A 70534-nucleotide genomic window follows, 5' to 3' on the forward strand; every position below is an offset into this window, starting at 1 on the left:
GCTAGAATAGAGTGTTTGGCTGTACTCTAAGCAGCTCTCTGTCTGTTAAAGATAGATCAGCAGGCAAGACAAGGGGAGAAATAACAGAGGAAACAGGGGGAGAAAGAGAAAAGCCATTTTGTCCCTGTCGCCCTATTAATTTGAGGAGAACTAGGAAATGCCAGCAGGATTAAATGTGTTACTCCCACAGGTTTTTCCCCCCTTCTTATTCTTTCTCTCTCCAAGTTAAAATTAAAGGATGGGGTGGAGGGTGGAGGGTGGGGGTTTGGGTGGGGCAAGGAGGTGGGTGGAAAAAGAGAAGAAAGGTGTTAATTGCTTGCCAATCGATAATTCTATAATTACTTTGTGACAAATGGCTGGCTTGCGGTGCTAGGGTAGGTTCAGAGGAGGGTGGGGAGGAGAGGGTGGTCAGTGGGTGGGGATGTTGAAAAGGATTGGCCATGATCAGGAACGGAAATATTTGCTTTTGTGCCTACAAGCCTGGCTGCCCCTGGGATTTGTGACAGGGAATTTATGTCAGGTTTAAACGTGAAGCCAAGCCTCCCTGGGGGGCACGGGGAGGGGGGCATGCACACACATGCATATAATGACACCCGTACTACACAAAGTAGTTTTTGCATCAGCATACTATACATGATATTTCTTCTCAGGCTGAATGAGTTACAAAATCCCTTTATTCTGCAGGACACGAGACAATAGCCGCGCGGAGTATGAAAGCATATTAAAGGTAGGCTGGCAGATTATCATTTTTGCACCATTAAATTGTCAGACCGCTTCAAGAGAAGAGCGGGCTGTAAAAGGAAACCTGGAGCGAGAGGTTTGAATTTGGCTAGAAGACTTTGAGTCTACTACTGCCTGTCACAGTTCACTATCTTCCAATCACAGTTTCATTATGCCAGCCGAGCGTGAAGTGATGGGAGTCTCTTCTAGCCGTAGGGGGAGCTTTAGGCAGACAGCAGGTGGGCTATCTGGAGACCTGTACAGGTCGGGGCACCGTGACACCTCGCGCCCCCTAGCTGCTACGGCTGGGCGGAGGAGGGTCAGAGGGGCCAACAGGAGATTGATGGCCCACCTTCACTCATGTCAAATCACCTGTCAGCACGCCCCTGGCACTGAATCCATTTTGTTCCAAGCCACCATTAACCTTGGACCACTTGGATTCATTCCCCCTCTCCATGGACTAGGCCCCCGCAACCTTTGTCTACTACAGCTGCCAAACTAGTTACTGGGCTCAACTTTTATCATGTTCACTGAGCTTCCATCAACATGGCCGACTTTTAAACAGTAAACAAGGAAATAGCTGACATGGACTTTCTCGTCAAAGTCTTTAAGCACACAAAAATAACTGACCCTGCATGTGATTTTTGGGAAACAATAAGATGACAAACAGCATCAGAAATGTCTCATCCATTTTGGCTTTATTGATCCACTGTGTTTGTTGAGCGTTAAAGTGCCCACTGTTGATTCTGTTATTGATGAAATCTGCCTCGAGGGTACTTATACCCCCTCTACCCCCACCTGCCACTGCACACACCCTTTCATAAATGTGCTGTATTGTCATTGTTACATCCTGTTGTGCTGGACGATATCATGCAGGATTTGATATTGTATGTATGATCCATCTATAGATGAAGCATGGTTATGAGCAGATGTTTGATCATTTCACAGGCCTATAAAAGGGCGATTGGGCTGCCAGTGGCCGCTGTAATATTGATTGATGGTGGGCAGGTGGGGGCCACAGTGCTGCCCTCAGACAGACTCTGTTTATTTATACAGTCTGCCGTCTGCCCACCTTACCCACCACAGGGCTACATTCACTGAATTTACAGTCGTCAGGAGAGAAAAAAATATGCTAATGATGCCACGTAGCCCTGAGGAGAAACAAAAACATTTTCAATCCAAACTTTCCACAGTCGAATCAGTTATATCAGGCTGGATCTCGTGCACGTTCGACACCAATATGGCGAGTACAGTATCTCAGCTCTCCATAGTACAATCCATTATTTGCTACTCTGTCCCCTGGGGCATACATAAATTGGATCCAATAATGAGAGGCAGTAATGACTGTCTTTGCATATTTGGTCTTGATTTTCAATTATATATAATATAATGATATTATTGTTCTGGACGCTGTGCGTGGTGGTATTAAATTGAACTTCTCCGTAGAAATGGACTCAGTGTCTAATTGAACATGCAAGGGAAGCATTGTTTTCAGGCAAGGTTTTATTATGGCCAGCCATTCAACAGGCTTACTCAAATCAGGAATCTGTGTGACCACTGCGAGCACATTCGCACTGTTTACAAGGTGCTATTAAAACTCAGATACTGAATGCACGGTAAAAGCTTGATTAAAAAATCAAAAGTCACACAACGTAAAAAACGATGATACGGGCATATATTCTATTGCAGTGGCACAGACAGAGACAGGAAAATGAGAGACAGGGAGATAGTCCTTTCCACACCATTAAGGATGCTGAATAGTGAAGTCCTTGTTCCATGCCAATTTTCTAAGCTTTGAAGAAGTCAGTGGTTGGATGTGGGCTGCCTCACAGACCGTGTCTTCTGTTCCACTGAGCACACAGTAGCTTAGGGATCAGCCTGTGTCCCTGACAGGAATGTGTGCCACTGAGTGTTGGCCTGTCCACTGAACAGAGCTGCAAGCCTCAGATCAGTGGCATTGGCTGGCCTACGGGTTGCTCTTTATGGCTGTGTCGCTGAGTGGCTGGCTCTCCGCTGTGCACACGGCAGCCCTCCAGATGGATGCTGGGACAGCGGAGGCCACAGGGCTGAAAATCCCATCAAGCAGTAGTTCCAGGCCCTTGCACTGAGAAGATGAAGCGCACCGGCACGCCAGGGGACACAGGCCAAACCCTTCTGCACCTCTATCACCCCCCACCACCCAACACCAATCCCTTCATGCCCCTCTTTCCTTCCTCCCTTCATCCCTGTCTTCCCCTTTTTTCTTCCTTTTTACAGGAGAAGACTGCAAGCCCAACCAGCCAGAATATGGAGTGTGGCCCTTGGGGTCTGTGGCCCTCGCTTGTTAAATAAAGGAGCTGACTGGCTGATTGATAGACCCTCAGCAGTCCCTGCACCTCACATGTTTCCCGGTTCGCTGCCTTATATACGAATCCTTTGTTGGCCAGGCCTGTGTTAGCGTTTGTTAAATGCAGTGTTTGATGGATGGCACCAATTTTCCTCCAAAACCCAGATGAGCCACCTAAGCACCTTTCCCCCTCCCCTGGTTTCTCCCCAGGTAAACCCCATGAGCATGAGGGGACAGGAGTGTTCTAAAATGGTATCAATCAAACAACCTTGTGTGCGGCTGCAGCAGCAACGCAATGTTTCAATTATGCATCTGTTCCTCAGTGCCTGACATTTCGTTCAACCCCGTAGCCTCACCAAGGCACAGAGGGAGTGCCCTGCCTGTTGTCCTCACCCAAGTCCTTAATTTTACTATTTTTCTGCATATCTGTCACCATTTCCTTAAACTCTATAAAAACATATACTATCCATGAAGACTCTTTGATCCAAACTCATTGATCAAATCATTGGCAGATTTGTTTCCTGATTGTTTGATTATTCATTTGGCCAATAAAATGTCAGAAAACCGCAAAAATTCCCTTTACAATTTCCTAAAGCTCAAGGTGATGTCATCAGATTGTTTGTGTCATCCAATCAATAGTCTAAAACTCAAAGTTGTTCATTTTACTATCAGATTAAACAAAGAAAAGTAGACAATCCTACATTTAGTCTCTGGAACCAGAGCATGTTGAACACTTCTGCTTGAAAAATGACAAAAACAATTAATTGATTATCAAAATAGTTATTTAATTAATATCTAGTTAATACATTATTTTGCTGTTCACCAACTCATCAATTAATCAACTAATGATTTCAGCCGTAGCTAAAACATAAGAACGATACCAAATATAGAATTACCAGCGGAAGATGATTAAAAAGAAAAGACAGCACCAATAAAGATAAAGAAATCCAACCATTATATATTATAAAAAATTAAATACACTATTAAGTTGTAGAATCAAATATGTAAATGGTCTTGCACATTGTATTATACTATCATGCCCAGTCCCAAAGTTAACAAATGCTGCTACCAGCCAACACTGACTATCTCTGTCCCTGTCATGCCAGAGGCATGCGCTGAAATCCACAAAGGCTGCAGAGGAGTGTCAGCCTGATGCACTGCAGCGAGCAGACAGGTGAAAAAGATAAACAGATGCGAGACCAGTCTCAGGGGTGTTGGGTTCATTTGTTACCTAGCGAGGACAGACATATTCCTGTCAGACAAGCCGTGGCAGCACCAGATGCAAGGTCATTCTAGTTACGGAGTGAAAATCTTGGGTTAAGGACAAAGATTCTCACTTCACACATACGAGACGGCCATGGGGTTTTATTTCCCCTGTGGTCAACGCACAATAAATGTTCATTCCACATTTAGCTTCAAAAGGCTGGAAAGCTTTTTAATAAAACTTATTCATCATTGTTTGTCTCCTGTTCAGTTTTGGCTCTTTTTGTGATCTAACAACAACTCTAATGATGTATATGGTAGCTTTAAGGTTCGTCTGCTATTATTTCACTGAACAAGTGATGGTACTCATGTATGTAAAAAGAAAAAAAAATCATGACCATTAATTAGTCTCTTTGTGGCAGTTATTAAGCTGTAAAGTTATAAGTTAGAAAAATAATTTGTTCAATGTAATGATCTCTGGCATGATAACCCACTTGTTACAGGAACATATACTACAATTCTGTACTTAAATAATTCCTTTTTTCACTAACTTGTCTGATATTATCAAAAACAGGATATCAACCATTGGTCTGAATGGAAAATGAAGTAAGAAATTGCATTTGACGCATCTCTTTTTCATTTTGAACTCTTTTTGATTCAGCTGTCTTTTTATGGTTGTTCTTCATAGCGCCACTTCTCCCTCTGTATAATATATATGCCTTAGAGGGCTGGACAGACTGCAGCAGACAGACCCATGGAAGGAGGATATGGGAAGGTACTTGAGACACACTGGCTCCTAACCAGAACAACTGGTGTCTCTCCTCTGCAGATGGACACACAGGTGGGCTCACAGGTGGGGAAGGAAGGGGGGGGAGTGCTCTGCCAGTTTTGTGTCCTGCTTGGCGCGCGTGTGTGTGTACGTGCGTGTGTGTATGTGCATAACATCTGGACCATGGTCCACTGACATGTCAGAGAAAGAATTCATCAATGAAGCTACACTGCACCCTTCTGGATGTCTGCAGCACCACATGGCCCAAAACAACTATAGATTTCATAGGTGTCATTATTTAGTTTCCAATATCTGTGAAAATTTCAATGTCAGCTGTTTGACAGATAAACCTGCGAGTTTCCAAAAATGACAACAGTGAAGCATGAGCCTCCGCACACTGAACTAGGCACAAATATAATTATTCAAGCCTCTACAGCCTTAATATGAAAGTCTTTTTCTAATTCTTTTCTCTTTTCAACCCTAGAACCCCAGTTTCTCCCAAAGCTCCCACACAAATTATTTGTCCAGTCTATGAAAAGATGGGCAGAACCAAACAATATGATTGCAGAAAGCAAACCAACAAATAATATTGATCCCAGCAACACAGAGACAGCTAATCAATGAATGTATGTCCTCCCCGCACAGGCTGCAAGTCGAGATCAATTTTGAAGAAAGATGAGGCATTGGCAAATAAAGTGAAGTAGTTCTGAAGCATATCCCGCTGCTGTGAAATGGAATAAATTCCCCAAACATATGAAAGATCGACTAAAGCTGTGAGAAATGCTCCAGACAGGCTATTTGAACTCAGAAAGAACAATCATGTTTAATGCTATAATTCTAATAAATAATTGTTGCCATTATCACCGACTGCAGTAAGTTTATCTTTCTTATTCTCTGTATCTAGTCATACACTTTTATATCAGTTGTTCTCTTGTCTCACATCATCACCACCAGATGATTTATTGATCTGAACACAGCCTCCAAATAACCTGCACAATTGTTTCATCACCTTGTCATTATTGCCCATGATGAGCCAGGCGTCAAAAAGTTACAAAAGTCCCTCAGGGGTGCCTCTTTCAATATCGAACTGATGGCCACATTAGTTTTCATGTATTGCAGACTCATAAGAGGTTACAGGTTGCTATTGGCTAACTGATTGCACGGTCAACTTACTGACCTGAATTTCATGTCCTGATTTTTTCTTCTTGTATTTTATTTGTTGGTGTGTGTGTAAAATGTAAAAGTTGGCCACATATTGATCACTGTTCTTAGGGGATTTAAAATCAGTAATCTGGTAATGGTCATGGTCTGTAGCAACTACATGCAACCATATGATGTTTAAAATGTGAAAAATTATCAGGACAAAATTCAATACAAAACGTGAATAGTGAATCCTTTTAATACATTCATACAAAAGGACATCAAATGCGCACTCTTGCTGAAATTAATGCTGCCCTTTAGTCTCATGCAAATGTTGCCAACCTTCAGTTACAATAACCTGAAGCAAACAGGACACACTGGGTCACAAGAGCCACAAGAAACGAAGCATTCAGTCCAGGAGACAGCCTCTCAGTCTTGTCATAAAGCAAGACCGGCTGAGACAGAAATAGCCTTAGAGATTGGCCTGGCCCAGATGCTGAGTGAAAACTGCTATAAATAGGTTGTGCTGTTATGATGAAACTACGTCAAAAGACATAAACAAAGTGCAGCAAGGTCAACATGTAAGACACATGTAAATGCACGGGGGCAAGATATTGGGTAAAAGGCAGACAGCATAAAAACACAAAAACAAGCAAACATTGACAAATGGGAAAATTGCACCATAAGAATGTGGACATTTCATTTCTTTTACTTCCCAAAAACACAATGAAAATTGCAGCTTAAAAACTCCTCAGAATCCATCTCATCAAATAAAAAAAAATGTTTAAAAAGTACCTGGAACTACAGGAAGTCAGAAACAGAGATCATTAAATGCAATAATTTTCATTTTGGTCTGGGATTCAGAAAAAGTGAAAAAAAATCATTGAAGATAAAATTCTTGCTGTTTTACCCCGAGTTTAATTAGATCAACTAATTAATCATCAGTTTTGACTCTAGATACCAAGTTAGATTTTACCAATGTACTTGTACTTTTAGACATTTTCAGGTACATAGTGGAACTTTAAAGAAAAGGTTAAGAGGTAAGGTTCTGTGGTACACTGTTGACCATGCTACTGCCTATGAAGGGTTAACTCACCGATTATATTACATAATAAATGTGCAATATGTAACAATATGACAATAATCAAGGTAGAGCAAAACAAAAAATCACATATTATGTGGCAGTAATTATTAACACATGGCACTGTGGTTACAAAATACTCACATTAACAAAACACAAGGTGTGATAACGCACTGTACCATTTAATTTGACAATTAAATGTTGCTAAATTCACAACATCTGTGAACTCCCATTCTGCATACCAAGTAGGAATAAAGAGAACAAACCAGTATTATTTAGGTTATTGTGTTTCAGAATTCCAAAAATCAAAACACCTTATAAAAGAGATGCTCATTACCTCGGATGTGGTAGTCAATGTTATAGACATTATAGTAGCTGCATTCAGAGTAAACAAAGCACATTAAAGATAGTTAGCAGACACTTCAAACACACTACAGCCTGAGAAAACTGTTACCTGAGGAAGAGCATAAAATATTTAGTGTCTTATAAAAGGCATCTTCTTCTGGGCCAAGAGAAGTTACATGACACTGTGTTACACAAATGAGAGCACATGCAATTTGTAGTGATTAAACTTCAAGCAAAACTTCAAGCATTCATCCCGATAAGTGGAGCATAAAAGCGGACTTCCTGAGAAGTATCTCGGAGCAGAGGAGTCATTAGTGTCAAAGGAAAAGTGGGATATCTCAGTCAAACTGAGATTTCTTTATAGATGTAGAAGGTTTTATGTAGCCTGCTATCTGTCTTGTGACAATAATAACACCCCTTCTATAAATCTCCCATCATATGATTTGTTTGGCTTACATTAACCTAAAAGTACTGTGACACTCAACAACTTTATGTCCTACCATGGCAATTATGCCCTAATCAATTCACAGTTTGAATATTCCCTTTTTGACAAATGTTTCATATACGTGACTTGTACAGCCTTTAAAATGAAACTATGTAACTTTTGAAAGATTATATAACACATTCTTCCTTGTACAAATGAAAAGCTGAATTCATAAGCATTAAACACACCCTTACTCACTTTAATACATGTTGGGGTTTTGCTGTTACAGCCGTATTTGGGCTGGTATGACCAGCAGAAACCACAAAAACTAAACCACTAAACCACAAAACTAATGCTAAATGTCACAATTATTAGCTAAAATGAAATGAGCCTAAAAAATTAAGATGAGGTTTTCAGAATTTTTGAGTGGTTACATTTGTAATATGTTACTTAAGTTTATATTCATTTAAAAAGTCTTCATATTTTGTTCCAGGAAACCTTTTCATCCAATGTCTTAAGCATAAAAGCTCAATTAATGAAGCTTGTCTCACAAGCAAATTGAAGCATGGATTAATCAAATGTTCAGCTTTACCTTTCCTTTTTGCTACACCCAAACAAAGTAAGCAATTTCATCCAGGTCTACAGGGTAGTCTGTGAGGTGCAGTGGCTCCTTGATATCAAATCTCTCTCCCTTGTAGCTTCTCCAACGGCCAGCAGGGAGGTAAATGTCACGTTCTTGCTTTCCAGGCTCTAAAACTGGGGCTACCATGAGGTCATCCCCAATCAGGAACTGGGAGTCGATTTTATAGGCTGTCTCATCACCTGTGGCAATCCACCACAAGGGCCGTATGATTGGGTCCCCGGTATCCAGCACCTCGCCAGCCAGCTCCAGGACCCGTGGCGCAACAATACTCTCGTGGAGAGCTGTGTATTTCCGAGCAATTTCAACCACCTCATTGTCGTATTCCCATGGCGGAATAGAAAACTGCATGGAGGGCATGAAGGCTGACAGCTCCAGCCAGCGGATATAGAGTTCTCGATCAGGTAATGCACGATTTCCATCTGTGCGGTTCAGATAGGCATTCCCTCCGATCATGTCTGGTAGAATGAACTGATAGCCAAGAATGCTAATAGTGAGCACTGTGGGGATAAGGGATTTGAGACCCAACTCATAGCCCCACACAGAGTCTCTGTCAATTGGTCTGAAGAAGCAGGATATGTTCTGGGACTGGTAGCCACTTCGCAGCTCAGCTCGATCATTGTAGGGAATAGCCATTTCCGTGTAACGTCTTGTGAAAAAACTTGGGTCTCGAATGGGAGTTCTTGTGCTAAATTTCCATGGTAAATAGTTGGTCTCCCCTGCATCAAATTTAAAAGATGACACCCCATACCTGGAACGCAGTGAACGTAGCTGGGAGGAAAACCAATCTCGGGCTTCAGGATTTGTGAAATCCAAAATGCCACCAATGCCATTCCACCAGCGCACCAGTGCCGGTAGCCGTCCTGTAGGCTCCCTGACAAACAGGCCCCTCTCAACACAAGTATGGAAGTTTTCTGAGTCATAGTTAACAAAAGGGTGAATCCAGAGTGACACCAGAAATCCATCTGATTTCAGCTTTTGGAACATGGCCGAAGCATTGGGAAACTTTGTTTGGTCAAACTCAAATTCTCCGTAGCGGCTGGTGTAGCGGTCATCTATTTCCAGGTGACTACAATTGAAGTAATGCTTACGGATGTTGGCAGCATACGCCAAGAGTTTCTCTTGGTCAATGTCAGTCTTATGTAATGCCCAAGTCGACCAAATAGGATGCCGAAACATGACTTTAGCTGGCACTTTGTTTGGTTTGTTGAAGTATCTGCGGACCATGTACTTGTGTATGGATGTCACATCCAAGCCCACGCAGACTCTGTAGCTGAGTTCAGCACATGGAGCCTCCCCTGGGTTTGGCTTGAAGGGACTGTCATTGTATCGTGCCTGGAAGTACATGGTCTTTTCTGTGTCATTCCAGCCCAGGTGGAAGGGCACAGAATTATTGATCTTGATGGCCGTAGCATTAGATGAAAGCCAATAACTCTCCAAAATTCCACCAAATTCATTGCGGTTTGAGTAGATGTCACTTGTAACAAAGGGTTTGGGAGCCTGCTGGCCAGAAATAGAAATAGGCCAGTGCTGAATTGCTGACACTGCACCGCCATACCAATGTGCGAACTTGTATGTCATGGCATGCTCAACCGGAATGTCAGGAACCAGTTCTTCCCAACGGACTCGATAGCACTGCACTGTGTCCTTAGGTCGAACTGTCTCAATGAAGAAGTTGAGTTTCCTATCAGTGGTGCGTCCACAGCTCAGCATCTCCCCTTCTTTAGTGCAGGAATCCAAATCCAGAGTCCCTGACCTGTCAAGATTTAAAAATAATTACATCCTCATGCAGTCTCTCGTTTGACATGTTTAAAATAAGTATTTGTACATTTACATTTTACTTTAATTTTCTGATGTGTCTGATATATGTATCTGTACACAATAAATACATCACACAACTTAATTACACCAACCTGAAATCCATTCTGAAAACAATAGACCCTCCCTGGTTGCGGATAATGTAGCCATCTTTATTCAGATCCAGCAGCTGAGTCTTAAGCAGCTCAGCTTTGCGTAGAGAGGCTATGTAATAACACCACGCAGTCACTGCTGCAATTACCAGCACCAAGCCGATCACTCCAGCTCCGACTAAGGGTCGAGTGTCCTTGCTGTGTTTCTGCTTGGGGATAACATCTGTAATTGTGCCCCCTGCTCCTCCCGGCACCACTTGGTACATGGCTTGTGCTGATCAGTGGGTAAATTGAAGAGTTAACTATAGTTCATGGAAATGTTTCCCAGGGAACCTTTTTTGTTGAACTTTGTCCCCGCCTTTATGTCTGTTTGCCTGAGTGTCCATAGAGAGAGAGAAAAAAAGTCGTGTCAAGGTTTTCATGCAATATTTGCTCTTCTTACATCAATATTGTTTTATTTTATGGAAAATGTGTTCAAAATAAAATGCTTTTCTATAAAATGCGTCCTGTTGCTGTAGCCTATGTACAGTACATTCACCTAATATTACTTACCAGATGTGAATAGTCAGAATATATTAACTTACCTATCAGAGACATGCAGGAAAACAGCCAGAACAACACACACTCAAAATGTCAACCTTTTTCTCAGTCTATTTTGTTTCCCTGTCAGTTCAAAGCCTCTATGACATCTCTAGCATTGTCTTACATGCCCCGCTTTGCTGCACAGCAAGTGATTTCACAGCAGTTAGAGGTATTACACTGTCAAGATGTAAACTTTAAAGATGTGTTTGGGATTTAACAAAACAAATCTACTGCCAGTTACCCATAAGAAGATAAAGTGGACGTCCCCAGCAGTAATTCTAACATATGAGTTTAACTGAAAGAAGACTCATTTGTATGTAAGGAAGTAGAGAAGCAGAAAAGGGGATTTTGGCCTTAAAGCTCTGCCAATGCCGGAGAGGAGAGGAAAGCATACTAAACTTTGTGCTCCATCAAACCAGACTAACCAAAACTGAAAGTTATCTGGTTCATTTTAGGCAAAAAAAAAACATTTTGAAACAAGAACAGAAGAAATATGTCAATTTCTTTCGCATTCAGGCCTTACTGTCCCTCCCATCAGAGATACAGAAGAAATTCTTAGAGGCAATTAACTGGTTGATGTTCGTTTTCCTGGCCTTAGCTAATCAGAATAGATTAAATTAGAATGCACAGCAGACCGAGGGGAGTTCAGTCCTCTCCAGCTTCCCTGTTTGCTGACTAGTCCTAACTGCAATTGACCCTCATGCTCTGGCCCGGCAGCAGGGGTCGATAATAAAAAATGCTTGCTATTAATTAGCAATCTAATTGACTAATTCTGTGTTCAACCACCTCTTGTATAGATTTCCCTCAACAACAGGAGTGATAACATAAGCCCATCATTAATTAACAGAGAACTAACTGTTGTTTCCTTGAAGATCCACTGAGACTACTGGTAAACTGACCAGGAGAATCAGGAGAAAACTCCCTGCAAATCAGGCCCATTCTATAAAAACTGTCTGAAAGTGTTTCTATTCCTTTTAATGGAACATAAAAATATATAAATTTGTCAGAAAGTTGTCCACCACTGTTTCCCAGAGTACAGGGTGACATCTGAAAGTTCATCAACAGACAGAAACCTAAGAAATTCAATTTATTGTCATGGAGGATGAAGAAAACAAATATTCAACTGGACTTGGAAACAAGATGGGACCAGAAAATGAAATGAACATTTTTTTTTTCCTACAAAACACACACAAAAATCAAACAGTAATACAACACCTTAATAGACAATAAAAAACTTTGAAAAGTTACCAAAATTGTTTCCATGACTAATCATTTTATCTCCAATGATATTTCAAATAGATTATAAAAAATAAAACACTGTTTTTGTCTGCTTTTCACTCATATGACGAGTTTTCTTTACAAAAAAAACAACCTTGAACTGGTTTGACATGTTTGTTTTTTCTCATTGAAAGAGGCTGAAAAGGCAGAAAACTTTCAGACTAGGACATTTGTTTGTTTATGGTGCGATCAGGTAGGTTTTCATATCTGCCTTTTCTGCTTTTTCTTATCTACTGTGGCGTGGAGAAAAAACACAGAAGTGCTGATACAGTCACAGCAGAGTGTGAAAACGTCTCACTACCTCTAACGGTGTGTGTGTGTGTGTGTGTGTGTGTGTGTGTGTGTGTGTGTGTGTGTGTGTGTGTGTGTGTGTGTTGCAAAATGCTGATCATGCTTATGTCTTCTATTAAAGCACTTGAATAAATATGCACACATGAGAACTTTACAGGGCACAGTGACGGTCTTCACTCTGAATGTGTTGAGTTTCAGAGTTGAACTTTCTACAACTTCCATAGTGCAGTAGCCCACCCACAAGCCCGATATACAGAAAGCCGTTGTTGTGCGCCTTATTGGTGGGTAGTGCAAGAAAGTTAACGGAGGGAGAGTAACACTGAGTCCCTGACAGCAACGTGGCATATAAATATCGTTTCTGCCCATTCTGATTTCTTTTCAGCTGTTATTAGTAGTAGTTTTTTTTCCTACCGGTCAGCAGCAGCAGTCTCCACAGCGACTCCAGCCACAACTTGTTTTTCCACAGCTCACAGAAAAGGACAGAGAGAGGCATCGGTGCATGCTGTTGCGTATCCGCCTACTGTCTACGCCCTCTACAGCATGGGAAATGTAGTCCAGTAGATTTGAACAGGTCGCTTTATTTATTTATTCTTTCATTCTGCACAGATTCAACAGGTTGACATGATTTGAGCAAATAATACTGGATGGAAAATTTCAAACGTAGAGGAAAATATACCTAAAAAAAAAGGTCTTCTCAAGAACTGGGGAAAAAAGCAATTAGCAAAGTTGGTGGGAAAAAAAACTTATATTATTAGATATTTCTATGGGGACTTGGAGTCTGTCTGTGCAATGTTGCATAGTGTTTATAATGACCATATTTTATTTCCTGTACTATATGGTTTCACCAAAAAGTAACTATAATAATTATCATCATAATAAGTCTGGAACACCCCTGAGTAAAAGTTCATTGTTTGCAGTACTATTTCTGTTTAAACCCTCTAAAGATGCAATGAAGAAAGTCTATACCATATGTACAAGAATGATCTCTCTAAAAGTAGAATAAAATTTTAATGTCATAAACAGATACACATTTGGGCCACAGTGCCTCATTCAGTGTGATCACCACAAGCCCCTTATGGGAAGATCTTTGTTGCTGATTTAGTGCGTAATTGTAAAAGTGTCCACATTGCATACGGGGAGATAATAGTGGTGAGAGTGCAACCTACATCACATTATTCATTCTTACACCTTGTCTCCCTGGGTTCATTAGAAAAGAATTAAACAATGGTGAAGTTAACAATCCCTCATTTTGCTAGGGGACACCCGGACACCCCCTTAAGGACCTCTCCAGGCCCCCCACTTTGTAAGCCGGTGGCTCTAATAGTCCTAACAAAGGCATTCAGACACAAACTCTGGGTGTATGATGTAGTGTCCAGCTTGGTAGGGCTTCACCACATGGAAGCAGCTGTAGCACCCGCTGTTCGAGAAAACATAGGAGCAGGAATTAGACCTCAGTGCTTACTATTTAAATGACGCTTTATATTATTACATGCAAGTGAATATGCACCTATAATCCAAAGTGCTGTTAGAACGAGACCTGCGATATTGTGTCTGTTGAAAGTGGTGTTGAGCTGCAGGTTGGTTCCCAGTTTGGGGTCTTGTCCGAAGGTGAGCACCTGCATGTTGCCTGTGAGAAACAATGTTAGCTTAGGACTTGTAGAACCGCTCAGTCCTCACTCAGTCATGCTTTCAGAGTTCAAAGGCCTCGAGAAGAGGTCAGAGGTCATTTTCCTACCTGAGTTGCTGTGCTGAGAGTGGATGCACATTCCTCTGATAATCCATTCTCCTGTAAAGAAAATCAATCAGAATCAGTATTTTCTCTGGTGTTACCTTTGGCTCATACTATCAACTGATTAATCGCCACCATTGTGGGTTCTTCACAGCTGTATGGAGCTGAATGCCAGTGCCAGCAGGAGGCTCAGTCAGCTGTAGTTTCTGCAGCCTGTCAGCAGAGGGCAGAGCTCGTTCTGCAGCTGGCTTGACAGGAGGCATGTGTTGCTGTTTGCCTGCCTCTGCAGTTTTTAGATAGTTGTCAGGACAAGTCGTAACCGGACTGTGAAATGACAAATGTCTGACAGGAGGGAAGAGAGGACGGCCAATGTCCACAGGGGGCGAGGGGTGTGGTTGGGTGCGGGTTGACTTGTAGTTGGGCTGAAGGCTCCGGGGAAACAGAAAGTCCTGGAAAGGCAAAGAAAAAAGGGAATGTGGAATGTGGGTGGAAATATAAGAAGGAGATGTAGAAAAGAACCTGGATATCACATCTCTTGCCCACTAGACTGAACATTCCTCTCTACATGTAACGAGTGTATACTGAATTTCAACCGCCATATTAAGACAAGTGGTATTTGTACTTTATTAACAGACACCTCATTTCAATGCTTTCCTCATGAAATGAACCACAATTACTCCAAAATGATTCCTGATTTCTCTCTCAGTACAATTTATATAAAGTTATACGATAAGAATGTAAAAACTCAAAATGCCTGTGACTGTGCAAATATGAGACACCGTTGTGGCAAATGTAAGATTTCCATTTGGTTTTTGTTTTTTTTTAAAACATTATTGTCACCTCTCTTGTGCAGTCAATAGCTATTTTTTTCTTGACGGTAAAGTGCCTGCACACCCCTCTTAGCTCTGTTTACTCAATGTCTGGATAAATAAATAGACATGGAGGAAGTACTGAATAATAGATGGGATCCAGCTTTCACCAAGCTCAGGGAAGTGTAAACAACCAGCCACCAATTAGTGTAAGACACTTTAGTCAGGCCAAATGATGAACAATAGAGTGCCAGTAATAAGTGACCCAATTAGTCTTGTCTCACCTTAAATCAATCTATGTATTCAATCTATGCATTTATTAAATTACATTGACTGAAGTCCAAAACGTCCATGCATTAACTGATCGTGGAGACATTTTCTCAAGAAATTCTACATCTCTTTGCGCAGTCATGAATAACCACTCTGTCCAGTCCATGTGTGTGGCACAGTGGGCTCAGCATCTTACCGGCCGAGGCTGGGGGTTGTTCCTGCGGTGGGCAGAGGTGGGTCGAAGTTGCTCTCTCTTCGCTCTGCCGGGAGAGGCGAACTGCTCTTTGTACACCGTGATGTAGAGCTGGGGAACCATCTTCCCTTACTGTCTTACTTATTTTCCACTGCTTGTCTGCCAGTCTGCCTGAAAGTCATGAACATCCTTCTCCTCCCATGTCACCTGGTGGCTCCTCCCTTTCCCTTATACCTGTGTACCTCTTGTTGTATTACTTACACCTTTTTTTTTCCAGCAAAATTGTCAAATATGTGAGGGTTTTTTCTACCTAAAATTCTTCCTGGGCTGTGCATGCCACCTATTTTACTGTTATATTTGACTTTTTTTGTGTTTGATGAATCACAACATTGTGATTCTCTTGTGCATGCATCAGTTGCTGTAAATCCTGCATGGATCCAAATCACCGACCCTAGAGATGGTGAAAACTTTTTGTTTAACCATGTAGCTACTGTGATGAATCTACTGTGTTGGAAGTAGAGACACGTTAAGAGCATCTTTGCTGAACCAGAACAACTCTTTGTGCTACCTGAGCACTCGGCCACTAATCCTCCTAAGCCCCAGGCCCCCTGCAGAGACACACATACCTGGGGTCAGTGTCCATGACCTACTTCCCTCCCAGGGACCCTCACAAACTAGCCAGCACTGATCTCAAACACGAAGGCTCAGCTTCTGGCTGTGTAACCGCCTTGTAGTTAAAACAGACTCAGTTTTATCAGATCTACAGAACCAGAACAAACCAAGGGAGCGATGGGATTTCTAAGAATCTCCACCACCATCCAGGGTCACCTCTATTCACTGTCAGCATGCCACATGAGCATCAATAATTCACCAAGTGCTGTAGGGTGCCTTTGTGTCTCCATCGCTCTCACTGAGTTATCTGTGACAGGAGCTGGCTGTTCATCTCACTGCAGTGGCTGGGCCTTGTTTGACAGCCATGTTAAGCCCAGTCAAATCCATGTCAACAGATGCAGAGCAGAGGACGCAGAGAATCATACTAATTATGTGGCAGGAACGTCTTTCACGGGCGCTCAAATCAGATCCAAGCTGTGGTATTTGTTCCCTACTTCAAGATAGTTTGAGGCAAGAAAACTTCCCACCTTTGTCCTTTATTTATTTTGTTCAAGTCTTATTTCATTCAAACACCAAAATTCAGTCTGTTCTTATAAGAAAGCGTTCGCGTTACAGTGGATTTCTGTATAATGAAAGGTACAAACAAACATCTTCAAAACAATATTAGATTTCAAAGCAAATGCACACTGAAAGTTGTGCATGCATATGATCTTGTTGCATTGCTTTCATGTTCTGCACAGACAGTGAAGCAGAAGTTCAACATGTTCAGTGCAGACTTCAAAGCCGCTGTCATAGACTCAGTATTCGTAGTCTTACAGGACTTTAATGGTGCTTGGATTTCACTGCTGCTTTCAGTTTTGTGTAGAGACAGCCAAAATTCTGTAATAGAGAACAGACACATGATGTAGGAAAACAACGAGCTAGGTGATATACGGTTTGCAATGGAAGACATGCAACACTATATTATGAACGGGCATGGACCTGGATTGCGTAGTAAACGATCCCCAAATAACCAGCAATGCAGCCACCAAGGAAGAGATCAAAAGCTGCAGGTTTCACTCTGGGAGAAAAAGTGTGTCATTATCATCCAAGTCATATTCAAAGTAATACATTCACCAAAAGAACTATAACACAGATATTTACCTGTACATCACTATCGGTTGGTCCATTTGATCAAAAAAGGTAATATCAGGGTCCCTGCATGAAGAGTATTGAATAGGCTATAGTTAACAAGGCAGGACAGATGAGTGTCGGAAATATAATTTATACTGTATGTTTGCCACTTTTGCTATCATGTGATACCTCCTGTCCTGTCGAAAGTTGTGTCTATGGACTTGCTGTAGGTAGCGTTTAAATTCATGCTCGAGTGAGTTGACCAGCAGGATGTGACTGGGCTCCTTATCTAACAGCTGGGTTGCCCGGGGGACTGACGTCAGGAAGGACATCAGACTGGACATACGACCATCGTGAAAGTCCTGCATCAAGGATTCAGACATGAATTCACACAGGAAAATTATAAAATACTAGTTACCATATGTCAAAGTGTTCTAATAAACTGTAATATGGAATTTACATTATATCTACTGGAAATTATTCTCACATTATGCTGTGCCAAAAGTACAAAACGTTCTTCACTTTGGAGCATTTAAACCTCTTCATATATGGCAGTTGTTTCATTTGAAGTTCCCAATCTTCAACTGAATCAAATTAACAAGCTAAAGTCATTACATGAGCCTGGGCCTTTGATGATGCAAACACTGTGTAATACCTAAAAAAACCACCAGAGGTCAGCAACTTCCTTTGCATAATGACTAAAATAACCAGAATCTTACCATTTGGCCTTTAAAAACTTGCACATCTTTTGGTGAACCCTGGTGAAAGATAACACACAGCAATCACACATTAAAATGCTATATAAAAAAAAAAGAAAAGCAGAACAAACTATGAAGACTCTGTTTCTATATTTGATTTCATGAGTTTAATCACCTTGTCAGAGAGATTGTACATATACTGGGCCAGAGCTTCTGCTATGATGATACCGTTACGCTTCAGTTTCCTGAAATCCACTTGCGACCTGTGAGAAGATATTCACATGTTCAGGAAACGGCCAATATGGTACGTGCTGCTCAAAATGATCATAAACATAATTTAGAGCCTACATTGTGTCAAGTATGGATCCACGGAGCTCAGATTTGGGGTCTTCCAGGTGAGACAGAGTGAAACCAGGGATCCTGCGCAGACTGTAGCGCTCATGCTCCCAGGCTACTGTGGACTCCACAAGATTTATCTTTTTATGGACCAAACCAACTTTCATCCAGGGAAATCTAGAGGAAACTACCTGGAGGAGATAACCAGAAACTTTAGAGCAAATGGTCATTGAGACCGATGAGACTTGCACCTAGCAGTAAAGTGTGTTACCTCCTCCAAGTGCTGAATGAAGGAGTGCATTGGAGTTCCAGGTTTAGGAGGGCGGGAAACATGCATGTGCAGTTCATCAGCATTGGCCAGTGTATCCAAACACAGAACAAACGCCACATTGTCATGGAGCAGGCTGGACTCTGTGGAGGGAACATGTTTGGCTGAAATGAATCAAACTGGACAGTTCATGTTTAAACTCATATTAACACACGCAGTAGACATTCCACATGTTTAACGGGTCACAAAGCCAGAAACTCACCTGCATGGTCCAGATTCTCTTCAATCCACCTCTTTGTGCCGAGGAAGTTGTACTTTCCTCCTCCAGTCAAGGAGAACATTAAATGATATCTAAAACAACGAAAGCAGTCAAACGAACAGCCTTTAATCCATCACTGATGTAATGATAGAGATGGGGAGTTCTTACCCCATAACATGATATGGGCCCCTTTGTCAGATCATTTCAAAAAATGAAATGTAATATAACTTTTCAGCCAAATAGGTTTTCAGCCAGGGTGTTATTATCTGACAAGTGCCACTCATAATAAATATGTATGTTCTCATAACATTAGCATAGCATTATTGGTATTACTAGGTTCTTTAGATACAGAGGAAGAAGAAGAATTATTCAGATCCTTTATCTAATGTGAAATTAGTCCATTACAAGTAAAAGCCATGCATTCAAAACCTTACATAAGTAAAAGTATTATAAGGGAAATTTACTAAAGCTACATGTAGATAGATAGATAGATAGATAGATAGATAGATAGATAGATAGATAGATAGATAGATAGATAGATAGATAGATAGATAGATAGATAGATAGATAGATAGATACTTTATTTATCCCCTAGGGGAAATTCAAGTGTTTATTAGCTCATTGTTGATAATAATAGAAACAGTATATAATGATACTAAAAGAATAAAAGTACTCATTATGTAGAAAAACTGTCCCTGCCAGTGTTTTGTAAAGCTGTAACTCACGGTGGTCTAGTGCGTGGACTACTATAAAGCTTCTGGAAGAGACGTGCCAACTCCAGCAGGATGGTGACCCCACTGCCATTAGAGTCTGCTCCATAAGACAACCACTGTGTTACACACAATCAGAAGCATATTCATGCATGAGAAGATTTTAAGTGCTTACATTTTAAGAGGGGGATGAATCAAACAATTTAACATGGTGGAGCTTTGGAAACACATCTTCACTGTGTTTTTATCATTTATACAGTATGTGACTCACCGGGGCCAGCCCGTATGAATCATAGTGGGCAGTGATGACAATAGTGGGTACATCTTCCCCTGCTCCTGGAAGCACTCCCTAAAATACAAGTCACCAATTACACAGTGCAGAACAGAGAACAGAGCAATCACAAACCTAACCAATCAGGTTCGACACTCACCTCCAGTGTGACTATAGAGTTGTCAGTGACGGCCTTAATTGCGACGTTGTTGCTCACTAAGATCTGAAAGGCTGTAGCTGTGACCATACTTCGAAGGACTGCAAATATTAAAAACATACACATCGGAATATAATACAAATGCTCCTTTTTAGAGACTCAGACTCAGTCTGTCTCTATGCTATTTTATTATTATCTTACTCCTTGTATCCATTCAGGAACTCTTTCTCTGTTCATCCTGTCATGTTCACATGTAACCTATCCGTCTCTTTTATTGAAATAGCATTAGTCCATCCATCCAGTATACAATACATCCATATATCCTCTTGCTCCTCTTACCTCTGATTATTATAGATGAGGTTCGGGTGGCTGCGGCCTGTTTAACCTCCTCATACATGTAAAGCAGCTGTTCATCTTCAGGCACCACATACACCGGCATGAGGGTCTCCTTCAGCAAGGTCTCGCTCTCACTCACCATGAAGGACTGAGACAGCAAAGGGATTGTTAAAACAAATGGGTGAATAAGAACTACCTGATATCTTCCAGTCTGTCCTGTTCTCGTTTCATTCCCATAGAAATTGTATGATGCTCCAAGATAATATTTCAGCAAGCTGTTACCTAATACCTTTGAGCACAGACATATTATCACGCTCAAAACCTGTATCCTAAATACTGTATTGCATCACAGCCTATCCTGGGGCCCCTGTTACCTGGACAGTGTCATGGGAGACACTGGAGATATTTTTGGGCAGCAGGATCAGTATGGCAGCAGCATTTTGTTTCTGGGCTTCCTGGTATTTTTCCGTGGTGAAGTCCTGCACCTTCATGATGACACAGCGGCGGGTCAGCACCGGCTCATCAGCTGACCGTGCCTCTGCCACCACGATGGCTCCACGGCAACCTCGATGTAAAAGACAAGGAAGAAAATTAACATAGATATCAACATGAAATTTCCATTTAGATTATACTTCTCTTCCACTAAAATTAAGAGGGAACTAACGCTATTTGACAGCTACTAGTTACTTCGCAGATTGAGATTGGCTCCGGCTCAGTCACCTCTGACAGGAGCCTTTCTGCACGATGCGTACTGCTACTTTCTATATTTTAAGTAGATTTTAGTAGAACAGGGAGTTTTTTTGTAAGTGTAGATTATCTTACACCACTTCATCTGTTCTCCTCCCTATAAAATGCTAAAATGCTGCTAGTTAAAATCAGAAGCATTGTATCCACTAGTCAGTAAACACAAATAAAGCCAAAACAATGTAATTTACTGTCACCTGTCAACTAAGACATTTTATGCACTTCTGTGCCTTGAAGATTACATTTCCATTACAGGATAATACAAATGGATTCAGCACGTGGTCCTCAGCACATGTTAATGCAGTGAATTATGTTATTCATACTGACACATCAATGCAAAAGTGTAGCATTTTACTGTTGAGGCTGGTTGAGGTGGCATTAGTTTATCTACTTTATATACACTTAGCTAGTTTTATCCAGTGGCTCCCAACCCAAGGGGTCAAGCCCCATCCAAAAGGTCACAAGATATGTCTGGGTTGAGTTGTGAGATGATTAATGTGATTAGGAAGAAATAAAACAACGTTCTGTTCCACACATTTGCATTCATTTTTCACATATTTCTCTAATCTTTTTGGGGAAAGTATGAGGTAGCAGTTATCCAGATTATACCATCAGCACAGAGGCATCCGAAAGTATGCATACCTGCATTTTTGAGTTGCAGTTTGGTTTTTCTAATACTGGAGGTGACTCTCGGAACTTACCATGCTTCTGCTGTGCCAAGTTGTACTGCTGCATCCTGTAGGCAGTGAACTCATAGGAGGACACAGCAGGAAGAGCAGAGCCATGTAAGCACTGGACACAGAGCAACAGCAGCAGCAGCGCAGCAGCTACACCCAGGTCTTTCAGCAACATGCTGTCACGTCCTGTTATGGTCTCAGTCTGTGAAGGAAGGTTGATATTAGGCTTTCAACAAGGCCAGACTACACACACTGAAGGGTAATTCCCTTTAATATTTAACATAGGTGAGTAAACCAGGATTGGCAGGACAGATAAGACGACACCAAGTTTACTCCAATCACTGTGCTATATGGTAAAACAGCCAATAACATGAAGTCTCATTTTTGCAGCCCCCATTACAGATATCCTTGAGAATTTCATGAAGAATTGGTATCTGAAGAATTCAACTTGGCTTGTACTAGATAGCAACATAGTTTCAGTCAACCTGACCCTGGATTAGGACATGCACGTTTTTTTTTTTTTACTTATAACCCTGAAGTCAGCTATGGTCAACTTTCAGCATTCTGGGAATCGCTCCTCACCTGTCTCCCTGCTGTCCCGTCTCATGAGCCTTCTCACTACGTGTTCCTCACCTTCAGTGCTACTCCTTGCAAGCGTGGACTCACACTACTGTAGCTCCTGGGATTCAAGACGTCTAGGTAAGCCACCATTCACCATCTGCTCCCAAGGGATCAACTGGAAGCTAATCACAAACACCCAACCCCCCACCCCACACACTCACTACTCCTCTATCTGTGCACCCATCCCTCGTCTCCATCCTCCCTCTCCTGGCTGCAATGTTACTCTCATTCAGTTCACTTCAGTGGGTAATAACACATCACCAGCAGAGACTCTGTGTGGGTGGCAGGCAAAGTGTTTCATACAGTAGCTATTTGTTTCATCTCCTGCAGGGACAACAGTTTGAAGCAGTCTGAAGACGTGTTGGACTGGAGCGCTTGAATCTGACTGAGGCTGCATGGAGGCTTCACTCTCTAATTATTCTGTCTTTCTACAAGTGGAACATGTAAGACACGATTTAAAAAAAGAAAAAAGAAGAACTGGCTGTTTTATGGCATCAAGCAAAAAAAGTGCAATTACAAAACATTACAGAAGCATGCGGCAACATCAAAATTCAGATATCTAATATTTATTTTTTTTAATATGATGCACTATACACAGAACTTTAACACTGTTAAAATCTAAATGGAACCAGTTCACAATCATCATAATAAACATCTGACAAATAAAAAGCATTTGTTTGTATATGAATTATTTCCCATACATGAAAAATAAATTAAAACACACGCAACTGCAAATAAATAGCTTCTGTTACAAATGAATTACTTTAGATTCCAAACTCAGGAGGTTTAGTGAAGCTACGCCCCAAGAGAGACAACATTGGCCAGAAGTAGTGCACTCAATAGCAGAGGACTGCAACAACCTATGTGTGAGTCTATCAGGATAATGTTAATGATAAAAAAAAAAAAAATGAAGCACCATAGTCAGTCACACAGTCAGTCCTTTCAATGTTATTATTGTACTGTACTGTACACAGCTACTGGTCTAACACATTTCTCAGCTAGTAGATGCATCGGTGACATATTACCTGACCTACTGTACTGTTTGTGTCTTTTTTCTACTTAATACATTATCTACACACATGGTACCTTATTAGTTTTTAGTTTTTTTTTTCTATGCTTGTGTACTTTTGTAAATCAAATGCTGTACCACTGAGGTTGTATCAGCGATTTTTCTCTTCACCACACATAATGCTTGCAGATCTGTCATTATGGAGTCATACCATACACATTGTATCTCCAATCAATGTAATATTTCAACAAAAGCAGAACATCGGTTATGAAAGATGTGAGGTTCCCCGAAAACACCATCATATATCAAAAAATGATACTCAAAGTGAGATTGTTCTTTGTAGATGCACAGTATTTAAAGTCCATTGCACACCAGTCAACAGAATATTCTGAACGTTGCCATGAGAAAACAACTTAGACCACAGTGTAAAGTGCACACATACTTAGAACTGTATATTAACATCTATCTTTCCCATAAGCAGGATAAGAGCGTATCTAGGCTTAAGTTATTCTAAAGAGAGAATGTTTTTTTTCGGGTGTCATACTAGTTAAAATATGCTTCGGGAAGTCATACATGTGTAAAAACTCTCATTGTTGAGGTGTTTTTGGGAAACCCTGCCTGATCTTCCACCGAGCAGATTCACATGTAACCCACTAGAAAATAGCTGATGTCCGCAGAGCTTTCGAAATGTCTTTAGACGGATGTAAACATGAAACAGAAACAGTATGCAATCAGTACTTCTATACAGCAAGGACTACTTCCTTTTCAACATCATGGAAAACATCCATTGGCATAAAGCATTGACCATACACAGCTGTGCCAGGTGCTACATATACAGTCCTTGTCCTCAAATCGGACAAATTAGTTGTATTCAAACTGAAGGGAGAGTAAACGCAAATATACAACCATACAAAACAAATACACAAAACTAAAACAAAACTTTAAGAAAGGAAAGCATTTTATACTTCCCTTGATATGCAAAAAAAAAGTGTTTTTCTGAAAAAAAAAAAAAGAAGTCCCATTTAATTTCAATCCAGGCAATATGGAATCACTTTGTACACATTCTCAGGTAGGTTTCTATGTACCTGCACATATTCTAAGCCTTTTATCCATTCATCGAATCCTTCAAGTATGAATTATTTTGTAACCACATTCACTAGTGGTGACTGCCTCTGTTGATCCTCTTAAACATCCACTCATGTGGGGGCTAGCATGAACAAACACAAAGGAAGGACACACTGACTCAAGAGCTGTTCTTGCCATTGTTTCTAAATCACGAGATCTGATATTACAGCAGGTGGATCTAAATATTACTATGTTTTTAGAAACGCACTTCACGTAACGTGTCATCGGCACAATGTGTTTCGGGGGTCAATAAGAAATTGATAAATTATCTGCACTGGCTGGTCATTAGACATTAGAGTGTTAACAGGCAACATGCAAAACTATTTGTTACCAGCTTCTTTTAACTGAAACAATTAAGCAGCACATCCTTTGTTTGACAGACAAACATTTAAATAAAAAATCTGAAGTTACTGTTTTAATGTTGTGAGTGTAAGCATTTATCAGAAACTTGGTGGTTTAGCACAACTTTCCTGGACATAATCAGACACACACATGTCATTTTCTATGTTTGACACATACTGTATATGCACAGGAAGACAAAACAGACTGGCTGAAAGAAATGATGAGAGAGAGAGAGAGAAAAAAAAAAAAACTGTGGCCACTAGAAAACATCTAATCTCTTCTTGTCCATTGAATCTTACCATCAATGACACACAAGCAGAAAAAGTACTTTCCATGGGCGGTGGACTTGCCAATGATGACACCTCGTCGCCATTTGCACGCATTTGGTCAAGTTCCTGTCATCTCATTTTGTTGTTTCTGTTCTTCCACAACGTCGCACAATCGTTCACGGTCCTTGTAAACCAAAATATCCACAAGCATGAGATGGAGGTCAAACAAAGGAGAAGCAAAAGTGACATGTTTTCCTTGGAGGTAAAGTTTCTGCCATCAGTCTTGTCCCCACTGAACCAACAATGCAGAAGTAAGATGCACAGATCCTACCATAGGAGGAACGTACACAGATACTGTACATATCGACTCTTTTCTCAAGACTTGACCTATTTTCTTTTCTCATTTTTATCTTTTATAAACCCTTGTTTTCCCTTTGTGCCATTGCAAGCTGATAGTTTTTCCTCCTTGCTGCTACTCTGGTCAGTAGTTGGCCTCAGTGCAGGTGGCAGGCAGGAGATTTTTTTGGGGAGTGGGATGGGGCAAAATGGTGCTACTGGATTTGACAGGCCGTGGAGGGAGCAGCCTGGCAGCACATGCAGGTGGGGTTAACTGCTTTAGGGGGGATCAGATCCAGGTCCTCGTCATCCGGGATCTCATCGAGCCGGTACCCATCCTTTAGGAGCTGGATGTTCAGATCCTGGTTGATCTGCTGTAAAAGCCAAAGAAAGAGGATATCAGCAGAACTTCTGGACTTTTTTTTCAGATTTTGAAGCTATGAATGACCTTTTTAGTGAAATTAGTCATTATGCTGATTGAAAAAATATTTTTTTATAGATGTTAAAACCAATGCTGATCCAAATTAATTACATTTTTGCAGAAACAGAAAGCAGCAACATACAAAACAAACAGTTCTCAGGTGGTGATGGGAAAAGGCAAGAGGCAAAAAAACACGAACGAGAATCAACCTGTTTGGATGAGAAATGGGGATATATACTGTATCATCACAGACGACTGTTTAGTGAATGCTTGGCAGAGCCAGTACATATTTTTTTTCAATGGGTGCACATATACCTTGTGTGAGTATGGGACTGGGTGATCAGGCGGTGACACTGGTGGGGTGACACTGTATAAACTACAATATAACGTGTGCATAGATACCTGGTCCCTCAGACATCTCACCTCGGCTGAGGAGTATCCTGATGAAGAGTATCTGGACATGTCGAAGTCATCATCACTGAAAGGCAGTTAGAAACAAAAGATGAGGGTCTGAATAACAGCAACGCAGGGTAAAATGATATCTGAATCTTTAAAGGGGTAGTGCACCAAGTATAGCACTTTCATAACGATTTGTGAAAGTCCGATTTTTAAAAATGAAGTAGTAGATCTTGACCTGACTTTTTAGTCTCAGTATGGATCAATCCTAAAAAATGCTGGATCCTACATTTCCCTTGATGCTACTCAGTTTTTTTTTACTCTATGACCCCTGTTTGTACTGAAGCCTTTCTGTCTCTGTCTCTGTCTCTATCAAATTCAAACTCTAAATAACCCTGATGACATCATCAGGGTTATTTTCTTAGACTTGAAAAACGTCCTCCACAGCCACAACAGACATTATACAACTGCTTTCATAGGCTGAATAGGATTCCTTGTGATGTGTAAACCAATCACTAATGTGTTAAAGCTGTAGAGTTCCCCTTTAAAAAACTGCTAATAGTAGAAAACAGTTGCAGCTTGTGTTTTTATTGGCAGATAGGGTGATTACAAAACAAAATGTTGACATCTCTCAAGTATTGATTTCACATAGAGACAATATGCTGCAGTCTCTCGATTTCTTTGGATATTACTGGCTCTCATAATGAGACTGAACGAACGGACATACTGCAGCCCACACAAGTTCAGGTCAACAGACAGAAACCAACTGCCTTTTTTATATATACAATTTCATGTGAGGAGCAGTAACATCGTGTTAACGCAGCTAACAGGCTTTTCTCCCCTGAGTAATCTGCCTTTCATACACTGTAAACAAACAGAACAGAGGGACATTGTGTGAAGGGTGTGCTGTGTTTCTGTGAGGCAAAAAGCTTGTCAGTGGGTCTATATGATGCAATACGTGATGTAAGCTTGGTTTGCTTCCAGAGCGCTCATTTCACATGAGAGAATTTCCCCTCATGTAGCTCCACACAGAGGGCACAAAGGGTGGGACTCATCTGTGTCAAATACAGACCTGCTGGTAAGGGGTGGAAGCGAGTGCTCCCTCTGAGCCGCTTTTCCCTGTCCAAATCCTCACCCCGCTATCCTCTAATCCTGAGCCCCTGGGAGAGGCTTTGCCCTTTTTTAGGTTCCCTTCTGTTAAGAACTCTCTCAAGTCGCTCTATGGATTAATGTGCCATCATGACAGAGTTAGACGTACAAAATAAGTTAAGCCAATTTCTCATGTTCTCTCCTTTTAGGTCAGGCTGAAATGTTTGTTCTTTTACCGTTATAGAAATTCATCCGAAGAAACTACGTACCTGTCAGTGTCCAGTGCTACCAGGGGTTTCTCATCCGGGCTCTGGTCTAGAGAGGAGTAACCTTTGTTTGGCACCACCAACCTGAAGAAGAGCATCGACAACAAGACGGAACAAGACAAAACTCAAAAAACATGCAACATTCATCTTAAGTCGCATTTTTTCACAGAGATATACATCGTGTTACTCATGAAACACCCACGGAAATATTTGCAGCGGAAGGGGTGCAATAGAGTAGTTCTATGGTGCTCTTCTTTCAGTCTGGAAAGACACAAAAATTGGGGCTAATCTGAAGCCTTCAGACTGCAGGCATTCCTAGATTATCTTTCTGCTTCAGAGACTCGGGGTTCAGACCAGTCTGTAGCCATTCTTATATTTGCACTAATCCATCAGGGAGTGGGATTAGACAGATGAGCCAGTTGTCGATACTGTGGGTTGTACTGGGTTTATGCTCAGTGCTTTGATTCTTTTATCACGGCTCACACACACACACACACAGACACAAAAACATCAAATTCCCCTTCTCTAAAAAGCCTTGTTGTTTGCACTGTTTGTGTTTGGTTGTGTTGTGACATTAGGAAGTCTGATGGCGTTCGTAGACGGCTGGCAGCACACAAAGCTTTCTGTGGCGCGCCGCGCAGTCCACATGTTTTGCATTTCAGTTAGTTGCGGTATTTTGCGGTGAATGGTGAACAGCAGATAGAAAAACATATTGCTTGAGATGCTAACTAATGCGTTTGTGGCTGAGTTGGTCAACATAACAGAGAAACAAGCAGGAAGTGGAAGCTGTTACCTTGTCCTGGCGTTCTTCTTGGGTTGTTGATTGACAGGACTTCCCACGGTGCCATTCTTCACTGATCCCTTCCTGGCAAGGTCCCTCTGTTTCTCTGAGCAACCACAGGATGTGATGTCATCGGTAAATACGTCAATAAAACTAAGCTTAGTGACCATGAATGACTGATTTATATGATTTGGTGTCTTGTATATTAGTGTATGGTGTATGGATGTCACAGTCTCACATAGAAATCTTTCAGGATGTTTGAAACTTGAAAGTTGAAAAGCATTTGAGCATTTGAGATCACTCTTTGAATATAAGTTATTCTTGAGATATTGAGTTTGAAAATAAACGTTTCTGAAGATAGAACAATTTTTTGCTTCTGAGATATTGACTGGTGAATTTGAGGAGGCAGTATTTTTCAGCAAGCTTTTTGGAACACAACCCTTAGGACTAAAAAGAGATGAATGCGACAAAGGCGTTCAGTGCTGTGGTGGTACAGTAACAGAGGCAGCTAAAAAATGTTCTGACACTTCTGACAGTAGAAATAAATTGCAGAACGGGGGACTATAATTTCACTGACGTACAATAATCCTAGTGAATATCATATGGTGCTGGATATAAACTGAGTGTTTGTGCTTATTTTGACCATGCGTTGATGCAGTAAAACAATATTGCAGTAGCCCGGGGTAAATTTGCTGTGCTAGATGCTTTCCACTCTTTGCTACTGCTCACGGTTAAACCTTAGTGTGAAGTCACGTTCTGCGCTGATTTGCACTGTGTCTGTTGTGATACCTATTTGGACTTGTAGTGGTGAGGGCTTGTAGTTCATGGCCACAGTCTCTCCCTTGGTGTCAGTGTCTGCCTCTGAGGTGGAGGACGCTGCGGGGTCCTAGGAAGAGAGACACGCAGTGCAGAGCATGTTAGCATTGATTCAACCAAATAACAACACTAACAACAACACATGATATCTAACTTTACTACAATCTCAGGTCCTGCCTCTTCAGAGACTTTAATAATCCTAGCTGTCACAGCTGCAGTTTGCCAATTCAATATCTGACAGGGATTAAACTTTAACCCAAGATGTTTTGTAGTAACACACTTCCAATTAAGGGGTGCTATACTTCCTCTGGGCATGTGAAATTGAATGCAGTCCTGAGGGTACAATCAATCCAGTACTGAGGCCTGCCCCTCAATTCATCACCAGACTGCCACAGGCCCACATCACCGAGAAAATCTGTTCTTTTCTAGAACCTGCATGAGTCCAACACCCTGGCGAGATTTCCCAAGCATATGGGTTACTACTATAGCTGCCTGGTTTGCAGCATCAATAGGCTTGAGTGTTCTGCCTATGTCGCTGGCTCAGTCTCTTTTATGTGTGAGCAGTGATGGCATAGGGGGGAGGCGTGGGAGAACAGAGGGGGTTGCTGTTGGAGCCATGGTTTCCCCAGATTGAGAGGGGAGCTGGGCCGCTCTGGGCCTGTTCTGCTGACAGAGCTCCACATTATGTTGATCCTACAGGCCTCCCCTTGTTGCACTCTGAGGGACTCCACAATCCACATGGGCGAAGGCTACCAGGCATTTGGCTTTCAATAACTCTGAATAACTGTATTCTCTCCATAGGAGTAGCTGCTATATTTACAGGATCCCTCCAGCAGGTTAAATGACTGCAGTTGAAACTTTTGTACAGTTAAATTTGAAAGTTCATGAAGGCTCAGAACACTTACTTACGCTAACATACAGCATGTTATGTGTATAAATATATTTGAATAGTGTCAAATAAAATATAGAACCAAAGTGTCAGATGTTTATACATGACAGGCAAATGTGTGCTTCAGTTTCATGAAAACATTTCAAAAATGAATAAAAACCATTTGTGTCTTTGAAGATTGTGAGAAGGGATTACAAAATAAATAGTTCTAGACACAGATATGCCTGGATCTATTTCACCGAAACCTTTTTAATGTTTTTATTGTGAAATAATCAGGCCAATTCCATGAGATCATCAGTTTATCCAATATCACAGGGCCTGATGAAAGATTTATGAGCATTTAGCATGTACAGTGAGAAGCTTATTTTGCATATCGATTTTCATGTAACTCGTTTAAAAACAAGCTGCCAACAACACAATCTGGTGACACAGCACAGCAAAGATGTTTAGATTCACGTAATGTCTGGTTAATGCATAGGCAAAATTCAAAACATCAAGTTACATGATTGTCATCTGAGCAAAAGGATGATATCTTTTAAATGTTTTTCAACAGCCAATCATTGCAATCCATCCCCACCTCCTCTGATTTCTCCTCATTTCAACAGGAACAAGTGATTAATGACAGGACGTAAGGTTGTTTTTGTTTGTTTTTTTATAATGCAGCCCAGCATAGCCAAATATACCTTCATTGAATGCAAGAGTCTCATCCTCATCTGGTGATGAAGCATTGTTCACTTGGCTGGAATAATTAATGAGAGCTGCAACAGTGAATACTCTTTCTGTTCTGCGACAGGCTCTTCCCTCGGATCATTAGGCTTACCCACAGTATTTTTATTTATTTTATTATTTAATCATGTTTTTCACACTTCTCTTCTACCACAGAAAGATACTGTAATGAGGTAGGGTCATATTGTCTGTCAAATAAATCCCTTTGATTTTTTTCAGCGGAGCTGGCAGTAAATAATGAAAGAGATTCAGTATTAAGCTGTTTGTGACAGAATTTCCTGCCACTTCTTGAACATTAAACAGCACAGTTAATAGTGGATAGCCCACAACAAACAAGTTAAAACTCCTCTTAAAATATAACAGCTTACATTATATCAGTCTAATGTTTGGTTGAAAGAAATGCTACCAAAGGTTGTTAAGTTACAAAGTAAGTGCTTACTGGCCTATGCTATATTATTACTATCTTCATTTTGTGTAAAATTATAGGTATTAGACAATGGCATCATAGAAAGTCAACTAGGTCACTTAAAACATACACTAAGAGCCTAGAGTACCCTGAAAGGCCATGTGACGACTGCTGACCGTCACTCACCTGAACTATGACATTTGGGGTGACACGCTGATTTTTATGTATTAAGAATAAAACATGGCCTGTCACTCCGACCTTCAACATGCACTCACACACACCTAAACTCATTCATGGTCTCACAAACACACACACACACAAAATGTGCGTACACATCCGTGTATCATTTTCAACAGCTTGTCCTCCTCTTAGGGACTCCTTTACTGCCTCTGATGATGAAGAGCCACAAGGTTGCTGACACAGCACAGGCACCAAGCTATTGGTAGGATTATACATCATGGCTTCCCACTGGCCAATCGCACTAAGACTGATACATCAGGTGATCGTTAAAACAGTTGCATGCTATCCTTATGAATTATAAAGGCAACTGGGCTATACTAGAATCTCTTGTGTTGCAAGGCAATCTGTCATGATGAGATTGAGCCTACACTAAACATTCAAAAAACAGATTTCAGTTAAGGGATAATTAAAAATAATTTGCATGTTTACATTTCACAATCTATTATAGCTTGAACGCCTTTCACTGATAATTGAAATGTATTCAAAATCACACAAAATTCTACATAAAGCTTTTTTATTTATGTGAAATTCATTCTCAACAAAGAGCCAGGTGCCAAGTGCATTCATGCGATTTAGGAATCACAATGAAGTTATTAGCATTAAAATGCACCGCCATGTGTGCACGGCAACTGTGATCCTGACACAATCAGAAATGGTGTAAAAGTGTGGGACCGTTTCAGAGGTTGGAACTGCAACGGATAACAGGTAACACTGAAGAGGCCCGTGGCATTGTATGACTTGCACAGACTATTATAGTTATGAGGTGAAATAGAATTAAGTATATGGTTTCAAGAGTTTTTGGGCAAAAAATGACCAAACTGCAACCACAATTAAAGTATCTCTGGTAATGGATTCAATTCCTCAAACATCTCACTGAATGAAACATGAGAGCAGGCTGATCAAATGTTCATAGGGAAAGAGCAATTGCTCCTGCTTTAAAAAAAAAGAAAAAAAGAAAAAAAGAGACTCTCTGTACCAGAGTAAGTATGTTCTTCTGTGATTTCTGCTGGAGTTTAGCCTCAGGGGTAGTAGGGCTGCACATTAGAACTTGGAGCTCAGTTTTTGCCCAAACCCCTAAGGCAAACACTTAAAAAAGGGGGACAGCTGTTTGAGGCTGCTTTGTTTAATGTGTGGAGAATAAGGCTGGCATATCAGAATCATCTGTGGTAATAACAGAATGTATTGCTGAAATAAAACCTCAGCACAATATTAAATGTAGGGAACAAGAACAGTTGATCAGTTAATCTTTGGCAGCCATATCAATTCAGATCGTGTGCAAGGTTGGGCCTATATTATAATGGCATTCAAACACAGAGAAAAATACCATTATGTTGTAAACAGTGCAGGGTTATATATTTATATCTATTCTAATTTTACTGGCAGGTCAGAAACTTCTCATATGATAAATCATGGAAGGATGGGACTGCTCTCTTGCCAAGGGCCTCCTCGCCCTAACCATCATCATCATCATCATCAGGGCTGCACTCTGCAGTATCGTCTGGACACAGAGCTCCTATTCACGCGATCATTTAGGCTCACAGCTCATCCCGATCCAAATCACACGTCACCAGATGACGAAATGTAAAAACAGTGGCCTCTGTCACACATTGATGTAAACAATAAGTACTGACGTGGATTAAAAATAAAACACGATTTTTGGAGTGTCAAGTTAGAGTCAAGTGCATGATATAATAAAGAAACGAATAATTCGTATTGTTATTACTATTAAATATAAACGTTATTTGAGTGTTGATTGTATAGGGGAAGATACAATCGCCAACCTTTCATCTATAGATAATCAATGTACACCCATCCCAAAGATCCAGTTTGTCCTACTCGCTAGCTCACACACACATACACACACACACACACACACACACACACACACACACACACAGATTATGTGCCACAGCTGCTACGACGATAAGCCACAAAGACGAGATAAAACAACGTTTCAATTTGCATTCAACAGAGAATGGATTACTTAAAATGTGTTTTTGTCTTTCGTCTCTTACCAAAGGCTGTGTCTCCCCGTTGACTGGGGGCACTTGGAACCTGTCGATTTCTTCCATCATTTTGGCAAAGCGTTACAGAAACGACGCAGCAGTTTAGGATAAATGGTGACTTGTGTCTAACTATCCCGGTTTATGATGCTCGCTTGTCGGGATCCCTCGTTTTTCAGCATGATAGCAGCTCGTTTTCCTCCATCCTGACAGAGGTGACTCGACAGCAAAACAGCAGTACCGCCCCACTTCCGGGTTTATAGAATATTCATGACGCATCTGTCCAATCCAAACAGAGGAGACCATATTCCACTGCGTAGTGAAGCAAATTAATGTTTTTAAATTACTGTTTTGAATTTGAATTATTTCCGCCGTTAGCTTTCTTATATATATGCTTGTGTTTTCACGTGCTTTTCCTTCAATATAAAGCAAAGTAACGTAATTATTAAAAGCTTAGCATAATACTTCCCTTACTCCAACACTTAGGAGGAGCAACACTCTAAGATATTACATCTTGTTTCAAAAGTTAAAGGTAGAAAGTGGCATAGACCTTATTTAATGTATTATTGAGCTGATGTTACCGCTAACATATTTCAGAATCGGAAAAAAAAACGGACAATAAGCAGAGTGAACCGGACGAGTGAACTATCTTGACTTTAAAAGGATCTTTGACCCCTCAGAGTGACCCACCAAGACGGCCGGTTGCCTTGGCAACCTATATACAACTGCAGGCAGCTGCTAGGGACCGAGTCTAACTATATTAATTTCTTTTTTTTACTTCGTGTCGAAAAAAAGAGATTTAATCAGTGGAATAACCAAACTTGGTCGAGTCGAGTTGGTCAAGTCTTTAAACCGGACTCTTGTGGCAATGTCCGTGCCTAACAATAACGTTGCAGCATCCGCAGGAAAGGTAAATGTCAGTTTAGTTTGGCTAACTAACCAGAGCCCTTGAATAGAAATTTTGTCCCTATTCACAGGTTCTCACTGTAACTAGCTAGTAAAGTAATGAGTCATGTCCAAGCAACTAAATGGAAAAGTAAAAATGACTGTTACTGTTAAGTAGGCCTATGTGTTTTTTTCTCTCTCTTTCTTTCTCTTTCATTATGCTAATATTACAGCTAATCACGTAGTTGGTCGTCGATTGTTTTCACACAGGCCTCAAATGTTCACAAGACACTGGTGCGAAGCCAACCAAAGCTGCAAGTAAGAAAAAGGTGGGTAAATTAATTTCCATAATTTGACAACAGGTCTTAATTTTGGCATCTAAATACAGCAAGGAGAACTATAAGAAACCAATGTGCCATTACAAAATGATGTAATTTTCTATTTAACCAACATATACAATAAATCTCTTTTGTATGTAATGCTATAGGATGAGGAGGAGGGTGTGGATGCCGGTGAAGGACTGGATGAGAGGGCTCACGGGAAAGCACTTATTAAACCTGCAGATCAACTGGAGCTAACTGAAGCTGTAAGAGAAGGACAAGGATCCTTATTGTTGAAGCTCAAGACAGCAACATTGGTTCTGTTAAGGGAAATGGTTCAGAATTTGCTGCTGTTTTTCCTTGACTCAATTTTCTAATTAGAAACGTTCATAACTATTTTTGATCATTGTTCTTGCAATCAATACCTTTATCAAATTAGTCAGGCATGTGTAACCTTGTTATACTCCCTGCTTTATGTGTAATGATATCACTAGGAGCTAAAAGAGGAAATCACAAGGATCCTGACTGCAAACAACCCACATGCACCCCAAAATATTGTCCGCTACAGCTTCAAAGTAAGGAAGTTACATTCAAGTTTATAACTTTACATCAATGACAGTAGGTCCAAATGTCACTACGACACCAATGACGCCTTATATCATAGATTATTTAATTAGAAAGTCAGACCATCTTGCCTCCCTCCCAGCTATTTACATTTAAAAAATGACAGTAAACTATTTCTGAGCAATGTTCCTGTGCTTTTGTTTTCGATGCCAGTAGTCAATTAACATTAAATTTCCTCTCTTAGGAACGTTCCTACAAGCCTACCCTTGTTGTGGATCAGATGGCTGTTCACTTTGTGCTGGAGGGCAGTCTAGTGCATCAAGACTCTGATGAGGGTCGAAGACTGAGGGCCAAGGAGGGTGTCCCTGAAGGTAGTTACTGAAACATGTTACATCATTTTCTGTGTCTGTGTAGCACAGTAACGCTTTTGTTAGATATTCAAGGACAGTGTTCAAAAGTGTGTCTTTGTAGCATGTAGTTTTCTAAATATTTATTCTGAGGTGTAGTCCATACTTGGTGCCACAAGGTGTCACTTTCAGTATGTGCTAGAAAATTGAAGAAATGTTCCGTGTTTACATGTGAAAATTAATGTGTTCATTTTCTACACAGTCAAGTTATGATTTAATATTTTCAGAGGCTACAACAGTCGACACAGGGGTAGGATCTGATGAGGAGGGACCAGAAACTATGGTAAAAACATGTTTCGCCAAACTAAAATCATACTGTATTTCTTATTCCATTTTAAACAATGCATGACCAAGGCCTATTGATCAACCTCACAAGGTCATGATGTCAAGAGTGTGACTTGAGCTACAAATCTCCCACTTGGTTTCCCACAGTTTTCACCTGTAGAGGACAGACCAGATAGCGTTGCCTCCAAAACCGACAAGAAGGAGCAGAAACTTACTAACCAAATCAACTTCAGTGAGAGGGCCTCCCAGACCCTCAATAATCCAATGAGGGTAGGATGGTGCAGTATAGCCAGTTATCTGCTTAATGGTTAAGATATCTAAAATTTTAAAAGGGAATGTTTTAATATAAGAGGGTATGAAAAAAATCATATTGATGTGTATATAATCAAATTTTCATAACCTAGTGGACTTTCAGTGGCGTTATTTCTATTTTCTTACAGGAAAGAAGCTGCCAGACTGAACCTCCTCCACGCAGCAACTTTTCTGCCACCGCTAATCAAGTACTTGATCCCTGATTTGTTTAAAAGTGATATGTTAGACTAGAGTTGTTTTCACACTGCTAGGCATTAGTAAATATATGTGCTCACATGGGCAGACTGTAATAACCAGTATTCTCTTTGCAGTGGGAGATCTATGACGCATATGTGGAGGAGCTGCAGAAACAAGAAAAAGATAAAGAGAAGCAGAAAGCCCTACCATCAAAGAAAGATAATGACAAAAGCAGGATTATGCTGACAGAGACTCAGGTAAATGGACTATAAAACTAGACTGCCTAAACTTTAAATGTATTTCATATTTATAGCTCATAATAACGTTGCCACCATTTTTACTATGGACCGATACCATAAAATATTTTCTTAATGACTCAAAGCATAATTTTATATCTTCAAAGCTAACAATACGAATATTCAGGGCTTGTGATAATGCTCCACCATCTTACTCATGTTCATTTTAGTCTGTGATAATTTATGAGGAGTGAAAATTAATCCAAAATAAGGCAGAATTAATGTATGTTTTTGCAGTGTTTCCTTTAAGATTTTGTCATGTTTCTGTTACAGAGCAATGACTTCACCAAAGTGGCAAAAGCAACCCAGATCTTAGAACGAATGGTCAATCAGAATACATTTGATAGCATAGCACAAGGTATCCTCTATTAAACATAACACGTGATACAGTGCTAAACTACAGCCCCATTTGATGCTAAAGTCGTTACACCCTCTCCTCTCCTCTTCTCTCCTCTCCTCTCTGCCCTCATTTCACGCCCTCTCAGATTTCAAATACTTTGAGGATGCCTCTGATGAGTTCAGGGACCAGGAGGGCACCCTTCTGCCTTTGTGGAAGTTCCAATATGACAAAGCCAAAGGACTGTCTGTCACTGCCCTCTGCTGGTAGGTTTGCCCACTATCTCTGCTAACATTCCCCCAGAAATAATTATTATTCTGGGGAAAGGGGTTGTGATTTTGTACCTCAACTATTGGTATTTCATTTATTTTATATCACCACTTTTCCAAGAGCGGAGGCTGACTGATTAATGCACCTGTCCTTAATAGGAATAAAAAATACCTGGATCTGTTTGCTGTGGGAATGGGGTCGTGTAAGTACACAAAATAGTGAGCTGTTACTGTAAACATATCACAGACAATTTTAATTTTATGTAATCTAATCAGATTTGTATTTGTTTTGTTTTAATTTATTTAGTGATTTATTTTTGCATCCTCCATTCATTCTCTTTTGTCCCTCTTCTGGCCAGATGACTTCAGTAAACAGGGGCATGGCATGCTTGCCTTCTACACATTGAAGAACCCCTCGTTTCCAGAGTACATCTACCCCACCAATTCTGGTGTGCTGTGCCTCGACATCCATGACCAGCGTTCCTACCTGGTGGCGGTGGGCTTCTATGATGGATGTGTGGCTGTCTACAATTTGAAACAGAAGGGACTGGATCCTGTGTACAAGAGTACAGCTAAGACTGGCAAACACACTGACCCTGTCTGGCAGGTGAGAGTAGAGCAGACATGACGGGACTTCACATGTAAGTTTAGTAGAAGCCATTTTTGTAGCTAACCCAAACCCGAGCAAGCGGTAATATTGAGTTATTATTTCTCCCCAATCAAAAGCAGAATTTCATGAAGTGGAGAATAAAGGAAATGCCATATAAATGTAACTTCCTCCTCCCATTATCTTGATCAAGCACATAAAACTTTTTCACGCAGACTATCCATTTTCTTCTGAATGCCTTTATTCATTGCTCTGTTGTATTTCATTCAGGTACGCTGGCAGAATGATGACATGGACAATAATCACAATTTCTACTCTGTGTCATCTGATGGTCGAGTTGTGTCTTGGACACTTGTTAAGGTTAGCCAAGAAAATATACTGTATGTATTTACAGATATTCTCTGTGTGGCTTGTATTCTCATAGGCTAGCCTTTTATCTCAGCAGAATACAAATATAATGCAACTTTCTAGATGCTTACTAATTAAATACTTTGTGAGTGAACTCTGAATTATGTGCTCAACTTTGCACTTGTCTATGTTATTTCTTTAATTTCATGTCTATATGTGTATAACTGCATCACTGTTTGTATTCATTACATTTTTGCAGAATGAGCTTGTCTTTACTGACATTATCAGACTGTCACTGAATGGTGTTGTATCTGAAGGGGCAGATGGTTCACAGCAGCCCAGCATCGGTAAGGCTTCACTCACTTAGCATGTTATGTTGTGCATGTATGTAAGAATGTACCCACAGCTTTCTTTTACATTCAATACTCATACAAAGTACTATACTTATATATATTACCTGATATCAGACCAGATATTCTTTGGTTCGGTCGGCTGGAGTCTGTAATTGAAGTTCTTGATGCCTCTTGCCCACAGCTTGCGGTACAGCGTTTGACTTCCACAAACAGATCGACTATCTCTTCCTAGTTGGCACCGAGGAGGGGAAAATACACAAGGTATGTATTAAGGATTCCAATATGCTGGTTTTGGCTGAATGACCTAGGTCACATCTAAAATTACATAAAGACTAAAAAATCACTCTGTAAGTGCAGTCTATTTACATTTTTTTTTTTTTTAGATGGTATATTGACTATAATTTGATGTTTTAGTTTGTTCTGGTGGACAGTGCATGCAAATTGGTTTAAAATAGAGTCAGTATAAAATAAACAGCAATCTGTGATGCCAGGGTATCAATTATGTATCATGACAGTGATGCATATGATTGGTCACTGACAAGTTTGCTATATAAAGGAGGAAAGGAAGATGAAATAAATCAGTATAATTGAAACCTACTGTAACATACAGCCAAAATCACACCATTCTTCACACCAGTTTTGATCGTAAGGTATTGTACCTATAGAACCAAAACAAAGCTTCTATTATTTTTTTGCTGATGGTGTTCAGAAAAACCTTACCCCTAAAATGTGTTTTCTTTCTGTACTTAAATGACATTAGGATCATCTTTGGGCTTTATGCTGTCTCCCAGTATCTGCTATGAAAAATGGAAGCTCATTCTGTTTGTGTTGCAAGTACAGACATCCTGCTGGGCTTGCACTCCAGAGGGTACACAAGCTATAGTTCCCATTAATAGTGTATGTGTGATTGTCCAAATGTGCACTAGTGTGTGTCCATGTGGCCCGTTGGGAGCCTCTCAGGCTTGACATTAAGCGTTTAATGAGTCTCCTTAAGCAAAGGCTCTGTCTGACCACATTAGACAGCTGGTAGTTTTTGGCTGACCTCCCACCTTCTCTGTGCTCATCTTCCTCATGTGCTTGTTACTATAGGCATAAAGACACATAAAAGTCTCATTCATTTGCAGTTACCGTGTCCCTATTCTATATTGATTTAATAACATAAAAGTGTTTAAACAGCTCACTGACTAATGCACACGTCACTGAAATCGGCTGATCTCTCTCAAATTAAGCTTGTGCTTGAGGGAAGTCTATCGCACATGGCCATAAAGAGAATTTCATTTATTTGTTATTATGTGAATTTAGCTTAACTCCTGGCTGCAGAAATCTAAGACATGCAAAAACACACACAGATTCACCAATTTAAGCAAACGCATCGACAGGCAATGATATTGTAAAGATAAAGGATGTGGATTAATTGTTTTATCTTTCATTATTAATGTTTGACCCTGAAGACCCATCCCTGATAAAAAACCAGACAAACCAAAACCAATATTTGATTTAATTTTGCCAGCAAATACTGTCACTCCGGCACAAAATAGCCTGAGCTCCAGTAAAGAACTTCCCTTTCATCCCAAAACAATTAAAATCATATAAAACACCTATACCATTGCATTGGGTATGGGTAACATTTTACTTAATTTGAAAAGATAAAAAATATAAAATAATGTTTAATATGGTGCACCATGGCACATAAATAGCATTTAAGACCAGAAACAGGATTTTGCACTGAAATTTTAAAATGTACCTTTTTGGAAATCCCTAACTGTCTTACACTGTCTTACTCATTGTACCTAACTGACACTTTTTTATTGCATTTTGGGCTTTGTACCAAGCAATGTATATGATCAAGGAAAGGTCACAAGTAGCAGACTCACACCTTTGCTGCACTCCTGTGCAATCACCTTACTTACCCAGCTCTCTTTGCAGACATGTTGCCAGACACACACCCAGTATGTGTGATCAAATATATTCTGTCTGTCACCTCAAGGATCAGTGGCACAGAAACCCCAGGAGAGGACAGATTAAGAATCTTTCACCTAGCTGCAGGTCAACAATCAAACTGTCAGTGGTTGGAAATGCAACAGCTGTCCCCACAAGCCATGAAGCTGTTTTATCCTGGATTGTCAAGTTAATTTATCCCTGCAATCTAACTATGTTGCTGTTTAAGTAAAGTACTTTTCTGTCAATGGAAAACAAACAATGGAAATTTAAAGGGTACTTTGAACAACATTGAACTACAGAGAATCGCATTACTCTCTTTGGGTTAAATCTGTCGAGCACTTCTAGCCTCACTCCAATCAGCAGTGTATAGCAGGGCTTTTCCATCAGCTGTCAGTGGAAAATTTAATGGGCTCAGGTATAGAAAACATTCTCAAGAAAATGTTTTATGTCAAGTTTCCCTTCCTTAGAAAGAAAATGTATATTTTTTTATCAGAAAGTTACAATTTAAGTCCATCATAGGGAAGCATTATGGGAAGTCTATCCATATGTTTAGAGCTTGATACATACAAATGACTAAAAGTCAGGCTATGCTTTCTGTCTAGAGAAAGTCCCTCAAAATTATAGAAGTGCAACACCTAATCACTGTAATACTGTAATATTAAAGTTGTTCAATGCAGAAATATTGTTCCTAAAAAAATAAGGGATAACACTTACTATAACTTATCTCGATTGAAATAGAAAGACAAATCATTTTATTGACAAACAGATTTAAAAGGTGCCAAGAAGGGTGCTGTGAGCCAGAAAAAACACACAAGAATAATTTTACATTTTCTCTTGCCACATTTGTAGCTTCAAACAAGACATGAGTATTCCAGTTTGGCCTGGCATGGATTTCCACAAATCTCTACTTAACCATTTAAACCGAGAAAAATAACAGTTTGGGTGGCAATGAAAGTTTGATTAAGCTGAGCAGATATTACCATGGAAACATTTTTTGGGCATTTTTGCCTTTTTTGGAAAGTTGACCTTGAGAGAGGGGTATGACATGCAACAGTGGTTCCCCAGCTGGAACTGAACCAGGGACATTGGGGTTATATGGTATGAGTTATAACCAGTGGTTATTGGGGCACCTTACCATGGAAACTTTCATGTGTACCTGTTGGACTGTGAGAAATCACTTAGTAGAATCTTGTTTGATATGTTTTTAAAGCCCACAAGTTTTCTATCTGAATAAGGAAACTTTTAGGTACTAAAAAAGCTTAGATTTGTGCAAATAATTTCTGTATGCCTCTATTGCCCTCTAATGGTTTGGTAAAAGGACGTATAAACAGGGGACAAATTAAAAGAAAAACCAACATAGTCTCAAGTGTCCCGGTGAGGACCTGCCACCAGAACGGCTTCACTGTACCGGCAGTGGCATTGGCATTGACTCTTCTGGAGGGATGAACATCATTCTTGCAAAAGATATTCTATCATTTGGTGTTTTGATGATGGTGGTGGAGAGCACTGTCTAAGAAGAATCTCCCATTGGATTAAGCTATAGTGACTGTAAAGGGCATAGCATATGATTCACATCATTTTCATACTCATCAAACCATTGGTTGACCCCTGGGGGCATTGTCATCCTGTTTCTGCACTCACTTATTCAGGGATTTCCCATCTGTTGTTACACTCCTAATACAATAAATTGTTGACAGTTCTTGACAGTTCCTAGACATTTCATAAATCCTCCAATACAAAAGTTAACTGCAGGTGGCATGAGCAGGTAATAAATGCACACAGTTACTGAACAATGTATTAAATAGCAAATTTAAATTTTTAACAGAGACTTGTGTTTATACCATCTACTTCGGTCCAACTCAAGACTTTGCTTTTATTCCCCAGTGCTCCAAGACTTACTCAAGCCAGTTCCTTGAGACCTATGATGCCCACAGCATGGCAGTGGATGCTGTGAAATGGAGCCATTATCACCCAAAGGTTTTCATCTCCTGCAGTTCAGACTGGACTGTCAAGATCTGGGACCATACTATCAAGTAAGATAACTGATAGAGTGGATACTTGCAGCTACTGTAGATATGACATTTTTTGATCATTCTGGACACTACATATTGTATCACAGATATAATAGTGTTATTCTATTTTGTTTAAATTTTATGTTGGTTTTAGTACCAGATCCTTGTCATCTACAGTATTAAATTTTGTTTTCTTTCATCATCAGCGATTAGAGTTCCATCTCCGACACTACTGGCTTAACTGGGTGTCGCGTTGCATTGCCAGTGTCGGCTGATGGGAAGCTTTTGAGGGATCATGTACTTGGCGGAGGCACAATTTCAGATGAGGGAGTAATCTCCAATGTTGGGTTAAAAGGAGGATCTTATGACTCCATATGTGTTGGACCTGACAGTTATGCAATTATGCACATAGTCAAGGACTTCAGTGCATTTCAAATTTGGAGTAAAAGGGTAAAAGATGTGTAAAAATAGGGGATCTGAGTGAAATAGCTAGTTGCTTCCTCTAATGGGACATGTATGCTGTGGTTAGTTGCAGAATAGCGACTGCAGTTTTGTGTTGTTTTTAAATTTTCATGCTTAGCAACATTTCTAATGCTCTGTGTAGCTCAGTGAAGAAGGAACAACATACTCATTATTCTTGTAATCTTTCAATGATATTACAGTATATTAGACTTTATTACCTTCTTACACTCACTGTGGACCAGGCTTAATGCGCCTGCCTTATTTGACTAACCCACAGTGCCTCCCACTTCTTGATTGAGTAATCATCCGCCCATTATGGGAGACAGGGTTTTCAAGAATGATCCATAACACCCCATAGATAGAAGCCTTATTGTTTCCAGGAAAGGGTCTGACTGGATCAGTCAACTTTTCACAAACTCTTTACCACACTGTTCAGAAATGTGAAAGCCTGACTCTGAAAACTGCTCCTTTTGTTTGACAGATGAGGCTCATATATCCTGTAAAATTGTCAGATGACGTCAGCCAGTCTTAAATGAACTGAAGGGCTTGTATTAATAGAAGAGAGTTGCATTCAAGTCTATTAATCACACCAAACGTTAGCTTGATAAATTTGCACCTCAGATAAACTTGGACACAATTTATGAATCCTAATAGCTCTGAGTCTGGATTTACAGTATGTGCAGTGTCATTCTGCTATAAAAAAAACCATCTCTTGAAAGACTCTGGGCCAGATTTATAACCCTTTTGCATTTAATTTCAGACATATTCTACACCTACCAGAGTGCATGTTATTTATCAAACAGGCACACCAGCATGGAAGTACAGTTTGTCTGTCATCTGAGGAACATCTTGCACACAATCATTAAGGGAGGCTGGTGCAAATAACAAGAAGAGTTATTTTAAGTGTGGTTAATTCTCATTTGTTTACTAAGGTTCACGAAATTGTGAGGCTCTGTTTTGCACAGAAATATTCTACCTCTGGTCCATTTTTTTATTTCTGTGAGTATTCTTTGTTTCAGGAAGGCTGTAGATGATAAGAGAACATTTAAATAACCAGTATTCTTTAGAAATCTAAATAATGACACTTCAGGGTAGAAGTACACCACAAAAAAGCATGCAATGTACCAAAACAGTTCCAAAGCAATCAATAACATATACATGAATGTAATAAATGATCACAATACATGTCCAGTCCTAACAGAGAGGGAGTAGAGTGTTGAGGCTGTTTGTGTTAGCGTGAGTGTATTTGCCATTCACTTAGCCACTAAAGCACTATGGTGAATGTATTCTTGATAAAAGATTTCAACATTACTACAGTTGGTTGCACAATTAGTTCCTGTGTTAATAAGTCATAGCACCAAATTCGCACAGATATTGTTTTCAAGTATGTTTCTAAGTCTACTCCTCTCTCAACCTTTTGAAAGAGAGGGTTTTCCTTTCTCTGTCTGCCTCGCTCACACACACACACACACACACACAGTCCCTCCTTAATATCTGAAGACATACATGTGCCTGGTTCCAGCTCTTATAAGTATTTCATTTCTTCATCTTGCTTCCAGTGGTGTTTCACAAGTTAATAACATGACGAAACCGTGTGCAGGGGCCTTCTATTTGATCGCCACACGTTTTCTTTGCCAGGTCCTGATGGGGCATTGGTCTCTGTACATTTTGTAACTGACTACCATAGATGACAGTCAAAATTCAGTTTGCTACCACTGGAAACAAGGAGGAAGATATCACAACGTAATAATGCCTAGATCATAGAAATAAAGTGTACTGTTTTATATCCAGAAACAGATAAAAGATTAAGATAGATTGTGCAAACAGTCCCAGTTATACTGAGGATTTTTCTCTGTAGACTCTGATGAGTAACAGTTCTTGTTCATTCAGAATGACACTGAATTTCACAGGAATGTAGCATCTACCATTTCATGCACTATACTTTAATAAAAAGCAACAAATTTCCTGTCTGACCTTGTATGTCTGTGGGTTTTTCCAGCACTCCAATGTTCACCTTTGACCTGAAGGCAGCTGTTGGAGGTGTCTCCTGGGCACCATACTCTTCTACTGTGTTTGGTGCTGTCACAACAGATGGAATAGTACGTGTCCTTTTAAACTTCTTTTAAACATTTTGAAACCCACAATATGACTTGGAAGATTATTGGTTCATTACTTTTTTGTTGCTTGATAAAGCCTTCAGAATACTGGTTCATGCTGCAGTGCATTATTTATGCTTAGATTTGTCAAAAATCTCACATTGATTGTATATTTAAATTTATAGTTGAAGGAAGCAGATAGATTTTGCACTGTCCACATGTGATTCCCCATACAGAGCTTTAAAATATCAACGCTGACATCATTAGAAGAAAGAACACATTACTAATGGTATTTTCATGGCTCCAGGTGGCAATACAACCAGTCTCAGACCTATAGGAGGGTCTATGCTTTGTCTGAAGGCTGTGATTATCACCACCACACATCTGCTGTGTAGACAACATGAGCTTGACACACCTGACAGAACATGTGGAATCCCAACAGCAACACCATCTACCACCTGTCACGCACTTCATTATTATCCATATAATATAGTGATAGTCTCAGCTGACTAATCCCTTACTATATTCATAAGGGAAAGCCTAAGATTAGCCTCAGGCAGTTGAGTTTGTTCACACACGGTTTCATGTTACAAAGGCAGCTTCCTGCCCTGCCAGTGGTTATTGATTGCAGCCAAAAGTAATTTCAGTGGATGCCGTGTTGCTTATCTCCACATATTTTCTTAGTATGGCTGCAAGCTGTCCCCATCTGTTTGTCTTCGCACCAGTCTGCGCCACGCTATAAAAGTCCAGAGTGTTGTGTCTGACACATTTCCTGTCCAGTGTGCCAAGTGAAGGCGAGGGAGAGTGACAGAGAGGAAATGAGAGCTGAGCAATTTGAGAGACACCTTATGTGATGTGTGTGTGTGTGTGTGTGTGTGTGTGTGTGTGTGTGTGTGTGTGTATGTGTGTGTGTTTGTGTGTGTTTTGTGTCCTCTCCAAGGCCAGGATCCAGACAACACAGGCACAATGTAGTAATGTACCCTTATATAAAAAGTATAAAATATTACACAACCAAACTTTAGTCTTGATAAGACATGGAAGTGAAGAAAGATCAGATTTCACAACAAATTTACAACTCAAATTAAATGTCCCTTGTAAACATCTTCCACCAAAGAATAAATAAATAAATAAAAATGAAAAATCTTTGCTAAAAAGCATATGAAGTCCCATGTGTATTGTAATTTATTCTCTAAAACTGGATCAAAAGCAGTTTTCAGCAGCTATTAAAAAACTCATTAAAAGCTCATCAGTTGGCATACACTTTACAAGCAAATTATATCCTCTCCTTTCTAAGCAGCAGGAAGGACAAGAATATTAAATTGGAATCGATCAAGGTCAGTGTGCCTAGTCCATTTTTTTCTCAGTATGCTTAACTCAAAACTGAAACCAGTCTGAAGGATGTGTGTGGGTGAAAACAGCTTAGATTTTAGTGACAGACGCTAGTGATTATATACAAGGATATTTGTATTTACTCTAATGCCACATTTTGATATCACCTGTAAATCTGACAGGGATGTACAGAATTAACTGGATCCACTAAAGAACTCCTTTTCCAGTCAGAGGCAAGGCCTTGACATATGGTCACTGTCAGAATTAGGAGAATGACAAAATATTGTCAGAATTCCCACGTTTACTGGTGTGGTTACAGTGTGTGATGTTAATCGGCATAATCTTCCCCAGAACAGCAGCTTCTCTGCAGTACATTTGTCATTTCTGTGACAAGTGATAGAACTCAAGTGACTCAGCATGAGCTGTGTGCTCCTTGACGTGTATTTACTGATACTGTTGATGACAACCTGGCCTGCTACTGCTGCTGGCACATTGTAAAATGTCAGGGACACAACAGTGTACGTGTGTGTGTGTGTGTGTGTGTGTGTGTGTGTGTGTGTGTGTGTGTGTGTGTGTGTGTGTGTGTTCATAAGGATAATGAAACAAATATCCCTTCATTCTTTCTGCCTCTCCATCTGAGCTAACTGTTGAGGAAATGCAGTGTCAGGGTGAAATAATTAGTGGGGCATATGCTTGGAGACTGCTACATACTTAAGTTGGTATACCTGCTCGATTTTTAGATCTTTTTAGATCTGATACTGAAAAAACATCTAAAGCCAATAAAAAACAGCCCAAATCATTCAACTAATTTAATATATTAAATTTAATTAAAACACAATATGCAATACAATACAGATTTGACAAATCATAGGCAATCCCTTAAGCATCAAGTCCTTGTGTGAATTACAGATGTAGTGTACTGCAATCAGTCATGACTAATGTTACACTAGTGCTTATGTATAAGCAACAAAAACACTGTAGATAATGGCTGTAGTGATGGAGGTTGCAGAAAGTCATACGCTGGCAGAATATGATGATTGGTTGCAAGTGATAACTGTGATGCTTTGTGTGGTGCTGGTACACACAGACAGTGTGAACCCCAGCGGCCTTGGCACAGTCATCTTTCTGGTAAAAGGAGTGGGCTGTGCTTAGCAGTGGGCTCATTTTTTGTTAGCAGATTGTCTACAGGCACTTAGCCTGAAAGAGGGATATCTGTGATCTGGTTCCTTCTGGATAAAGATGCCTATGATTTTATATTGGGGCTGCCAGCACACACACACACACACACACACACACACACACACTTACAGCAATAAGTGCACACTCATTGAATTACTGGTAACACCCTTTATTCCACCAGATGGTCAGCCTTGTATCCCAGCAAAAGCCTGTGCTCTACCATTCTCCTTCTCACATAGAAGACAACACACACACACACACACACACACACACACACACACACACACACACACACCAGGCAATTTATAACAATAAGTTTAGCCTTTACTTACGTACTCTGGAGACATGATGTGAATACTTATATCCCACAGTCTAAATATGGTAATCAATAAAAAAGAGTCAGGTATTTTTTGGACACCCTCAGCCAGTGCTGTTGTGATGGTGTCATACTCCGGAAATGTCAATTCAATCAGAGGGTATATTATAAACACATTAACTGGTGTGATCACTAATCTTTTCCAGGTTCATGTTTTTGACCTCAACATCAACAAATATCAGGCCATCTGCCAGCAGTCAGTGGTGGCCAAAAAGAAGACCAAGCTGACTCACTTCGAGTTTAATCCCATCCATCCTATCGTCGTAGTGGGTGATGACCGAGGTTACGTCACCAGTTTAAAACTCTCCCCTAACCTTCGCAAGAAACCAAAGGTAAGAGTCTTACAGAGCTCCCCAAGACAATTACATTACAATCATTTGAGCTAATTTACTCCAAAGCTACAACCATTTTAAACCTGTCTATAAATTGTAAGAAGATAAACCTGCCTTTCCAAATGCTGCTGCTTTACCATTCCATGTTTCTTCTCTTGCTGCTTTGTCTTTATAATTAGGCTTTATCGGCAGATTCAAATGGAACTTGTCCATGTTACAAATTAGGTACCGAACTTTCCACCACTTTCAGCACTATGGAGAAGTGTGTGCTAACTTATTGTGTTCTGTCACCGTATACCATCTTATCTGTAAACAGTATTGATGCATGCTTGCCCTTTTGCATTATTCATGACTGCCACTTCTTCCACATCATTGAAAGCAGATCAGATGATTCATTCTTTTCAGAGTCCTGACCTAGAGCTAATTTCACTAAATAACAAAGGAAGGAAGGCCCATTTTAGCCAGTTAACAATTAGCCACAGAGGAGTCAAGTGTTCTTTGTAATTGATTAAGCTTGTTAGAAAAGATGACTAGATGTAAGAGCAGAACAAAATTGTTATGTATTAGAACTATTACTGAAAATCAGTGTGAAAATAAGATAAAAGAGAATCTTCTGGTGGTCCAATGGTTTAAGATGACTGCTATATATATGGTGGTTAATGGTTAATGAGCTGTGGAGTAATCACAGTGGCCCTACTAAACACAGGAGGAAACCAAATGGCGCTCTGAGTCACAACACTTTAATCAGGACCCATTTAGAGTCGGCTCTGCAGCCTCTCTCCAGTCTTCATTTGAGTTGTTCATGTTGGTGCATGTTAACTAGAAGAAATGGTTAATATGTGTTTATTTTTACAAGACATTTTTGCATTATGCGTTGCATTGCCACGCCTGGGTGCAGGCGCATAAACAGTTCTCTGTCAGCCACTCTCATAAACACAGTTTATGTGGGCTCAGGCTAACAACACATACACAGACACACACACAGTACTAGCTCATTAGCGACCTCAGACTGTAGCCCTTAAGCATACAATTGGGAAATAACTGCATAGTTCAGGACCACTGACATTGGTGTGGAGCATTTTGGAAACCAGTGTGGCAAATAAGCATCAGACACAAACACACCCAGAGGAAATATTACCAATCATATATGTCTATAAAATTGACACAGCAGCCGACTAAAATTAGGACAGTGGGAGTGGTAGCACATTAACATTCCCAAAACACTGGCTCACTGGCCTAACAGTACAAGTGTTATACTCACCTATTTGAAAGGCATTTGGCTGATAAGGCAGTCTGTGTTCTTGGCTCTCTTACTCTCACTAAACAAGTCCACTTGACTTCTCTTGTCTTTTAGTTCATTGTTTTTATCCTTCAAAATGAGAGGTCAGATGATGTAACTCTGATCATAATTGTCAGAAAACAGAAACTTACTGCAGGATGTACACTGCCAAAGTATGTTCTAAAATGTTCTGAGTACTGTCCGTTCTGTTGAATTGAGCAGTTATTTCCCAGTTGTAAGCATGAGGGCTATGGTCACTAATGAGGTAATGTTAGGTGTGCGTGCTGTTATGTTGTGCATGTACAATTGTGTAGACCTGTAGGTATGTTATCGAGGAAGATCTGAGTGTGGGCCCAAGTGCCAAAGTCCCCTGTTGCTCACCAGTTCTCTATTTTAGATGTTTGAAACTCTCAGGTTTTGAGAAACAAGAGTCTTCTGATATAGATCATATTTATGCAGTGGCCACTTTCTTGTTGGATCTTAAAATGTCACAAGTCATATAATGCGTATTAAGTACCTGAATGGGCTCATAATAGTGTACTTTAGGCAAACACTGCAAATGTTTATTATCTTTGGATGAGAAGTAGCAACAAACCCTTGTCTGTGTCAACACAACACGCTGCTCTGTTCAGCTGTGTACAACATTAATGTGTTTATCCAATCTGTTCTCTGCTCAGTGTCCCCTTCCTTTGTTACCCCCAAATCATAAGTGAGAATCATAAGTGTTGCATCATAAAAGCAGCATTATGCAATGTTTTGATGGTCCATTTATTGGCTCCCAGAGTATAACTTCTACCACTATATATATATATATATATATGTATTAAGTAGAGTGTCTGAAAATGAGATGAACAAACTTCTGGGTTTATTATAGCACAGGTGGGAAATTGTGTGCATTACTTTTATAAACAGGAAGAACAAGTCTGGGATGTTACTGATGTGGTAATCAAACCAGCAAGGAAAAACAGGAAATTAGAAAATAAATGTTAGGACACAGGTTGACGTCTTGAGAAATCATATAGTTTTTATTATTATTTGATTCATTTTGAAGTTGAAGTTCAGGTTTGTGCTCAGCCAGGCTTTCTCTCCACTGTGGAGGAAGCTTTTTTATTGAGCCATCCATCATTGCAGAGATCTTATTATGTTGCATCTAGATTGGATGCTCATTCGTTTAGGGATTGCTGCTGTCTAGAGAAGCCACATCACTGTGTCAATTTCAAACTTCAAAATAGCTACACCAAAATATAAATATACATTTTCCAAGCTTCAAAGCAAGGGTTAGCAAGTCACCCCCAATCGCTCAACTGTGAATATTAAACACTCACTCCCTCCCCCTTCCTTGCTATTATTATAAAAAGTCCATTATATATAATATTATACTTTTACTACTAATTTTATCGATGCTATATTCTTGTCAGGGGACACTCATTAAATGTGCTTTGACACATGAATGCACTATAAGTGATAAAATTGATAACGGCTGTAGTTCATTCAGAATGTCTGACATGACTTACTGGGACACTTCAATGTAACAAGCCATTATCAATGTTATTAGCTACACACACAGTTTTTCCTGCTTTAACTAGTCAAACGTTCTGTCTCCTAGGACACAGGGAGCTTCACGGATCTGTATTTTAAAAAACCTCACACTAATTTTGAACTCCCCCCTTTCAATTCCTGATTGTTTTTCTTGGGTGCCCTGGTGCAAGCGGGACAGACAAAATATATTGACAGTGCCAGCTGATTTTCATGCAGTTTTGAAAGGATTTAGGCTTTTGAACCTTATGCCAAGTTGTTATGAATGACCTCTTTGTCCCTGAAAATGAAAGTCCATCATATGTGTGCAGAATATCCAGCATGTTGTAATATCATTATAAGTGTCAACAGTTGAATTAATTCAGTGTTGTACAAGCTGATGCTGCCTATCAAAGTCCCAGCAGTCAAATATGTCATTTCCTGATTAAGATAATTGAAATCAAGAGAAGCTGTGCTGAACTGCAAGGCTTCTTTAATTAAAGTACAGTTCAGTATAAGAAAAGCCTGTACCAGAAGTAAAGGAGCCCTGATAAGGAGATCCCTATTAAATATTCATTCACAGATGTGGAATAAACTGCTGCATTAATATAGGACAACTGGTGGGCCATATTATATAGCTCTTAAGTGGTTGTGCTTATCTACACATTGGAGTTTTTAATGTACCAATAAAAATAACATGCTCACACCATAAACCTTGGAAGATCACTTTGAATTTACCCTCTGCATCAGTGACCTTTAGGCAGTAGCCCGTGTCTTCAAAGCACATTTTACAATATAGTGGACAAAAATTATCATATGGAGAACTATAACCTCTTTGCTACTATTGACCTGATTGTGCTTTTTTTTTCCTCCTGCTGACTGACTGCTGGGCTTGTTAAGGATAAGGTCAAGTTATTCATGATTTCTTTTTGTGAATGTGTGTGTGTGTGTGTGTGTGTGTGTGTGTGTGTGTGTGTGTGTGTTCAGGCTAAGAAGGGTCAGGAGTTGCCTAAGGATCCAGAAGTTCAAGTAGCCAAGATGGAGAAGCTCCTCAGTCTGTTGAGGGAACCAGAGCAAAGCACAGTTTAACGTGGCCGCCGTGGATTCTCTCCCCAACACAGAAACAGAAACATGGAACAATCTTTCACTCCATTTCTTTTGCTGAGCTTGTGCAACAGTAAACAACATTGACATAACAAGGAGACAATTTGTATATGTTTATTAAAAAATGTTTCCCTCTGATCTTTCTTAAGCTGTTAATAAATTATTCATACTCAATTAATTATTCATTTATTTATACTGCAGTACTTTATATATATTAAAAAGGCAACACTAGAATTCCATTGACATGGCTGACCTCTTCTGCAGGGATTTATTAAACCGCATCCTGTTGTACAAGTTGATTAAGCTAAAAAAGTGAGGGGGAGAGTTACTGCAAGTGAAGGTGGAGATAAATTACTGTAATAGATTGAGCATTTGTGGACCATATCCAGACAACTTGTCTTGGCTTGCACACGCCGTCCTGGGCACTTGTCCAGGAATGAGTGAGGAGCCTTTTAATATCCCATCTACGGGAAGAACTTTGCTTAGAGTCATGGTGGTGTCTCTTTTTATTTTGCCTCTTTTTCTCCATTCCTCTCTGTCCTAATGATCTTGTCCTTCAGTAAAGTACCACCCAGTGCTCTGATGCTCAACTGGAATCAAACACTGTCATAATGTCCCAAGCTCTTTTTTTGTCTGTCTCTTCTACATGGAGCTTCTTTGACCTTCAAACAGCACTATCTTTCGTTAAGAGTGATTCATCACTGGATCTCCACAGGTTTAGTTAGAGAGGACTGCTGAATAACCTCATTTCACAGATAATGCATTACAAATGATTGTGGCCAGTGGAAGGTATTGTTAGGTTTAAAACGCACGTCCTAAAATCTTTCAACACCATCACATTCCTTGTTGAGTCTGATGTTGCAGTGCCAGCGATACAGGTTAAATGCTTTAGTATTGATCATTTGTTCTGGGACACGGGGCAACATGGGCAGTGTCTGTTTGCAATCTGTAGGATCCATATGTACGTCAATACATTTGCGCCCTGTGATTCAGTTCAGAGTGAGTTCGCCATCATGGACAGCCACAAGCAGATGTCAGTTTAAGGTCCATATTGAAGAGGACACAAATCTCAACTAAGCCTCTCTAGTCCTTATGTAACACCCTCAGCAAGGCGCTATGCCTCACAGATCGCTGGTATTTATGATTGATAATGACACACACACTTCACACAAGCTCCAGTCCCTATTCTCAGCAATAGATTGGTTTATCCTTTTTTTTTTGAGGAGAAAGAGAGAGTATGAAATAAGAGGATATATTTAGAAACGTCCAACAACAGCCCAGCCGCTCTTTGTGTACTGATCAATCCCTTCTCTCAGTCTCTGTTTAACCTGCATTCATCCCTGTGGTCATGTCCTTTTTCTCCAAGCTGTCTGTGTATACATTCACACTGGCATTCCTCCATGCACTTTGTCAAACCAAGGGCAAGATCTGACAAGTGATGGCTGCTTAAAAATAGTTTCCTCTCTCAGTTTATCCTTGCTATCTTTGTGAGGCACAGTCATTTCTGCCGTCAGTTTGGCAGCTGATTCTAAAAACTGTGAAGGACAAGCCCAATTATTGCTTGCAGTCAGTCTCGGTGCTCAGTCCCCTCTCCTGTGGAGGAGTGCACTGAGGCCATCTCTTGTTGCTACATTTGACTCATCCTACTGCAGTCAGGAGGTCAACAGGTACTTGTGCTCATTCATCTTCTGGGTGGCTCCTTCACTGAGAGCCAGCACCGGCAGCATCTCGGGGCTAGAGGGGACCCTGCAGGCTCGGTAGAGGATTAGACAGAGGAGAAGGAGGAGGACGGCAACAAATGCGTTGCAGGCTATGGCCACCAACGCAGCTGTGGACAGGCCCGTCGCGCTTTCTTCAGATTCCATAATGAAGACTGGACTGCAGTGTCCAGTGTTGGTCAAGTTGGTTCCATGCTGTCCTTAGTTCATTCTTAGGGATTGAGTGAGACTGAGCTTCACGTATGTCTTGATTTTAGAGTAGAAATTGAATTCATAGGATTATGATTACACATGTCCCCAGATGCACTTCATAGACTATTTCCACTGTTGTTAAATGCCGTGCCTTATGAGGCAAAAATATCAACATGTATTGTCTATGACAGGGAGAGTGTTCCTTGGCACGGTGCACATTTAGTTTTGCTGAATATTTAGATCAAACAACCACAGCAAAGTCTGCCCATGCCTCTCACTGCAGTGATGAATGTTTACTCCTCAAGGCTCGGTTTTTCTTTTTAGTTTCTTTAAGGTGACACACCACCACTCTGCCATACAGATAAGCCTCGCAGCACTTTCTGGCAATGCTGATTTCACAGTAGTCTGCACTATCAAAACGCCGCTTACGATTCCAGTAAATTCCTGCCAGTGTCTGTAAGAGAGGAACACATAGGACAATTAGGAATAATTGAACACAAGCAGAGTTTAAAATGGGACACAGGAAGAAGCTGTGTGTCAGTCAGTTAACATCTCAGTCTTTATAAACATTACATATCAACATTAATCAAGTGTATATCAAGTGAGCTGCATTTCTGGTCTTGTCACATGGTTTCCTCTGAGCCTGTGTGCTCTGGTGATAAGAAACTTCGAAGACAAACTAATCAAAGAAACCTTTCTGTGCTTATTTTAGGTGTTTGAGTGTCAAAGGAAATTGGTGATCAAAATGAAAAACAGATCAGGTCATGCTCGCAATTCTTCAACCATCAGACACATATTAATGCATAGAAAAAAATGCATTTTAATTAAATAACAACAGCAGAGCAGAGTATAGATCACATGTGACAGCCATGTGTCAACAAGCTGCAGGTTTTCATTCCAACCGATGACCACAGCAGGTGGCTTTACTAATGAGTTCTCCCCCTCTACTTGAAGTACTCATCAGTGACTGGAGTTTTTGGTTGGAATGAAAACCTGCAGTCATCTGGCACTTGGTTGGCAAAGTGAGTAACTGCCCAATGGCCCCAGAACCCAAGGGGACCAAATGTTTTGCTAATTTGATGAATTGTAAAATTGAAAGGAAATTTGTACCACTAAAATACTAAAGCAGAGCTTACATTACCAGCTAATTCTGTGGCCATTTTGTGTCACAATCTAGGTTTACAAGCTTCATTATTTGTGTTTATCTCATGCTCATGTGGTGCAAATAAATTCATTCAGCCATGATGGTTGGCCACCCCTGACAAAGATGATAAGCTCATTCTTAGCAAGCATCTGCTGTAGTCTGTATGAAGGCTTTTTCTTTCCAGCAGAGTGCAGTCACCTGAAGGCAGACAATATATGATCCATGTGCCGTTTGTAATTGGAGTAATGTGCATTTTGAAAGCACAATTATGCACAACAGATCCACCGTGGATAGCCACAGTTGCAAAATAACTATACAGGCTGTTGTATTTTCACACATACAACTCTGCATGTCACACACAAGAACATGCCTTCCTCTTAAAAGATGCTGATCTGGACTCTCAACTCCACAACTGGTCTGCACTGCTTCTGAAGCGACAGTATCAATGTCTATGATAGTTAATAGCCCCAAACAAATTCCTAAAAACACCCACGGATAATGTATGATAGTTTTTTTTTTTTCCTAAACCCATCCTGTTTCTACGTGCACAACTAATGCGCATACATGTTTTTAACTACACACCAAAAGTGTAACTGCGCCTTGCACTGTGTACTTTGATTCACCAAAATTAGCCCCAATCCAGTAACAAATCAGATGCTACATGAATTTTCTTTCACATGCACCATCCCACTCTTCCACATATACCCCTGCATGCTTGACGCGCTCATCTTTCTTCATAATCCTGCAAATTAACATCTGAAGTACAGATGGGCCATATGCTAATGCAGAGCACAATATCAAGAACTAGATTGAAAATTCACTCCCATTATTTTCCCATTTGGTAAATTAGCATATCCATAAATTTACATTGGAATAGCACTTGTAGTGTGAACAATTTATGCTACAGTGAGTGAGTAGTGTTTACGTGAAGTGATTATCAAGTCTAATGATTTTGAATTTACTAAAACATCCAAGAACAACCTTCCAACAAAAACAGAAAAAATAAGTTGCTGTGTTTGGGACCAGTTGGATTTGGAAGCTAGAAATGAAAAAGATAGAGAAATTATCAGTTATCCTGAGAATGGATCAAAGCTAATCTCAGGTTAGAGTGTCTGGATGATTTGAGATTTTATTGCGATGTGCATTCTGGTCCTTTGCTGAGACTGATTTATTGAAAGCAAATGACCATTTGCCTCTTGAATTTGAAGTTGTCTTTATGCAATAAAGACCTGTCATTTCATTTTGTTTACTATCACAATTCATTCCAATGCAATTAATTAACAATATAACTGGGAATGATTGGTTATGTTAGTTAAGGCAGTGGTTTGCACAGACTTTTTAATGTGTAGTTGTGAAAACAGTTCAGATAAGGCAAAGCAGCAGCAGAGCAGAGAGTAGCAGCTTTTGGTTTTACAGTGATGGAAAACCTGGCTGCCCACAGAGTGTGACAGTTGGATTTGATAAAGTCACCGAGCATTTTGATCTGGCTTTTGTGCAGCTTTCAGGACTTGGCGGATAGACGCCTCTGTTCTTTCATTCTGAAGAGATTGAGGATGATCGTTATTCATGACAAAACTTCCCCCGAGAGTCTGAGGATGCAACAATCACAAGTAGAGATGTCTCTTGTGTGTCATTCATTAACTCAAGGCGTGATTATGTCATATTTTAGGAGGCTCAGGTTGCCTCTAGTCCTGTACATAAACATCTTTCACATTGTCTGGATGTTAACTTCATCTCACCAATACGCTAAGACTTTTGAATTTTATGTGTTGTCACATGCCAAAGCAAAGTCTTAGATTTAATGCTAGCTGCACACTTACCCCACAGACTCAGCCAACAGTTTGTCTTCTTAATAAATATCCCATCTTCTTTTCTCCATCTTTGCTCCCATGCATAACACTTCAGCTGTTTACCATGCTCTGTCCCGTTCTCTCATCCGTCTGTCTCCGCCTCGTCCTCTCCTTCTCCATCTGCTCTGCTGCACTACACGCACAACTGAAGACCAGGCAGAACTGCACACTTGTTTTTGAGAGAGCTCTCCAATAGCAGACACAGAGAGAGAGAGAGAGAGAGAGAGAGAGAGAGAGAGAGAGACAAAGGAGGGGCTGTGCAAGTGGATGTCAGCAGTGATATCAGGCGTAGGGGAGAGGGAAACGGCTTGGATGTAATTATACAGGGTTCCTGCTGCAGACAGGGGGGGTGGGGTGGGGTTTGGGGGGTGTAGGTGGGTGGTGGTGGTTGGAGGTTGTTACGGAGAACAACAAAGCCGCCTGTCAGATAAAACAATGACTTCCGCCTCGCATTGCGGTGCACAGTATGGCCACACAAATTATTTTAGCTGTTCAACACACGACTGGGAACAGAGGAGGGCAGACTGAGCTATTATGAGAGGAACGCATATTAAGGATTAACCGAGGGATTTGTAGTTCCTAAAAACGGTACACCCAGTACAAAACAAGTTCATGAATTTTCCAAAACTGGAACTTTTCCTTGTCTTTCCAAGACAAGGTTTACATCTTGTTTTTATATCCTGATGCTCCTCCTGTTTTCTCCAGTCCCACCCCACTTCCTTTGGCCATGTTAATGATGTAACCTTTGGGGTTTGGTAGTACGCAGTTTGTAAATAGCTCTGAAACCCAGTGGCTGTAATTTGCAGACAGCATCTTTATCATGTTATGAGAGATTTGAGATGATGACTTGGCATTTTTGCAAGCTCATAACTTGGAAAAAACTAATTAAGCTGTATTTTCAAAAGATTTTAAGTCAGGACACAGGCCCACATTAGCTTCTCACATCAATTCTCTTAATATAAGTGATCTACAGTAAGTGAGCTGCACATTCACCACAGTGGCAGGGTTCCTGGTGTGTTACATTATCATATTAACTGCTTATGAAGTGATTTCAGCACAGAGATGTCTTGAAGACTGAAAAGCAGCTGTAAAAAGCAGAGAGTGAAAAAGTTAGTACTGCAGCATTTGGGGAATGTACATTTTGTTCCACTAGGAGATAATGTTCTGTTGCAAATGAAAACTCTGAATTGTTTTCATGAGGCCTCTGTGTTGGATTCATGATGCCTCTCAATGGGATCTTTTGTTGTTCAAGTTATTTAGGGAATGAAATGACAGATGTTCAGAGTCTGCATCCAGCTGGTGTGCAAGAAGTAGAAAGCCAAAGAAAAATATGTTTTGAATCTCAATGAAAAGTTACTGTCACAGCCAGTGTTTTTCCACTCACCCTGCGTCTGTCTCACTCTCCACTCTGCCACACCTCCTCATCAGCCTCACTGCCCTCACCTGTTGCCCCCAGCTGCACTACATCTCAAATCAAGCCAGTATATATGCATCCCCGGTTCACCCGCGCTTTGCCAGATTGTTCTTAGTATCATGCAAGACTTTCCAGCGTTCATCTCCGGACTGACTCCCCTGTATCTGCCCCGGTAAACTCCTCAGCCTTGTGTCCCCGACCACCAGTTCTGCCTGTGCGCTTCCTGGTCCCCGTCTGCCTGTCCCTGTGGCTGTTAGGCCTTCTCCACCTCCGACGTCGCAACGTGAGTGCTTCCCTGCTGGTTTCTCGTCTGACTCCGATTACCTGCCTGCCTGCTCCTTCCTGGTTCGTCTGCCCCGCTGACTGCACACCTGGTTCCGATCCTCCTGCATCCTCGACTACGTCTCCAGCCTGCTCCCTAACGGTACCTTTACCATCCCACCAACTCGTCCCTGTGTGTGTGAGCCTCCCAAACTGCCTCAGAAGCCAGGCAGGTGGCTGAGGCTAATGGACAGGCGATAGCAGCGTTAGTTGGGCAAATGCAGCAACTAACGACCGTCCTGATTCAGCCTGCTGCTCCCATGCCCCTCACCAGCTCAAACGGCACCAGAACCAGCTCCAGCTCCCCCAAGCCCAGAGATGCCCCCCAGCCCCGGGTGGGACCCCCAGAGTGCTATGATGGAGACCCAGAGACTTTTGGCCATTTCCTAACAAAGTGTTCCTTGCTGTTCTTCCTTCAGCCCCGCACCTTCGCCACTGAGGAGGCGAGGGTGGCCTTCACTATCAATCACCTGACGGGCAGGGCCTGGGGGCTTTCAGCTCAGAGACTGCACGGGGGCTTATGGGTATACAGCAAGTAGGCTGGACGGTGGCCGACTTGTCTATCGACTTCCGGACCAAGGCCAGCCAGAGCAACTGGAATTCTGCAGCCCTCTGTGACGTGGCTGACTACATTAAGGACGGGCTGGTTTCCCCGGCCTTCCTTTCAGGGGCGGACAGGGAGTACAGACGACCTGTGGGTGGTGATATGCCAGGCAGGAGCTCGACCTTCGCAACGCCTACCATCTTGTCCGCATCAGAGAGGGGGATTAGTGGAAGACAGGGTTCAACACCCCCAAGGGGCATTACGAATATCTCGTAATGCCTTTCGGACTCACCGACGCTTCGTCTTCGTCTACCTTGATGACATACTAATCTTCTCCAAGACCCGGGGGGAACATGTTCATCGTGTCCGGTCAGTGCTCCAATGTCACCTGGAGAACTCCCTGTTCTTCAAAGGCGAGAAGTGTGGGTTCCCTGCTTCATCCGTCTCCTTCCTGGGGTACCTCGTGGCAGAAGGCAGCGTGCAGATGGAACCGGCAAAAGGTCTCCGCCGTCACCTCCTGGCCTATTCCTGACTCCCGCAAACAACTGCAGCGTGGTGGGTGGTAGGTGTGGGAGCCGTTCTGTCCCAGAGATCTGTCACCGACCAGAAGCTCCACCCCTGTGCCGCCTTCTCTCGGCGCCTGTCACCGGCCGAGAGAAACTACGACATGTGGAACAGAGAATTGTTGGCGGTGAAGATGGCTCCGGAGGAGTGGCGGCGGCGCCATTGGCTGGAGGGCGCCAAGGAACATTTCCTGGTTTGGACCGACCATAAGAACTTAGAATACGTCCAAACAGCCAAGAGATTGAACTCCCGCCAGCCCCTGGTCCTTATTCTTCACTCGGTTCAACTTCACCCTCTCCTATCATCCAGGGTCCTACAATGTCAAGCCTGACGCCCTGTCCCGGCAGTTCGAGAAGGGGGAGGATTCTGCTGAGGGGTCCAACATCCTTCCTTCTCCCTGTGTCATCGCCACCCTGACCTGAGATATAGAGGAGAGAGTGAGACTCGCCACCGAGGGGTCAACCTGGTCCCAGCGCCTGCCCGCCTAATCGCCTGTACGTCCCGCAAGCCGTGAGGTCGGAGGTGCTGCAATGGGCCCACACCTCCAAACTCCCCTGCCATCCGGGTTCCCAGCGAACTCAAGACGTTCTCCTCCAACGCTTCTGGTGGCCCACCCTGAAGGAGGACACCCGCGATTTTGTCAAGGCCTGCTCTGTCGGCAACCAGCATAAACCCTCCCATCAGGCTCCGGCGGGACTCCTTCAGCCTCTCCCAGTCCCACATCGTCCATGGTCACACGTCTCCTTGGACTTTGTCACCGGTCTTCCTCCTTCCAAACACGGTCACACGCCCACTTTGTGCCCCTGCCCAAGCTGCCATCGGCCAAAGAGACTGCCCAGCTGGTCCTGCTCCACGTCTTCCGCCTGCATGGTCTCCCTGCCGATGTGGTGTCCGACCGGGGGCCCCAGTTCTCCTCGGTTTTTTTGGAGGGAGTTTTGCAGCCTGATGGGAGCCACTGCCAGTCTCTCTTCCGGGTTCCATCCCCAGTCTAACGGGCAGACGGAGCGAAAGAACGAGGAGATAGAGACGGCCCTTCGCTGCATGTTCTCCCGGAATCCGTCCTCCTGGTCGCTGCAGCTCCTATTGGTGGAATACGCCCACAATTCCCTCACCAGCTCCGCCACGGGCCTCTCGCCCTTCCAGGGTGCCTACGGCTACCAGCCCCAGCTCTTCCCGGCCTTGGAGAAGGTTTCCTGTCCGTCTGTCCAAGCCTTCGTCTGCCGCTGTCGCCGAACCTGGGTCCAGGCAGGCACTGCCCTCCAGCGCTCCGTGAGTCGGTACACTGCCTCAGCCAACCGGTCCCCAGTCTACCAGGTCGGCCAGAAGGTGTGGCTCTCCACCCGGACTTACCCTACCCCGCCGGGTGAAATCCAAGAAACTGGCTCCCAGGTTCATCGGCCCATTCCCCATCCAGAGGGTCATCAGTCCGACGGCGGTGAGACTGAGGCTTCCGCGCGCCATACGTGTCCATCCCACCTTCCGCGTGTCCAAAGTGAAGCCGGTCCACGAAAGCCCTCTGTCGCCGGCGGCCCCGCCTCCTTGCCTCATCGATGGTGGACCAGTTTTTTCGGTTCTGCGCCTGGTCAGTTCCCGTCGTCGTGGAAGGGGGCGCCAGTACCTGGTCGATTGGGAGGGCTACGGTCCGGAGGAGAGGTCCTGGATTCCTGTTCGCCACATCGTCGACCCTGACCTCATCACCGATTTCCACCTTGATCACCCGGACCAGCCCTCCAACACCACCGCACCACCTAGGGGTCCCCGTCCGACGGTCCACGCCTCCTCCCTGCCTGTTCCCACTGACATGGATCTCCTCGACTCTGACCCCTCCGCCCACCCAGCTGCGGAGATGGACTGGTCTGACTCCCAGGAGTTTTAGGCCTGTCCCTGTGGCTGTTTGGCCTTCTCCAGCTCCGACGTCGCAACGTGAGTGCTTTCCTGCTGGTTTTCCCGATCCTTCGTCTGACTCCGATTATCTGCCTGCCTGGTTCGTCTGCCCCGCTGACTGCACACCTGGTTCCGATCTTCCTGCATCCTTGATTACGTCTCCACCCTGCTCCCTAACTGTGTGTGTGTGTGTGTGTGTGTGTGTGTGTGTGTGTGTGTGTGTGTGTGTGTGTGTGTGTGTGTGTTCTGCGTGTGTCTGTGTGTGTTCTGCGTGTGTGTGTGTTCTGCGTGTGTGTGTGTGTGTTCTGCGTGTGTGTTCTGCTGGTTCATTAATGCACGTCATTACCAACTATTCACCTGCTGCAGTTGGGTCCTACCACCCCCGGCTACCACAGTTAGCCTACTTAATAACTTTCCAAAAAGAAATAAGTATTAGTTCGGTATAATCCAAATGTAAAAAATGTAATCTAAATTCAAACCAAAGCGCCCTCCTCTCAGAGAATAATAGGATTAGTGGTGTTACAGCGTCAGGTGAAATAGGCAGAAACCTAATTTTACTGTTTACTCTGGGTGACTCTGGTATTTTACAGAACAAGGTGGCTCACTTAATGTCTAGATGAGAAAGAGACAAAAAAGTATTAAGCTGTAAACAGCAAAACATGTTGGTTTTTACAAGTTAACTTAACCTGACAGAAATATTAATTAAACTCTCAAATTGAATACGCTTGGTTTAAGCAATCAGACACTTGCTGCAGCAAGCAATTTTATCAATTTCTCCTATGTCTTCAGTATGTACAGTAACTTACCATCAGGGCTGGCAGTGACAAACACATTTCTTTTGGCAATTTTTTCAGTTGCAAAGTCTTAAAATATGTTTTACCACCATGTTACCTTAACATACCTGAAATCATTTTTAAACGTGTTAATACAACCTGGGAGAATTAATATAAGATTTTGTGTCCAAGCAACCTGCCTATGTTATTTCTTTGGACTGAGAGAAATAGCTTCTTGTGTTCTACACAAACATAGCTGTTATATTTGTGGGTTTGATTTGTTCTAACTTGTGCTCTGCTTTTGTGCTGACAACATCGAAAACCAAGACAATCTGCTTATTTTTACCCAAATCTCTTTACTCTTTAACTTAATGGAAGGCAGGAGCTACTAGGGATACCCTGGACCATTTTGCTTGAGGCCCCTCTACAGGCCACAAATATTATTGCTGGCAGTGCAGAAGAGTTTCAGGGTGAAACTTCGACTATGGAAATCATCTCTGTTGTAGAACAGGCTTCACAGGAAAGACCAAGAGGGAGTACAGCAAACATAGACACGTACTAGTACTGTTAGACCTTTTTTCATTATGAGTATTTCAAGCCATCAGTTTAATCAAAGACTAACCACAGAAACTGATTTCTAACACAAAATGACGGCATGTTAAAATGAGCAGGATTTAGACTATATGTGAAACTAGCTGTACACACCTGTATCCGCAGCAACAGTTTCTTCTGTCATCTGGCTGCCATAAATCTAAATCCACGCACCAGTGAAATTATTGTTCAAATCACTGAAAATGTGTGGGAGGGAAACCTTTCTTCAAACTTATTTTATTCCCAGATTCAGACAGCTGCTGAAGATTGAGTTTGAAGTGCACCAACTGCTTTTTATGTTGGACAGTTTGACAAGTTTTGTTCAAGATAAAAGTTTCCATCAAGGTCTTCACTGTACATTCAAAGAATCTTTTGCTTTAACAGAAAGACAGATCACCTGAAATCCTATTGTCCTTGCATGACATAATTTTAGACTTTAGTTGTGCAGAGGGGTGTTCCACTTAAAGTTCAGGAACTACCAATGAAATATATTTCAAGATTCACTGCTGTATTATATTTGTAGCCCTCTAACTGTTCCTAAAAGCTCAATAACTGAACAACTAATATTTACTTCAAATTAAGATAGTTATTAAACCATGATGAGGAACTTAGCTTGATGTGCTGTGATTGCACTATGTATACACATAGTATATACAGTGTGCTGTATATGCAGCTTTTTTTTTTTAAAACTGTTAGATTTGTGATTCTCATCTAATTTTTCCAATTATTTATTAAATTCACACATTTTTATTTTGTTTTGTCTCTAAATACAAAAAGAGTCTTTTTTTTTTGTTGTTGTTGTTTTTTGTTTTTTCTGTCAATATTAGAAGCTAATTCCCATATTCAGACTGCTGCTTTCAGCCGTAGCTTCATATGTAATTTCATTGTGGAAAAAAAAGATCTTGCAAATTCAGGGATTTTAGAACCAGGCAACTCATAGACACTGACTCTGCGTATCATACCAAACCTAAAATGAAGCATCATTAAGGTCTGATCTGTTTTTCACTGCCTGAGCAAATGTGCACATGAACCTTTTTAATAAGCACATTCCACCACATATTTTTTAAGAACAATAACATTAACATACGTTTAGTTTCTCATTCTCACTTACATCCCACACAGGAGCCGGGTTGTCTTTACACGGCAGTGTTATAATCTCCCCTGGCGGCTCGGCACCACTCCTCCAGCTGAAACACAGCCACACACGTAAAGTTAATAAGCAGAACTTATCAGAATGGAGCTAAAGACATGTAATTCACAATCGAACAGTTTTCAAAGTAGATGCTGTTTTTAATTCAGCACAGTCTTGGTAGAACCTACACTCTGACTGATGTCATTACTACATACAATAAATTAACAGTGTCATTACATTATAATTAAGAGATATAACCTTTGCTACTTCCTTTTTTGGACATTACATTTAATTGGTGGTGTGCATCCAGTGGAAAGGTGCAGTTTTCACATACAGATGCCTGTGGTTTTGCTCATATTTATATATGTATAGCCATTATTTGTGTGATGACAATATGCACTACAAGATGGATCATCCATATTATTCTAATGTGCATGGCCCACAGTCGTGACCCAGTTTGTGGCAATGATTTTTCTACCACATGTTTTCAAAGGTCATTCCTGTCATGCGGAGGACAAATTGCAGCAGGCCAGAAATGCACTTCTTACAGGTTACTCTCCCTGATGCAGTGAATTCCAAAAACAATATATTACAAAACAAAAGCAATACACTGAATAGTTATGCAAATTAAAATCTACCCAATATTTTATAGCATCACTTCATAAGGATAGCACACTAAGACTAATGAAATTCTTTTACATAAAAAAAACACAATGACCAGGTCTGCCTTGACAACCAACCAGTTAAAATGTTATTAGAGTCTGTTACAATCAGTAGTGAGCAGCACTTCGAGAGGGCATGTCAAAATACTGTGTCAACACTTTAATTACAGAGGGAAAAGCACCGCAGCAACTGACAGCTACAAATACGTGATGACAGTTTTCTCAAATGACCAACAAATGTATTCACTGACCTGCTGCATCAACAGCAACAAACATTAGCGGTGCAGAATTATCCTGTTGGTCCCCATTGGTAGCAGTAAAAGTCAGAATACTGTAACTGTAAGGATCACGTCGTAGCTAACACAACATTCTGTGGATAAAGGAGTTGTTGAGGTTTGCGACTTCGGTCACTTGCGGGATGAACCCACAGAAAACTGTCCCCAAACTTTACAGTTAGCCTCAGCTCCAAGGAGCGTTTTAGCGTCTTTCAGCTTATTGTTTTGGTTTTCAGGCAATAGCAACTGTACTGTTTTGGTTCACTCCCACAGCTCTCGTTAGCACTGTTTCCAGATGCAGCCAACAAAAAAAGCTCTAAATGCCCATTGTACAGCACACTAATAACACAAAAACAAAAGTTGAAAACACAGTGAAGCATCTAGCAGCTACAGAACCAGATACTTTTCTCAGGAATTGGTGAGAACCAAAAACAGCTTTAATGAAAGTGAATCTGGGACTTGCATTCACCAGTGAGACAGAAACACAACTCCAAATGATAATGTTGCTCCATATCTGTTGGATATGTAAACGGACAGCTGTTTGCTAATACAGTTTCCCTTAGGAATTCTCTAAGGTGGCAATATGTCTATCCTGTCTCTCCAGTTTGTTCTTACAAGGTCAATCAATGCAGCTGTAGTGAAACCAGTGACAAAAACCAGTATTTAAAAAAAAAAAAAATAATAAAGTATAACATTAAAAGAAATATTTTGTCAGTATAGAAAAGTGAATCCTTGAGGATGTTCTGTTTTATGGTCTCAGGTAAATGCATGTTTATGTTTCCCTGCCTGCTCTGCATCGTTCCCACAGTTATCCCCTTTCATTTATGCAAACTGGATCAAACTGCTGCTCCCTGGGAGGAATGTGTCATGGGATATGTTCACATGAAGACTCTATCTGGTGCTAATGGAAGCAGCTGGTTTGAGTGGCCTAGTTATGAGCACTTCACTTGAGTTATGGAGGTGCAGCTCTCAACACAACAGAATAGCTTCAGGTGAGCTGATGCTGTGAATGTGAGCGGGAAAAGAAAATAACTCACTATTGTCATACCGAAGAATAAAAGTATTCGTCTCACCGAGCTGGAAATCAGAAACCTGCCTTTAATTCAGCATGGAAAATTGAATGTAAACTAGTTAATAAATTTTGTTTGTGTGAAAATTTCAAAACAAAGGAGCTTCATTATTTTGTGAGGTAATCACGTTCCTGTCACAAAGTCTACCTTTATCCCTTGATAATCTTACGAAGTGCTTTCAAGTCGCCTAAACCCTGCACTCATTTCATTTTTCATCTCCTTCTCTCAAGTTTCGCTTTGGTGTGACATCAAAGGGGTGGCACTACAAACACACTGCATTTCTCTTTCAAGTAATGGGATATAATAGTACAAGATTACTGCCAAAACTAATTTGTCCAAGTGCATTAGAATAACTGCTGAAACTTGGCAGCGGGCGTTTTACATCACAGGCCCTGCTTTGAATTGCACCTGCGTGCTTAAAATTGGTTTGACGGGAAAGGCTCGTACTGCAAATAAAATATGAAGACCCAAACAGTACATTTTGTTTCATGTAGAGCATGTATGTGTAATTTGTTATGTCCTCGGGGTGCATGGAGCACATTGTTACAGCATGGAGAGCTGTGAAATGAATGGAAAAAAAAACAAAAAAACCCTGATAGTGTTGTTGTCCAGGAGCAACAATAAAAAAAAAACTGAGTTATGAGATGAGATGAAATACACACACGAGATCAGGACCCTCCTGTTTGAACCCGTCTGAATCATCACTTTATTTACTCCCACCTTTTATGACACTTTTCATATGTTTCAGTTACCTCGCAACAGGGTCAGTTTTACTTGACCATGTGACATGCTGGACAACCTGCAATATGGAGGTGGAAATCTGCTATATTTAGTTAGGGATATACATGACATATCAAACTACAAGAAAATTACCCAGCAAAGCAGGTTGTATTTCAAGCTTTAAGCAGGGTTCTCAGTGAGCGAGGGAGAAAAGCGAAACATTTGTAACAAACAACAAAAAATGACTCATCAAAAAGAGGTGTGGGTGTGAAGGTATGACACACAGCAGGTGTAAAGAGTCTCAAAGACGAGTTATAAGATCTTTAGTTTGTGTTTACTTTTATATAATGGCTTTGATGCCAAATTTGGCCCAGTCTGGAGCCAGGCCATGGCTTGTCAACACTGTGGCTCTAGGCAAGGAAAAATAACCACGATGAAACGTGTCTAAACTACTAAACTACTAATCTAATGTAATGCAAAACATGTTGTAGGTTGCAACCCCATTAAAACAGGAATCAGATAACAGCAACCTTAGGTAGGTTTGGATCAAGCTTCAGGTTTCTAGAGATGTTTATGATAAATACAGAGTGAGAAAAAGTTATTTTATTTTTGATACCACAAACACACAGTACACAATATCATAATAATTAATAAAAATGCTATCTATCATTGCAATTACTTAATATTTCTAACAAAGGGTAAGAATTTTAGACCAGTAAATTTTAAATTGTTGAACATTAAATAAAAAAAAGTTATTATTCATTATTATTTTTTTATTATTATCATTCTAGTTCTAGCAATATTTTAGTGAATAGTGAAAATACATTTTGAAACACAACCTGCAGTGACCTGTGGATTCCCCTCACACTTGTGGAAAGCTGCCTTTTTTAATTTAAAGCATCATTGAAATGAATAACTGAAAGGTTGAATACATTCATCACATTTTATACTACTTGGTTGGTTGTTGTGTAAAGAACAGGAAACATGAGGTGATGCAAAGATTGAAGTCCTTTCATCGGCAGATGTTATGAACCAACCACCTGACTCCTCTCAGAGATCAACAGAGGTTCAACATGTCTTCTTAGAGTTTTCTGTGTCTCAGTTCATTTCTCCATCTCTCCACTTCCACAGTGCTAAAACTCCATCTGAAACATGAAGAGAAATGTTTTAAACCAAGGACTTTCACATTAAGGGCAGCCTTATGTTTGATGATGTGTTGTAAAGTGTTTAATTTAGAAACATCGAATGTTTGGTCTTATATAATTAACCCTAACCCTTTGATACAGATTTCATACATGATATTACCCCTCTCTTTCACACTCCCTTCCACCTCTGTACTGCATCAATTTCAAATTACTTTAGTTCACCAGAGTAAAGTCATTTCAAACTACTTTAGTCCAGAATGTCTTTCCAGAGAGTCCTGGGTACATAAATTAGAGATTGTTTGTCTTGACTGCTCTCAAATTAGGATTATGGGTGAATAAGAACCTCTGTCCTCTTTAGAAAATGATCTCAGAAAAAATTGGACCAAAGAGGCAAAAAGCTGTTCACAAAAACAAGCAATGAACTCCTAATTCTGAGCCATACTAGCTTTGGTGCGAGAGAGACGGTTATACAAAGATCAGACTGATTGCAGTGAGGCACAGTGGCTGTGTGAGTGGGAGCAGAGCAGAAAAAGGAGGCCTTACTGTGGTAAAATGAACAGTGCAGGTGATGGCAATGATGAGAAGGCCAATGATGATGGAGGCGATAGCAACATAGAGAGCGTTCCTGCCCAGCCGCCTGGACCCATCATAGTCACCCTGATAATAACTCTTTCTAGACTGAGAATAAGAAATCACTGTTAAAATATAAAACGGAAGATTTTACTTTAAAAACTGTCGCAATAACAAATCCACTGAGTATTTAATCAGGGACAGAAAAAAAATAACTCCAAGATTAGTTTGAACTGACAAAATTATGTAAACTATAACATGTCATGTAAAGCTTTCTTTACTCAGCTTTCTTTCTTAGCCACAAGCTTTAATGGTTAAATTGTATTCTCTGAAATGTTGGTAAAGCAAGAGTTAGCAGGCCAGCAGACAGATTACCAAATCGGAGAACAGAATACAGTGTCGACAGTCTCGTTTGTGGTTTGGCCACTAACTGAATGTTTAGATCGTCACGCTGCAGCATGGAAATTTTGTTTCATTTTCCAAAATGGAAGCTCAAGTAGGTTTGTTTGATGGGCAGAGCAGGTGTGTGTGACTGGGTTACATCTTAGTGTCCAACATATTCACTCACAACACAACATGTTAGAACACTGTGTAACTGAAGCACATGTAACACGCTGAAGAAAACACATTTCTGTTCACATTGACACGTTATTTCCTCAATGATACATAGCAGTTCCTCTGCATACCATAAGATGATATATATTCAGGAGATGCCATCAGCTTAGCCAAGTTATACATAGTCAGTGCTTACCATGATAGTGAAGACCAGGGCCACAATGTTGACAGGGTATGCAGGACAAAAGCAGGTGAAAATAGTCAAACAAAGGTAGCTACGGAGTGGAGGTGGAGGTTCCTGCTCCTCTATAGAACCATGGTCAAAAAATGCACTCCCATTCAAGGAACTTTTCACTTGTGTATTTAGGACGCCAAGAGCCATTGTACCTGCAATGAAACACAGTCAGGGGGTGAAAAACACCCAATTTAATAAGGGTGAAAAATAAGCTGCAAAAAAGCAGAACTTAAAAGAACAGAAATCCAATTTGAGGAGTTGAAGTCCAACTTTTGACAAGAAAGTTTGAAAGTCTTGTTGATAAATCTGTTGTGTGTGTTGTGTGCTAGTCCTCTTTCAAAGCTGCAGTTTGTGGGGGGAGAGGGGAGCAGGAGTGAGGTGGCAGAGGGGACAGGATCACTAACCCTGCTGGCCTCAGTCCAGGACACTGCCCTGAGCAGAAGTGTGAGGGATCAGACTGTTTACCACTGCTGGCACCGCATAGAAACACACAACATGCTGATACATTGAAATGATCCCCCAGCACAGTTCAGTGCCGTGTAACGTGTATGAATGTTGTTAATCCAGTTCACCACATCCAGTGTACAATGATCAGGGATTCTGCTGCACCATGCATTTACCCCTATATCATTGATCATCTGGAAGTATCACGGTAAAAAAAAAAAAAAAAAAAAAAAAAAAACACAGTTGAAGGAATCAGGCTGCCCATGATAAACAGGTCCTCCTTTTCTATTAACTGTATCTTTTTCACCATTTAAATTCGG

At 41.0% G+C, this 70534-nt stretch overlaps 6 protein-coding genes across 8 annotated transcripts; 1 reads left to right on the top strand and 5 right to left on the bottom strand.

The window, feature by feature from the left end:
* Nucleotides 1-6401: 6401 nt before the first annotated feature.
* myorg (myogenesis regulating glycosidase) lies at nt 6402-13240 on the bottom strand. Its single transcript, XM_023427962.2, has 3 exons — nt 13121-13240; nt 10562-10932; nt 6402-10404 (listed from the first exon to the last, which is right to left on the bottom strand). The coding sequence occupies exons 2-3, from the start codon at nt 10822-10824 to the stop codon at nt 8613-8615; spliced, it is 2055 nt and encodes a 684-aa protein (XP_023283730.1). The 5' UTR covers nt 10825-10932; nt 13121-13240; the 3' UTR covers nt 6402-8612.
* A 553-nt stretch (nt 13241-13793) lies between these two features.
* On the bottom strand, nt 13794-15833 carry LOC147817881 (uncharacterized). The gene is made up of 5 exons (XM_087179776.1): nt 15714-15833; nt 14574-14887; nt 14445-14495; nt 14217-14336; nt 13794-14126 (listed from the first exon to the last, which is right to left on the bottom strand). The coding sequence occupies exons 1-5, from the start codon at nt 15831-15833 to the stop codon at nt 14036-14038; spliced, it is 696 nt and encodes a 231-aa protein (XP_087035902.1). The 3' UTR covers nt 13794-14035.
* A 1006-nt stretch (nt 15834-16839) lies between these two features.
* Nucleotides 16840-22091, bottom strand: LOC111670972 (BOS complex subunit ncln). The gene is made up of 15 exons (XM_023427974.2): nt 21916-22091; nt 20845-21035; nt 20474-20618; nt 20138-20235; nt 19978-20055; nt 19722-19825; nt 19000-19088; nt 18741-18880; nt 18482-18660; nt 18309-18396; nt 18155-18193; nt 17625-17797; nt 17466-17519; nt 17304-17382; nt 16840-17201 (listed from the first exon to the last, which is right to left on the bottom strand). Exons 1-15 carry the CDS (start codon nt 22064-22066, stop codon nt 17145-17147), a joined length of 1665 nt encoding a protein of 554 aa, XP_023283742.1. The 5' UTR covers nt 22067-22091; the 3' UTR covers nt 16840-17144.
* A 971-nt stretch (nt 22092-23062) lies between these two features.
* Nucleotides 23063-33866, bottom strand: fam219aa (family with sequence similarity 219 member Aa). 3 transcript variants are annotated; one of them, XM_023427976.2, is made up of 6 exons: nt 33639-33866; nt 29336-29432; nt 28559-28652; nt 27769-27849; nt 26438-26492; nt 23063-25967 (listed from the first exon to the last, which is right to left on the bottom strand). In XM_023427976.2, exons 1-6 carry the CDS (start codon nt 33696-33698, stop codon nt 25809-25811), a joined length of 546 nt encoding a protein of 181 aa, XP_023283744.1. In that variant the 5' UTR covers nt 33699-33866; the 3' UTR covers nt 23063-25808. The 3 variants fall into 3 exon arrangements, with proteins under 3 accessions (XP_023283744.1, XP_023283743.1, XP_087035892.1); XM_023427975.2 differs by having other exon boundaries at nt 26417-26492; XM_087179766.1 differs by lacking the exon at nt 23063-25967 and having other exon boundaries at nt 25977-26492.
* A 1132-nt stretch (nt 33867-34998) lies between these two features.
* dnai1.2 (dynein, axonemal, intermediate chain 1, paralog 2) lies at nt 34999-52585 on the top strand (the record flags this gene model as incomplete). Its single annotated transcript, XM_023427887.2, has 18 exons — nt 34999-35097; nt 35326-35406; nt 35640-35766; nt 36030-36085; nt 36235-36357; nt 36528-36587; nt 36711-36833; nt 37146-37230; nt 37358-37475; nt 37638-37681; nt 37838-38085; nt 38356-38445; nt 38693-38780; nt 38968-39047; nt 42612-42760; nt 45201-45300; nt 48328-48513; nt 52295-52585. Coding segments are annotated over 18 exons (1959 nt in total), but the record flags the coding sequence as incomplete, so codon positions are not given.
* A 14642-nt stretch (nt 52586-67227) lies between these two features.
* LOC111671008 (transmembrane protein 233-like) lies at nt 67228-70128 on the bottom strand. Its single transcript, XM_023428027.2, has 3 exons — nt 69732-70128; nt 68954-69088; nt 67228-68410 (listed from the first exon to the last, which is right to left on the bottom strand). The coding sequence occupies exons 1-3, from the start codon at nt 69915-69917 to the stop codon at nt 68399-68401; spliced, it is 333 nt and encodes a 110-aa protein (XP_023283795.1). The 5' UTR covers nt 69918-70128; the 3' UTR covers nt 67228-68398.
* Nucleotides 70129-70534: the final 406 nt, after the last annotated feature.

This window comes from Seriola lalandi, unplaced genomic scaffold (genome assembly GCF_002814215.2).
Source record: "Seriola lalandi dorsalis isolate HSWRI2012SDOR001 ecotype SW California unplaced genomic scaffold, Sedor1 jcf7180002054864, whole genome shotgun sequence".
Lineage (NCBI taxonomy): Eukaryota > Metazoa > Chordata > Actinopteri > Carangiformes > Carangidae > Seriola > Seriola lalandi.

What these genes read in the sequence shown, in the direction of transcription:
- LOC111671008 (XM_023428027.2), bottom strand. Translation starts at nt 69,917, where the DNA reads ATGGCTCTTGGCGTCCTAAATACACAAGTGAAAAGTTCCTTGAATGGG. An exon ending in CCCTGGTCTTCACTATCATG is followed by an intron (nt 69,089 to 69,731) that starts GTAAGCACTGAC and finishes TCTTATTCTCAG; the next exon opens with TCTAGAAAGAGTTATTATCA.
- fam219aa (XM_087179766.1), bottom strand. Translation starts at nt 33,698, where the DNA reads ATGATGGAAGAAATCGACAGGTTCCAAGTGCCCCCAGTCAACGGGGAG. An exon ending in ACGGGGAGACACAGCCTTTG is followed by an intron (nt 29,433 to 33,638) that starts GTAAGAGACGAA and finishes CTCTCTTCCTAG; the next exon opens with GACCCCGCAGCGTCCTCCAC. An exon ending in AAGAAGAACGCCAGGACAAG is followed by an intron (nt 27,850 to 28,558) that starts GTAACAGCTTCC and finishes GCTCTTCTTCAG; the next exon opens with GTTGGTGGTGCCAAACAAAG.
- LOC147817881 (XM_087179776.1), bottom strand. Translation starts at nt 15,833, where the DNA reads ATGGTTCCCCAGCTCTACATCACGGTGTACAAAGAGCAGTTCGCCTCT. An exon ending in GCTGTGAAGAACCCACAATG is followed by an intron (nt 14,496 to 14,573) that starts GTGGCGATTAAT and finishes TTTTCTTTACAG; the next exon opens with GAGAATGGATTATCAGAGGA. An exon ending in AACAGCACTTTGGATTATAG is followed by an intron (nt 14,127 to 14,216) that starts GTGCATATTCAC and finishes TTTCTCGAACAG; the next exon opens with CGGGTGCTACAGCTGCTTCC.
- myorg (XM_023427962.2), bottom strand. Translation starts at nt 10,824, where the DNA reads ATGTACCAAGTGGTGCCGGGAGGAGCAGGGGGCACAATTACAGATGTT. An exon ending in GTTTTCAGAATGGATTTCAG is followed by an intron (nt 10,405 to 10,561) that starts GTTGGTGTAATT and finishes AAATCTTGACAG; the next exon opens with GTCAGGGACTCTGGATTTGG.
- LOC111670972 (XM_023427974.2), bottom strand. Translation starts at nt 22,066, where the DNA reads ATGTTGCTGAAAGACCTGGGTGTAGCTGCTGCGCTGCTGCTGCTGTTG. An exon ending in ACTCTATAGTCACACTGGAG is followed by an intron (nt 20,056 to 20,137) that starts GTGAGTGTCGAA and finishes CTTGTATTTTAG; the next exon opens with GGAGTGCTTCCAGGAGCAGG. An exon ending in AACTTTCGACAGGACAGGAG is followed by an intron (nt 17,520 to 17,624) that starts GTATCACATGAT and finishes CTCTTCATGCAG; the next exon opens with GGACCCTGATATTACCTTTT.